The sequence below is a fragment of the Malus domestica genome, chromosome 15, assembly GCF_042453785.1.
Source record: "Malus domestica chromosome 15, GDT2T_hap1".
Lineage (NCBI taxonomy): Eukaryota > Viridiplantae > Streptophyta > Magnoliopsida > Rosales > Rosaceae > Malus > Malus domestica.
In genome coordinates, this window is record NC_091675.1 from 44,741,800 (window position 1) to 44,813,190 (window position 71,391).

The following is a 71,391-nucleotide window of genomic DNA, read 5'->3' on the forward strand; positions in this document are numbered from 1 at the left end:
GCCAACGGTAAGATTTCTGACATTTTTTTTAATTATTTGGGCGAAAAACCTGTACCGTTGACCTGAAAATTGAACAGTCCAAATTTTGCCACGTCACTAGCTGTTGGGTTTGAAAATTTTTAGACCGTTCCAATGGTCCAGAAAACTAGCCGTTGGAAATCCAACGATCACGAATGTGCCACGTAGCCCCATGTCCCGCTTTTGTTAGTGCGCCTGCAACGCGGCTTTGCCCCTCTGCGCACTGTCGGGAAGGCGCACCCACTCGCCTAGCGCAAAAGAAATTGGTTTAACATGGCTGACGTCAAGTAGACCAAGTATTGGGCCAGCTGATTTTCTGCTAGGCATGTGGCTGGCCTCCCCCAAAGGCCAGCTGATTGGATGAGGTAAACTGGATTTTTGCGTGGGAGGGGGGAAAAGGGATGTTGCCCGGCTAACCCATGGAGGGCTGGAGTTGCTCTTATGATTATAAGGTTGGACTTCATGCAAGCGACTTGAAGTTGGTATATGAGATTTAGGGGTGGGTTCAAAAAACAAAAAAATGGACGAATACCAAACCGAAATCGAAAAAAAACCTAACCAAACCAAACTTTATTGGTTCGGTTTCCATTTTGGATGTTTGGAAACCTAACTAGACCAAACTAAATCCCTTCACACTTTATGAATGTATGCACACAATTATTTTTTTGTAAAACTTTATTGCCAAGTTTGAAACTTTTAGTAAGAAAAAAGATCAAGCACATGCCTAAGCGAAAGACTAGTGATAGTAAGCACGAAGCTAGCCCAATCAATGATGGGCAGCCGCATTCGCCCTTCTAAGGAAGATTTGCTTTCGGTTGGTTGATTTTGCAGTGCTCCCTCAGCACTCAGTTGGTAAAACCAACATTGTTAATCAAATTTTATCTTATACTAATTATATTCACTCGCTGTGCCACAAGCTAGGTATATAGAATAACACTACATGGCTTAGAGACTAAGCCTAGGGATTCCATTGGTTATAGAAACTTTTTTTTGTGAAACTTTGTTGCCAATTAGAGAGTTTTGGAAGGCTTTGGAACTTGGAAGAGTTTCTCTATTTGTTTGCTTTTGGTTATAAAAGAAAGTTTTGGAAGGCTTTGGAACTTGGAAGAGTTTCTCTATTTGTTTTCTTTTGGAATGGATGCAGGGATCATTTTTCTTTGCAATTGAGATTATTGATAGAATATGATTGGTTTATATGATCTTGTACATGTACAATTACCTTTCAAATTTCCCAATTTTCTTATTATTAGTCTACCAATGCAAGCCTTTTTTTAAAAAAAATCCATATTAAAAAAAGATCAAGTTTTATAAAATAATAATAAAAAAAACCGAAACTGAACGAACAAAACCAAACCGAAAAAAAACTGAATTGAAAAAAAAAAAACCGAAAGAAAATTGAACTGAACCGACCGAATGAAACCGAACCCACCCCTAATGAGTTTGACAAAGTAATATGGGTCATATGAGTAATGTCCAAGCTACGTAGACGCAAAAAGGTGCGACCATACCTCTGGAAGTCAGAAATCTCCGTTGAGATTGAGGAAATTGAAACAACATCATTTTGGATTTGGAATATGAAAAATAATAATCGAAACGACATTGTTTTGGTTTTAAAAAATATACATAACACAAATAACAGGAGAACACTAATCCCCATTATACACACACGAGAGGAATCGAGCACAAGACCAAAATCCAGCCTCCAAACATACTCAAGACAAGAAGGTAAGAAGCTTTTTCTGCCATTGGCCATTGGAAGCAACAGCTAGTGGCCTAGCAGTAGGTCACCGCCACTAGTCACACGTCATCGCTTTCCACACTCGACGCGGTCGTTAGCCGTCGGCCCACCACCATCGGCCACTGTCAATGTTGAGGTAAAACCCTAATTATTCAAATTTTAGTTATTTAAATCCTAATATGAAACTTTGTTTAATTGATATAGTTTAATATGGTTAATAGTTATTGATTAATAATTTTTGTTTAATATATGATTGTTGATCAATTGAATTGTTGTTTAATTGTAGAGCACTTAAGGAGTCTAATACCCTTTTTATTTTCCTCCTTCATATATTTGGGGTGGTCTTCCTTCGAATATTTTTCGTAGTTCATAACAAATTTTGGTCTTCTGCAAACCCTTTTTTATTGCATTTAGTGAACTCACTCTCTATTGAGCACCTACATACCTGCTTTGATGTCTTTCACATTAATGACTCGAGACCAGACACTCTCTAAAGAAAGAAGACATTGTATCTGCTGATCTTATTGGATTGTCAATACTGAATTGACAATCATATAATCAGAATGTTTAGAATATGCGTATGAGAAAGAAAGGTTTCATGAATCTAACTTCCTCATACATTCTCTCATTTAGATATTTCTTGGACTTATTATTTAAGTGTATAACATTTAATGAGATGACTTTAAACAATAATATTCCTTATATTAAACTAAATTAGTTTAACATGTGAAATATCTATAAAGTATCATCTCATGATTGGCTTTTAAGGTATATTTCTAACATCAGATCATGCTCATACTCTTAATCACACAACATGCCACAACTTGGTCTCATTTTCTACATTCCCTTTCATTCTTCTTCTCTTCTTTGGTCTCCTTTCTCTTTTGTCTTTGCCGACACGGAGACATCCCAATTGATGTCTTATAAGCTGTCCTATATGCCCACAAAGCATCAGTAAGCTTTAAACTCCAATCCTTTCGAGATGAACTGACAGTTTTCTCAAGAATCCTCTTGAGCTCACGATTAGATACTTCGACTTGTCCAGATGTCTGTGGATGGTATGGGGTGGCTATGCGATGGTGAATATGATACTTGGCACAAAAGGCAGCCATGGTGCGGTTTAAGAAATGTGTACTTTCGTCATTGATGATAGCACGAGGTACTCCAAATCGGGGAAAAATAGTATTTTGCAAGAAACCTAACACCGCAGAACTTTTGCATGTTGGAGAAGCTATTGCCTCCACCCACTTAGAGACATAATCAACTGCCACCAAGATGTAAAGATTGCCATGTGAAGAAGGGAAAGGTCCCATGAAGTCTATACCCCAAACATCAAATAGTTCAATCACCAAAATACTTTGTTGGGGCATCTCATTTCTCTGAGAAAGATTTCCAACTCTTTGACACTTATCACAAGCCTAGCAGCATATGTATGCATCCTTGAATAAAGATAGCCAAAAGAAACCACTTTGTAAGATCTTGGCCGCTGTCCTTCTTGGTCCAAAATGACCACCACATGCATAGTGGCGAGCAAACTTCAAAATGCTTTCTTGTTCTTCTAAGGGGACACACCGACGAATGATTTGATCTTGGCAATGCTTGAAAAGGTATGGCTCATCCCAAAAGTAGTGTTTTACAATGGAGAGGAACTTCTTCCTTTGTTGGTAACTGAACTCTGATGGTATTTCTCCAGATGCCAAATAATTTGCGATGTCAGCATACCATGGTACTTGATGAGTAACCGTTATAAGTTGCTCGTCTGGAAAGCTCTCTTACAGGGTCAATGAATCTGCCTCATCAGTGCTTGCATTTACTAATCTTGAGAGATGATCCACCACAACATTCTCACGTCCCTTTTTATCTAGGATCTCCAAATCAAACTCTTGCAAGAGAAGGACCCATCGAATCAATCGTGGTTTGGCCTCTTTTTTAGACAATAAGTACTTGAGAGCAGAATGATCAGAATACACAATGACTTTAGCACCAATTAAGTACGATTAAAACTTTTCAAGAGCAAATACCACTGCAAGTAATTTTTTTCTGTAGTGGCATAATTCAGTTGAGCCTCATTCAAAGTGTGACTGGCATAATATATAACATGGGGGAGCTTGTCATGTCGATGACCAAGGACAGAACCCACAACGTAATCAGAAGCATCACACATGAGCTCAAAAGGAAGGGTCCAATCTGGAGCTGTTATAATTGGTGCTTATGTGAGAAGATCCTTCAATTTGTTGAAAGCATCATGACAATCTGCATCAAAATCAAAAGTAGCATCTTTAGCAAGTAAATTACAAAAAAGACGACTAATTTTGGAAAAATCCTTAATGAATCTTCAATAGAAACCCGCATGTCCCAAGAAAGATCTCACACTATTCACAGAAGTGGGTGGTGGCAAATTGGATATCACATCAATCTTGTCCATGTCAACTTCTATTCATTTGCTTGAAATTAGATGTCCTAGCACAATGCCATGCTTAACCATAAAATGGCATTTCTCCCAATTTAACACAAGATTAGTCTCCCTGCACCTTTCCAAAACCAAAGACAAGTTATCCAAACATATATCAAAAGAATCACCTAAGACAGATTAATCATCCATAAAAACCTCAACAATATTTTCAACCATTCCAGAAAAAATACTCATCATGAATCGTTGGAAAGTGGCAGGGGCATTGCACAATCCAAATGGCATTCGCCTGTATGCAAATGTACCAAATGGGCATGTAAATGTTGTCTTCTCTTGATCCTCAGGGGCAATGGGAATTTGGTTGTACCTTGAATAACCATCTAAGAAACAATAGAAAGAATGACCAGCTACTCTCTCGAGCATCTGATCAATGAATGGCAGCGGAAAATGATCGTTTCTAGTGCTGTTATTAGGCTTTCTATAGTCAACACACATTCGCCATCCGGTGGTCATCCTTGTAGGCACAAGCTCGTTGTTATCATTCTTCACCACAGTAATACCAGTTTTCTTTGAAACCACCTGAGTCGGGCTCACCCATTTGCTATCCGAGATTGGATAAATGATACCTGCATCAAGCAACTTCATCACCTCAACTCTTACAACTTCCTTCATGATCGGATTTAGACATCTTTGAGCTTCAACAATTGGTTTAGTCTCAGCTTCCAAAAAAATTCTATGCATGCACAAAGCTAGACTAATGCCCTTTATGTCAGCAAGTGTCCACCCCAGAGCATCTTGATACTTGCAAAGAACTATTAGTAATTTGTCCTCCTCCGTGTCATTAAGATCAGCAGCAATAATAACAGGCAATGTCTCATTCACCCTGAGATGAGCATACTTGAGGTGGCTCGGCAGTAGCTTGAGCTCTAACTTCGGAGTTTGATCACTTGAAGGAAGAATGGGCTGCTTATGCACTCCAAGGCTTTCATAAACATGTCGCCACTTTGGATTATGAATTGGTGCACTATCCAATGCAGCAATGACGTCCACCATATTTTCTTCCATAGATAAAGTAGCATCATGGTTGGTGAGGCACGTTAACAGCTCACCGTTAGATGATCGTGAGGCAAAGTTTGCATGCACAATCCCATCCAAAACATCAACAAGAAAACACTCTTCAAGTTCGAGAGGACGCTTGATAGCTTCAAAGAGTTTGAATACAACTGACTCTCCTTGCACTCTTAAGGTTAAAGTACCTACTTCCACATCAATAAGTGTACGGGCGGTGGCCATGAACGGTCGGCCTAAAATGAGAGGCACTTCCTTGTCTTCCTCCATGTCAAGTACAATGAAATCAGCTGGGAGATAGAATTTATCCACTTTAATAATCACATCTTCCAGAATACCCAAAGGATAGGTCACGGACCTATCTGCCAATTAAAGACTCGCAAATGTGGGCTTGAGTTCTCATTCATCTAATTTTTGAAAAATAGAATAAGGCATAAGGTTAACACTTGCTCCTAAATCAATCAATACTTTATGAAAATCAAGACTACCAATAGTACAAGAGATAGTGAAACTCCCTGGATCTTTCTTCTTGGGTGGTAGCTTATGTAAGAGGATAGCACTGCATTGCTCAGTTAAATTCACCTTCTCGTATTCCAAGAACTTTTTCTTTTTAGAACATAGATCCTTCAGAAATTTGGCATATGATGGGATCTGTTTAATAGCATCTAATAGAGGCAAATTAATTTGAACCTTAGCCAACGTCTTCATGAATTCAATGCATTGTTGATTCTTGGAACGTTGTTGCTGTCGTTGTGGAAATGGCAAAGATGGCTTGTGTTGATGCACAAAATCAGCGAAGACTTTGGTACAACAGAAAGTGTCAGGTTTTGTGACCTTCGCTTGGTTGCTTTGGTCACTAGTGAGGATAAGTACGTAAATGAATAGAGACAGAGAAGCAAACACAGGATGTACGTGGTTCACCCAGATTGGCTACGTCCACGGAGTAGAGGAGTTCTTATTAGTAGTGAAGGGCTTACACAAGTACAAAGGATCAAGCTCTCAATTTAGTGAGTTCTTGTGAATGATTTAACACAAAATGGCATTAGGCAATATTGTGGGGGAATGACCCCTATTTATAGAAAAACTTGTAGCTTTGTCACATTGACATGTGTCATGTTATGATTGGTTCTTGATGTCGACACGTGCTGCGCTCTGATTGGCTTCTAATCTTGACACGTGTCGAGTAGTGATTGGCCTCCTGGTCGGAGGGGAACTCTTCTGGGTCCTTGACAGTATAGCGTTGGCCGGTGCTCGGTAGTTTCGGGATTGGTCAAGTATGGTACAAACAGTGCTCCCCTAAGTTCCCGAGTGAGGGAAACTCCTCGGTTGGGGACTTGCAAGATCCAATCCCTTGAGTAATCACGAAACTTCTAAGTACCGAAGTGTGGTCTGATCTTCATCTGCCATTCTCTGGAAGTACCTTTCCTCCATCCGGGAATGGTGTACTTAGCTGATGTTGACGCACAAGGTAATGTATCAATTTCACTTAAAGCTTAGTTGTAGTTTCGGGCTTAGTCAAGTGTGATACAAACCCTATAGTAGGAGTCCCCCAAGTCGCCGAGCTAGGAGATCTGCCGAAAGAGGTGACAGACAAGGTAAGCAGTCAAACTTCCAAGTAAGCAACCCAGGATCAGAGGTTTGACTTCGGCTTCCGGTTGATTGTTCTCCTTCTCCTTGTCTCTCATTCAACTGCCAGGATAAGGAGAAGCAAATGGATAAGAGATGATATGAGATACTTTTGCTTTTGAAGAAGTAACTTTCCACAAGCTTATTCTTGAACTGTGTTGGAGGGTTTTCTGGTGCCCTTCAGAGTATAAGGCCGACTAAAAAATTTGAGGGTCAAAACAAGTCCATCAAATCTAGAGTACGTTCGACCTTGATGATATGGGATACTTTTGCTGTTGACGGAATAATGAATGTGGTATGGAAAGGTGTCGTGCTGTAGTGATCTGTTTCAGCTCACCGTTGAACCTTCTGCTTCAATCTTTTGCATGGCAGAAGTGGTGTGCAACCTTTGCATTTTAATAGTCCTTCAGAACATTCCTTCATAGTGACTCATCCACGCTTGGCAGCTTCAGTGTAAAGAGCCAATATCTGATCAACTGTCATGAGGTATTTGCCGGTGGAATTCGTGACCTTGACAGCAGTTGAGGATGAGTACTCGAAAGCAATGTTAAGTAAGCAACCAGGCAAAGGCTCCAGACAGTCAGTTCCAAATTGGAGGTTTGATTTCAGGTTCCGACTGACTGCTCTCTTTCTCCTTGTCCTGCAGGTGTGGACAAGGACAAAGACAAAGACAGGGAGAAAGCATGATATGGGATACTCTTGCTTTCGACCCTGATGATATGAGATACTCTTGTTCTTGGTGTGGCTTATTTGCTGAGGTATTATCGGGGGGAAATAAAGCTGAGTATTTCGAGAGGTTATGTTGAGGGTGCCTTTTCGAATGCGAGAAATGGTTGAGCATTTTTGCAGGTTTGCCTGTCCGTTGAGGAGGGAGGTCAATGTATATAGGGATTTCCCAATAACAAGTAGTAATGCTATTCCTTTACCCTTCTTGGTCACAGCAATGTAGTGGGAGCTGCCAGCTTCACGTGTTTTAATTTTGTCAGAGCACTTTGAAAAAGTGGTATGTGGTATCTGGAAAGTTGATGTTACGTGTGAAGATTACAGACAAGCTTTATCTAAGGAAATCTGGCTCTCGAAGTTCTGAGAGTTGTGCCTCTTCGGTTTTCGAACAAGCAATCCCGTCGAGGATCTGACTCTCGAGATTCGGAAAGCGGTGCTACTCCGGTTTTTGAGAAAGTAATTATGTTGGGAGTCTTTTCTCGAATGTGAGTAAAGGTTGGACGTTCTTGCCAACCTGTCTTGCCGCAAAACACGGAGGTCGACACACATAGGGACTTTCCAGTTGTTAAGCAGTGGTGCTGTTCCTTTACCCTTATGGGTAATAGTAGGGTAGCCGGAACTTCGAAATTCTCGTGCCTAAACTTTGTCAGAGATCTTTGACAAAGTTATATGTGGTACCCGAGGAGTTGATGGTGCATATGGAGAACGGTGATTGAACAGTAAGATTCACGTGCTTTCTACTTCACCAGAAATCTTCGACAGATTGCCCGTGATTTCCGCAAAGCTGATTGTGCATGTGACAGGTGCTGACGAGGCTGCAAAAGCAGGTGCTTCTTCGATTTCTGAGATCGGCCCTCGTGGTCTCTGAGCAGCCCAGCTTTTGAGAAAGCAAACGCCTCTTCGATTTCTGAGATCGGCCCTCGTGGTCTCTGAGCAGCCCAGCTTTTGAGAAAGCAAACGCCTCTTCGATTTCTGAAGCTCCGTCGAGTGCAAATTTTTATAGAGGCTGGCATTAAGTTCCACAGCACACTTGAATCTCTACCAGTAGAAGCTCATTTCTTGCACTTCTAAGATCTTGATTTGTCTGACCTCTTCCTTCTTCAACACATTTGAAAATGTCTGGACCCTCCGACCGTCGTTTTGACTTGAACCTTGGAGAAGAGACAGCCACGCCTTCTCCAGACAACATATGGCGCCCATCCTTCATATCCCCTACTGGTCCTCTTACCGTTGGGGATTCTGTGATGAAGAATGATATGACCGTTGCAGTGGTGGCCAGGAACCTTCTTACTCCCAAAGATAACAGACTACTTTCCAAACGGTCTGATGAGTTGGCTGTTAAGGACTCTCTGGCTCTTAGTGTTCAGTGTGCAGGTTCTGTGTCTAATATGGCCCAACGCCTATTTGCTAGAACCCGCCAAGTTGAATCATTGGCTGCTGAAGTGATGAGTCTCAAACAGGAGATTAGAGGGCTCAAGCATGAGAATAAGCAGTTGCATCGGCTCGCCCATGACTATGCTACAAACATGAAGAGGAAGCTTGACCAGATGAAGGAATCTGACGGTAAGGTTTTACTTGATCATCAGCGGTTTGTGGGTTTGTTCCAAAGGCATTTATTGCCTTCGTCCTCTGGGGCTGTACCTGGTAATGAAGCTTCAAATGATGAACCTCCAATGCCTCCTCCTTCTGGGGTTTTGTCAAGTACTGAGGCTCCGGATAACCACCCTCCGGTGCTTTCTCTTTCTGGGGCTCTACCGACTGCTGAGACTTCCCCTAAGAAACCTTTGTGAAGGCTCCCTTTTGTTTGTTTATTTTGACTCATGTATATGTACATATTTGTGGCTTATCGAAAATATTAATAAATAAGCTTTGCTTCATTTCAACATATTGTGTTAAATACACCAAAGCCTTCTTCATAAAGTTCTTTGAATTTTTGCTTTTGTTGAAACCTGTATTGTTGAAGCTTTGTGAGTGAAGCATGTAGTTTGAGGTAGTGCTCCCTTAATTTCCCGAGTGAGGAAAACTTCTCGGTTGGAGACTTGAAAAATCCAAGTCACTGAGTAGTCACGAACTTTTGAGTACCAAGGCGTAGTAGCATATGGTGGGAGTCCCCCAAGTCTCTAGTCGAGGGAGTTGACGAATGAGGTGTCTTGCTAATAGTCCATGTCGTAAGTACCAAAACTTCATTCTTTTGTTTTCTAAGTGGTAGCCCCGGACTTTTTCTTCATATATTTTGTTTATGAAGGTTGCTAGGCCCGAATAAGTGGAATTGCAGAAGGTGTAACGGTTGGTAGCTGTTTTATGGAAAGCCATCTGACTACGATAGTCTTGCACATGATGACTATAGGGAGATACACACACATACTGCTATGATAGAGGGTGTAACCGTTGGTGCATTACAATCATAATGGAAGCATCACAATGATGGAAGCATCACAATGATGAAAGCATCATAATGATGAAAACACCATAATGATGAAACATCATAATGATGTTTCTTTGGTGGAATTGTTTTTCATTTCCCCTAACACCCTGAATTGGTTTTCAATATAAGACCATCATCTGTAGCTCGAATCACAAAGTTGTCTTCATGAAAGTTGTTCTTTAATTCCTTAACGACAACATATCCAAATTTGAGAGCCATCAGATCAGTACAACTCTAGAAATTCAGGTACGACGAGTGATTGTTCATCATTTGTCTGTCAACACGTCAGACCTGTTGTGAGCTTCAAAAACTCCATTTTCTCTTGCTCAGATCAACATACTTGCTTCATCGAAGTTGTTCCTTAACTTGTGAACTACAACATATCCAAATTTGAGATCCCTCGGAGCAGTATAACTCCAGAAATCCAGGTATGATGAATGACTGGTTATTATTTTTCTGTCAACCCGTCAGATTTGTTGTGAGCTTCGAAACTCTATTTTCTCTTGCTCAGATCAGCATGCTTTCTTCATTGAAGTTGTTCCTCATCGTCTCTTTCATAACATATCAAAAATTCAGAATGAACTAATGGTTAAATATTTCCAGATCTTCGAAACATCACAGCAGCTTCGAAATCTGCAAGAATCCGACTGTCATGCTTGGAGCTTCAACACTTTAATTTCCGTGGCTCAAACAGAAATGGTTCCTTCTTGAAAGTTGTTCATCTGCTCAAGAACTAGAGGGTGTCCAAAATTCAGCTCCATTGGAGAAAAGCAGCAGCTGCAAAAATTTGATAGAGAAAAGGAGGCGAAGCTTTGTTGGATTTCTAGGCTGGGGAAGATTCCAGTTTTTGTAGCAACTTCAGTACTGGTGAATTGCTTGTATTTTTGTCCATAACTAAATTTTGGACTTTGAATTATTATTTGATCTATTATAATATGTTTGGGAACATATATAAGTGAATAAATAAGAAAGAAGATTTTGGGCCCTTGTGGGTGTAAAACAAAAAATGTTTATGTTTACCCAAGTGTTTTTGTACAAGTTCAAGGGCATCTTGGGTTTTGTGAACAAAATTTGTTTATTTGGAGCAAGGTTTTGTGTTGAAGCTTTCTAGGTGAAGCGTTGATGGTGAAGCTTTGTAGATGAAGCTTTGTAGATGAAGCTTCCTAGGTGAAGCTTTGATGGTGAAGCTTGGATGGTGAAAGTATGTAGAGGGAGCTTTCTAGGTGAAGCTTTTTTAGGTGAAGCTTTGTAGGTGAAGCTTTTTTAAGTGAAGCTTTTCGGGTGAAGTTTTTTGGGTGAAGCTTTGTGGGTGAAGCTTTTTAGGTGAAGCTTTGTGGGTGAAGCTTTGGAGGTGAAGCTTTGTAGGTGAAGCTTTTTTTTTTTTTTTTAAGTGAAGCTTTTCGGGTGAATTTTTGTTTGGGTGAAGCTTTGTGGGTGAAGCTTTTTAGGTGAAGCTTTGGAGGTGAAGCTTTTCGGGTGAAGCTTTTCGGGTGAAGCTTTTTGGATGAAGCTGTTTTTTTTTTTTTTTTTTTTTTTTTTTTTTTTTTTTTTTGGCGCTTGACACGGTCTTCATTTGCTTGTTTTGTAGTGACTGTGGAAGACGGATTGCTTTCTGATTGAGAAGGGTTCCGGCCTCGCTTTGCACCATCTTCATGTGGGTAATATAGGAACTTCCTTATGTTTTGATCATGCATGTAGTGATAGAATTTGTTTCTTCTTATTGTAGATGTCAAAGCCTGGAAGTTCTAGTGATGAGGGCTCTTCTAGCTTTAGCTCTAAGTCTGAGTCTGCAATGTCGGAGTCTTCAGGGTCTTTGTTACAGTCCGGTACTAGAGAAACATTGGATGATCTTCCCAACCGTCAAACTTTAGCCATTGCTAGTTCTTCCTCCATGGCGTTGGGTGAGGGGGTTGTTTTTGATGCCATACCCATAGTTCGCTCTGAGTTCACAGCAGACCATCTAAAGAATAACTTGTTAGATAATGAGAAGCAGGTTGAGGCGCTAAGGCAGTCATGTAATATCCCTCGTAGTGTAGGGATACGTTTGGTACATGATGAAGAATGGCCTTCTGAGCCTCCCCAGGGTCATGTTATGTTCTACACCCAGATATTACTGACTTTAGGGGTGAGACTACCTTTACATCTGTGGTTGCAAAAGATGTTATCTTTGATCGGATATGCACCTGGGCAACTCAATCCTGGTTTCTGGGATACTTTGATTGGATTTTATATCATTTGGATGGAGTGTGGGTTGTGTGAGCCTTCCTTCCATCAGTGGCGTTACTGTTACAAGATGCGCCCAGCAAAATCATGCACTGGTTATGCCGAGTGTGCATGTCGGAGTGAGAGAGAGCGTATTGTGTATGGTAAGAAAAAGGCATACTACACATGGAAAAACCGTTGGTGCTTTCTGTATAATGATTGGGAGTATGATAAGGGTGTCACGCCTGAGCGACGTGTGCTTACTCACTTCCAGACTGTAGGTTGTAACGTATCAACCGTTCGTACTATTTGCTATTTGTTGTGGTCTTTTCTTGCTTCTAACACTTTGCTTCATGTAGTGACGCGGGGCACCATCAAACTGTTTGGGCAGGAGCTATCTGACATAGAGAAGGTGTTGAGGGTGCCCAAAGAGGATAGACACTTAAGCAAGCTACGACCCTTATTTCGTCGGTACGGTTTCCAACCCTTAGTTTCCGAGAGCCAGGGACGATCGAGTAAGTTGTATCCTTCATGTAAACTTTGCTCTTTTCCTTACTTTATTTGGAAAGTTGTATTTCTTATTTTGATTTTCCTTATGCAGTGGAGAATGTAAGCAAGAAAACAGGGACTAGCACCCATAAAAGGAAAGCACCAGTGTTAGTTCCTTCGGAAGACATCCTACCGCATAAGAAAATTCATAAGTTCCGAGGGGAACCATCCGTTAGACCTAAGTCCCAAGATGGGGTCCTTAAGGGGCCTGCCTTTAGGAAGACTGGAGTCGAGGCCGTTGAAAATGCTGCTGCCGTAGTTGCAGGAGAAGGGAGCCGACTGTTGCCTCCTCCTCTTACTATGGAGCACACTGTCCAGGAAAGTGATCCTGGTTCCCGCCATGAGGGGAAAGGTAAGGAAAGAGCTGGCAGTGTCCCGTGGAAGGACTTGAGGGTTGCCACGCGGCCAAAGGATTTTGGGGATATCAACAATTGCTTGGCAAGGCGTCGATTCGCCTTCGATGAGCTCGGAGAGCCCTTAGCTAAGGATGAATCGGATTGTGACCGGATGTTGAAGCTGTCTTCATATGTGAGTGTTACTTTGTCATTTCCTTACTTTTTCCTCTTTATTATCATTATTTAGGTAGTGATGATCGTCTTGCCATGCAGGTCATGGCCGAGTATCACGACAGACTGCAAGAGGTTGAGCGGTACAAGGCAAAACTGAAGGAGAATAGGCAGCTTGTGGACGAGGCCCGAAGGAATAAGGGACTTTTGACTCAGGCTCTCCAACTGAAGGACGAAACCATGGAGAGCTTGAAAAGGCGAAATGGTGAGAACCTAAGGCTTAAGAAATTGTTTGAGGCAACTAAAAAACAGTTGGAGGTGGCTACCTTGGAGGTATCCAAGGTTAGGGGAGAATTGGATGGTGCCTTAGTTGAGATTTCTGAACTGGAGAAGAGCATTCCAACTGAAAGGGAGGCTGCTGTGCAAGAATACTTAAGTTCTTCGACCTTTCATCTTGCTATTAAACCCCACTGTGCTCAAGAAGCTCGCTTTGAAAAAAGGAAATGGATGGCCGTCCTTGATCGTTATGATGATGGGAGCATTCTTCGAAAATACCACGAAGATATAGATGAGCATTATCGAAAGGGCGAGACATTTGTCCTTGCTGTTGATCCTAGCAGCGAAGATGAGTCTGATAATGAAGGTAGTGCTGATGCACAGACTCAGCATGGTGAAGAGGGTCTTGGGGATGCAGAGGATGATGGTAGGACGCGGAGTGATACTGCCAGGGGTTCGGCTTCAGATGAGAATGAATAGCAGTGTCTTTACTATCTGCATGTATTCTGGATGTAGTAGTCTGATGTGTGTATAACATGTGCCCATGTTATAAGCTTGAGAGTTTTGGATTTTAGGTGTTTATGAGTGTTTGCACTATTATTAATGCGTGTTTGGCTATGTATGAATAGATCTATTGTTTGGATATAAGCCCTTGTTTGGTTGTTCCTTTCTTTGTATAGTCTTGTCGACACATACTTAGATTTTGTTTCGTGTTGGATATATCTGCTTTGAGGTTTCAACACTTGAGTGTTCCATTGCTAGGAATGTAAAAGAGTGAGGGCTGAGTTGGCTAAATTACCTCTTTATTGAATTCATTGCCAAATGGCCTTCATTACATAGGATGCCGAACGGCTATAGCTCAACACTTGTACATCGTGAGTCTATTTGTAGTAGTACTTCAAGTGATCAGCGTTCCATGGATGGCCAAGGGTCTTGCCATCGGAGCTTCTAAGTGTGTAAGAGCCAGGGCAACTGATGCCAATGACTTCATACGGTCCATCCCAGTTTGGACTAAGTGTGCCTTCACTCGGGACTCTGTCGCAGAGTAATCTTTTCTTTAAGACCCAGTCTCCTATTTTGAAAGAACGAGGCTTGACCCTAGAGTCATAATAGTTGGAGATGCGCTGCTTGTAGGCGACATTCCTCAAGTGAGCTTGGTTTCTGTGTTCCTCGACTAAATCCAAGTTGAGGGTGAGTTGTTTGTCATTTTCACTTTGAATGTAGTTCTGGACTCGGAATGTTGCTTGCTCGAGCTCAACAGGGACAACCGCCTATGTGCCAAAGGCAAGTGAGAATGGAGTTTCTCCTGTTGAAGTCCGATATGAAGTGCGATATGACCAAAGAACTTGGGGTACAAATTCTGGCCAACAGCCTTTAGCTTTGTCCAAGCTGGTTTTCAAAGTGCGCTTGATTATTTTGTTGATGGCCTCAACTTGTCCATTAGACTGGGGATGAGCTGGAGAGGCAAAGCATAAGTTGATGTTGAACTTAGAGCAGAACAACCTGAACTTCTTGTTGTCAAACTGTCGCCCATTGTCAGTGACTATCGCATTGGGAATGCCGAATCTACAAAGGATGTTCTTCCACACGAAGTCTTCTATCTTTGCCTCAGTAATGGTTGCCAAGGGTTCTACTTCGGCCCACTTTGTGAAGTAGTCCACTGCAACAACTGCGTAACAGACTTTGCCCTTCCCTGCCGGCATTGGGCCGATCAAATCAAGTCCCCACTGGGCGAAGGGCCAAGGGCTGATCATAGGAGTAAGAGGCTTTGGAGGGGAATGAGGAATAGTTGCATATCGTTGACATTTGTCACATGAGCGGGATACTTTGATGGCATCCTGGTGGAGTGTTGGCCAGTAATATCCTTGGCGAAAAGTCTTGTGTGCTAGGGACCGAGATCCAGCATGATCTCCACAGACTCCCTCATGTATTTCCCGAAGGACGATTTCCGCCTCGGCAGGCGTAAGACACCTTAAGTATGGCAGGCTAAAACCTCGCTTATAGAGTTGATCATTGATGATCAGGTAGCGGGTAGACTTGTATCGAATTTGCTTAGCCTGGACTTTATCATTTGGGAGGGTGCCATGAGCAAGGAAATTATAGATCGGGGTGATCCAACTATCCCCCTGTTGTAAGTTGCATACTTCTGCGGCCATGGTGCTTGGTGTTGCCAACAGTTCGACATGAATTTTTCTTCCAATCTTGTCTTCCACAGCTGAGGCGAGGCGAGCCAGGGCGTCTGCATGACTGTTTGCCGCTCGAGGAACTTGGGTGATCTGGTAGTGGAAGTGCTTGAGCAAAAGTTGTGTTTGCGCAAGATATGCTGCCATGGAGCTGTCCTTAGCATCAAAGTTGTTGGTAACCTGGTTGACCACTAATTGGGAGTCACTGAAAATATCAATTTGTTTAACCCCGAGGTGTTTGGCCAAACGTAATCCTGCTAGAAGGGCTTCATACTCGGCCTCATTGTTTGATGCCTTGAATTTGAAACGAAGAGCATACTCCATTGCTACTTTGTCGGGCGTAGTCAAGACTAGTCCCGCTCCACAGCCCTGTTGGTTGGATGAGCCATCAACATACAGACTCCATGCTGAGGTCGTTGATTCTACTTTCTGAGCTTCCGATGGTAATGAAGCTACTGCTTCAGGTGTAGAAGCAATGTCAACAGGATATGTGAAGTCGGCTATGAAATCTGCTACTGCTTGACCTTTTTCGGCTGGTTTTGGTTGGTAGGAGATGTCAAACTCACCCAATGCTATCGCCCATTTGATCATTCGTCCAGACGTGTCAGGACTCTGGAGTATCTGTCGAAGAGGGTGATTGGTAAGCACGATGATGGCGTGTGCTTGGAAATAAGGGCGAAGTTTCCGAGCAGACATGACCAATGCTAGAGCTAATTTCTCAATGTTGGAGTATCGTGTCTCCGCATCTTGTAGGGCCTTGCTAGCGTAGTAGACGGGCCGTTCGACACCACTGTCCATTCGAATAAGAACAGAACTGACTGCTGAAGCCGAAACCGATAGATAGATGATGAGAGTGTCACCAACTTCTGGTTTGGAGAGCAGAGGGGCTTTACTCATGTACTCTTTGAGATTCCTGAATGCCTTGGCACATTCCTCCGTCCATGCAATGTACTTCTTATTTCCCTTGAGTGCTTTGAAGAAAGGAGCACATCTGTCTGTGGCCTTAGAGATGAATCTGGTTAAGGCTGCCACCTTGCCAGTAAGGCTTTGGATGTCTTTTGAAGTTATTGGCTCTTTCATGTCGAGGATTGCTTTGATCTTTTCAGGGTTAGCTTCAATGCCTCGTTGGCTAATCATGAAGCCTAAGAATTTGCCAGAGCCCACGCCGAAGGCACATTTGTTGGGGTTCAACCTCATTCGATACCTCTTTAGAATGGTGAAAGTTTCAGATAGGTTGGTGATGTGTTGGTCAGCATGTTTGCTCTTGACTAGCATATCATCAACGTAAACTTCCATGCTCTTCCCAATCTGTTCGGCGAACATTGAATTGACCAGTCTCTGATAAGTTGCTCCTGCATTCTTTAGGCCGAAAGGCATGACCTTATAGCAATACAGTCCCCTGTCAGTAGTGAAAGCCGTATGTTCTTGGTCTGAGGGGTTCATGAGGATTTGGTTGTATCCTGAATAAGCGTCCATGAAGCTCAAGAGCTCACACCCTGCCGTAGAGTCTATAAGTCTATCAATGAGAGGAAGAGGGAAACTATCCTTCGGGCATCCTTTGTTTAGGTCGGTGTAGTCGACACACATTCTCCACAAGACCTTTTGAAGCAGGAGACTTTCCTTGGTCGGATTTTTCTTAACAAGGACAATATTTGCTACCCATGTTGGGTAATTGACTTCACGGACGAAGCCTATGTCCTTGAGTTTTTCAACTTCTGCTTTCATCGCCTCGTATCGCTCAACATCATAAGATCTTCGCCTCTGTTTTACTGGTTTGGTCTTGGGATCAATACTCAAGTGGTGACAGATGATATCGGGAGAGATGCCCGGCATATCTTTATATGACCAAGCGAAGACCTCGGCGTTCTCTTGCAAAAAGGAGATCAGCGACAACCGAAGGGGTGGTGACAAAGTAGTGCCAATCTTCACCATGCGGTCTGGATGGTCTTTGGAGATAGAGACATTCTCTAACTCTTCAGCGGGTTGTGCTTGCTGGGTGAAGGAGTCATCTCGAGGGTCGTCGGGTTGACTGTTGCTATCAGGAAGATCCAAGTTCGCTTCATCTAGGCTGGTCTTTACGACTTGGTTATGTATAGAGAGAGTCTCCTTGGGGACAGACAGGTGTTGTTGTTTGACTGAAGTGTTGTAACATGATCGTGCACTAAGCTGATCTCCTCTGATGTAGCCGTTGCCATGGGGGGTTGGAAATTTCATCAACAGCATATGCGTGGATACCATAGCCTTGAGATCATTGATGCCTGTGCGCCCAAAGATGACATTGTATGCCGTCGGGCAATTGACCACTAAGAAGTTAGTGGTAATAGTAGCTGTGTAGGGGCCTGTACCAATGGTGAAGGGTAAGTGTATACTCCCTAAAGGTTGCACGATATCGCCAGAGAAGCTTATCAGAGGAGAAATCGAGCGATCTAGCAAGTGTTCAGCTACATTAAGTGCCTTGAAAGCTTCAGCAAACATGATATTGACTGAAGCACCTGTGTCTATCAGGATTCGTTTCACATCAAAATTTGCTATGTGAGCTTCCACGATCAGCGGGTCATTGTGAGGGTAGATTATACCTCTTTCTTCCTCAGGGTAGAAACATATTGGATCCCAGTTAGGCTTTTGATACTTGCCTCCTCTGATGTCTTCCACGTGAAACACTTGATGGCCAGGTCTCAAAGTTCGTTCACTGCTTTTCATGGCCCTATTGGAAGATTCAGATATGGGTGTGCCGCCGCTTATGGAATATATGACATTCACCTGGCGTTGGTTACGGTTATCCCTTTGAGGGTGAAGAAGGAATTGATCAATTTTTCCTTCTCGTGCCAAAGCTTCAATACGATCACGGAGGATGATACATTTCTCGCTATCATGGCCGTTATGCTCATGGTAGCAACAAAACATGCTCGCGTTATTCGGGGGCGTGTAATCTGGGTGCCTCGGCTTTGGCTTTGGTATCAGGTGAGCTATGCTGGGGTAAATGGCCGCGCATGTGGCATTCAAGGGCGTGTATGTCTCATACCTTGGGGTAGGGGGTATCTTGACGCGGGTTTGACCCACTGCATTGACTGCCTGGGGGCGAGCGTTATTGTGGCGATACCCTTGGTTATCGGGATAGTGTCCCTTACTCTTTTTACTGAAAGGAGAGTGGTGAGGATGGAAATCCTTCCTCTTGCCTTGAAATTGATATGTCTGTTGATTCGGTGAAGCATTATGCAAGGCATGAGGAGGTGCCACTGCTGTTTGGGAAGTCGAGGTCTTCTCATTTAGGTGAGTCTGGCTTCCACCTCCCACTTGTTGATAAAGGATGGTTGTAGGGGGTTTCTCCTGATATGTCTTTGCCTCGGCGGAGGCATGGTTATAAGCCTGCGCCATTACCTCAGAGTAAGTCTTCCAAGTATTGGCATTGATCATGTATTTAAAGAAACAATCACGTAGGCCTGCCGTGAAGGCTTTGAGGGCAGTCTTGTCGTCTGCCTCGGCACACCGGGAGTATTCATGGCTGAAGCGGCCAGCATACATACGTAATGACTCGTCTGGCTTCTGGCGGATAGTGTACAAGTCATCTGCAGAGTGCAAGCGATCGGTTTGGAAAATGTGTTGGGAAACAAATAGTTTCCTCAATTCCTCAAATGAGTCTACCGTCTCAGGTGTAAGACGACAATACCAATTTAGAGCTCCACCAGAGAGGGTGGAGGGGAAGAGAAGACATCGCTCGTCGTCGATGTGCATCCGGTATGCCATGGTGGACTCAAAGAGGTTAAGGTGCTCAATCGGGTCCTCTTTTCCAGTATAAAGTTGCAAGCCAAGCTTTTGCTTTGTCTTTGCTTGAATGGGGGTGTTGAGGATCCTCCTTGTAAGAGGGCCAGGCCTGGGTTGGTTCCAGTCAGGTATTTCAGCCTGACGTTCAGCCTTCAACTTGTTTACTTCCTCAAGAAGTTGTAGGACAAGGGGGTCCTAAGCGGAGTTATGTGTCACTGGAGCTTTCTTTCGTAAATCTCCATCTCCTATTGGAATTAGGAAGGTTTGATCAAGGGCATGTGATTTTTCCCTGGACTCGCTGTACTGGCTTCCAGGGTATGTCTGTCGGAACACCTCTGAGTCCCCTGTACCCTCATGTCTCTCTAGGACTTGTTGCCCCTTCCCCAAATTGGTGGCCGGCTTGGGCCGTGGCAGGGGACCGAGTCTCTCAGAAATCCTTGGGTCATTAATCTTTGAGCTTATATGGATGGAATTCTCTCGACGTTGCTTCAGGAAATCCCGACAATCGCGAAAAACGGCTTTCGATCCTTCTGCCCCTTCAGCAAAGAGGTGTCTCCCTCCACTTCTCATGGTTCGGGTCGAAGCAACTGGGTTAAGAGAAGCCTCATGTTGATTATCAAGTCGAGGGGTAATCTGTTCCCTATCAGGGATATCTATGTCGAATGCATGTGACCCTCCATGTTGGAGGGCACCCAGTTGATGGTTGACTTCCACGGGGGCAACAAGCTCGCGTGTCTGAGCTTGCCTAGCTTCGTGGAGTGTCTCGAAGAGCTTCTCATATTGCTCCTGGAGGACCTCATTCCTCATTGCTATCTTGTTGTTCTGAGCTTCCAACTCATCGACTTTAGCTTGAAGAAGAACTCGTTTTCCTTCATTCTTTCGTTGTTTCGCACTATGTGCAAGGGGGGTGTCATTCTGTGTGCTGTGGCTTCCTTCGCTTCCCATGTTGGAGAGGGATGCCTGATCAAAAGAAAGTGTACGAATGATAGAAACCAGCTTGACACAGCTGAAGAGAGTAGGAATAAGTGTCGCTTCCCACAGACGGCGCCAAATGTTGATGCACAAAATCAGCGAAGACTTTGGTACAACAGAAAGTGTCAGGTTTTGTGACCTTCGCTTGGTTGCTTTGGTCACTAGTGAGGATAAGTACGTAAATGAATAGAGACAGAGAAGCAAACACAGGATGTACGTGGTTCACCCAGATTGGCTACGTCCACGGAGTAGAGGAGTTCTTATTAGTAGTGAAGGGCTTACACAAGTACAAAGGATCAAGCTCTCAATTTAGTGAGTTCTTGTGAATGATTTAACACAAAATGGCATTAGGCAATATTGTGGGGGAATGACCCCTATTTATAGAAAAACTTGTAGCTTTGTCACATTGACATGTGTCATGTTATGATTGGTTCTTGATGTCGACACGTGCTGCGCTCTGATTGGCTTCTAATCTTGACACGTGTCGAGTAGTGATTGGCCTCCTGGTCGGAGGGGAACTCTTCTGGGTCCTTGACAGTATAGCGTTGGCCGGTGCTCGGTAGTTTCGGGATTGGTCAAGTATGGTACAAACAGCTTGTATGGTGGCTTGTCAGAAGGTGCAAATAAACTACCAAGGCCTTATTCCTTGTTTGCATCAAAGTTAGGTCGAGATTGCACTTTGTCACTTGCACTAGGATCTAGAATACCTGCTACAGAAATAACCTTTGACCGAGACTTTGCAGCTAACGGTGCACTTTCAGTAAGCTCTTCTTCTTCCACTTCGGCTTCATGGTGCACCACTTCTCTGTTGTCATAGCTCTTGCCACTTCTTAATGTCTGTATTACTTTGCAATGCTCCATCCTTCTTGGATTTTACTCAGATTGGCTCGGGAACTTTCCTTTCTCTTTTTCATTGAACATGGTAGCAAGCTGTCCAACTTGAGTCTCCAAATTCCCCACTAATGCCGTAAGATTCTGAATGCTAGTTTGTGTGGATTGGACAAAATTGTTGGTGCTATTAAAGAGAGCGGACATATGTTGAGCTAGCTATGACATTTGGTCTTCAAGAGATGGTTTCTTAGTCTCACTAGTTGATTGGTAAGATTGTTGGTATTGACGTGGCTGTTCGTTGCCACCCCAACTAAGATTGGGATGGTTCTTCCACCCAGGATTATATGTATTGGAATAAGGGTCACTTCTGGGTCTAATGAAGTTATTCACCATATTCACATGCTCTTGCACAAGCTCAGGGTAGCTATCCTTGTTGGGGCATTGAGTGATGTCATGAGTTGTCTCACTATAAATGATGCAAGCTTCTTGGGCATTGGGCATGGAAGATACCTGCATTAAGGCAGCAAACTTGGCATTAAAATTCTTCTCCATTTTAGCAATTTGAGCAGAAACATTAGGAGAACTCTAAGAAATCTCAAAAACTCCCCTCTTTTATGTTTGTTCTTCTGTCCATTGTTAGGATTCAGAAGCCATCATACCAAATAACTTAAATGCTTCCCTTGCTGATTTTGACATTAGTGACCCTCCAGCAGATGCATTCACTTGACTCTTGGTGGTGGCATTGAGACCATCATAAAATATGTTCATTTAAAGGTTAGAATCAAACCCAGCATGAGGACATTTTGTGTACATCTCATTATACCGTTCCCAAGCTTCATGGAAAGACTCGTTTGGCTTTTGAGTGAAAGCCAATATCTCTTTCTTGAGTGCAAGAGTCTTGGAATAAGGAAAAAACTTATTGAGAAATTTTTCTTGCAATTCTGTCCATGTTGTAATGCTATTGGCAGACAGAGAATGCAGCCACGCCTTGGCTTTGTCCTTCAAAGAGAACGGGAACAAGCGTCACTTGATAGCTTCAGAAGAGAAACCTCTGATTATGGTGTTGTCACACGCCTCAATAAATTCAGCCAAATCATGTTGGGATCACTGTTTGGCAACCCATGAAAGGATGGCAATATGTTGAGGATGTGAGGTTTGATTTCAAAGGTTGTCCCATCTTCCACATCTGGATATATAATGCACCTTGGCACTGCATTGACTCTCGCTGCCAATGAATTCCTTAAAGGTTGACCTGCTGCAGGTAAGGCTAGGGCCATGTGTGCAACTGGTGCCAAAGGTTGGAAAATAGATGTGCTGCTCTCAGGATCACGGAACAAATCCTTAAGAAAAGTATCACCAAGGTTGGAATCTTGTGCTAAATATTTTTCTCTAGCTAACTTCCTTGCACTTCTCTCTGGTTCAGGGTTGTAAGGAATAAGCACTTGATTCTTGGACCTTGTTCCAACCACCATATACTACACCTGAACAAACAACAGAAATATTATGCCACAATAAAAATAAAAGTAAAATAAAATAAAATTTAACAGAAACTAACTAAACAACAAAAAGGAAAAGAAAGTAAGTAAACCTAAATGAATCAAAAACATAGTTTATGCAAATTGGCAACCACTAGTTAGTTAAACAAAGATAAAAATCTCACACCACACATCCACTGCACTTAATCAAAGATTGAAACTCAACTAAATTAATTGCTGTTTTTTTTAATGATTAATAAAAATAAGACATAAACATAAGCATAAGAAAAATAAACACAAAAGCTCGGGAACTGTTGGCACAGTCCCGGGCAACGACGCCAATTTCTTGATGGTGATTTTTACCACTTGTAAAACAAAGGGTTAAACCATAGAAAATTCTTGAGCTTTTGTGTATTTAACTTAGTTAACTCTAAAAACTACACTAATTCAACGAAACTTAATTCAACGAAACTAAATACTACTGCACGTGACTTAAACAAACATCTAAAAAGGGAAATGGCTTATAGAAATAATGATTCAACTAAACAAAACAAGTAAATGAGGAAATTCAAGATAAAATAAATGATTGAAGAAAAATAGATTGACAATATGCTAGAGTTCAACCTTTACCAACAACACTCCTACGAAGCTCTTTCAATTGCTTAAGTAATCGAAAACACATATACTTTGAAGGTTGGGTTTTCCTTGTGTATGTTTTACTTGTGACATTCAAGTTAAAACGCATACCACTACAAACAATTTATCCATGACATTTGGATTAAATATAAACATGAATGATTCATTAATCTTGATGAAAATCCTTTTGTTAAACCATGTAATCCCTAAGAGTATGATATTTACCTTAGGAGAAATTACAATCCTCAATCACAAGAAGCATAACCAATTTTAACGTGACATTCGTTCAAAATTGCATCCAATGACTTTTCTAAGCATCCTAATGGTGATCAATCATCAAGACACATAGATAGTTTAATTTAGAGATTGAAAATATCAAAGCAAGCATGTAACAACACTTAAACAATTGAAAGAGAAATCAACGTAATCATGTTGCGGCTCATGGCCTCACTCTAGCAAAAGAAAATTAGTTATACATAATTATTTGAATACATAAGAAATTATCCATGAAGAATCAAAGAAAGAGACAACCCTTTTTTTTACAAGGAAGCTATCTCCTGAGCTCTCCGATCCTCTTGGAGCTGCGGCATCCCTTCTGCTTTCTGCTATGTTGCTCGCTGCAACTCTGTCTGTTCTCTTCTTCTTCTTTGCCCTCCCTCCTTTTTCTCTTTGTCGTGTGTTGCCTTAAACAAAAGGCAATGATTTTTCAAAGCACCAAGGCCACAAGTGGAAGGCCATCATTGTTGTCCCCCTTCTTTACCTTATTTTATTAGACAAAGGAATAAACAGCCGTGTGTTCCACTTTCCTCCTCCAAAAGCTTCTGTTTTTCTAATGCTACAAAGGCCAAATGAGTGGGATTGAAAACCCCATTGTCTGCCGAGTGATGATGACAAAGTAAAGCACAAAACAAGTGCCTTTACTTTCTTATTTTTATTAGCCAAATGAAGTGGGCAGATTTGGCCATAACGTTTAGTTGACCAAAAGTCCTTAGATTTCAATGAATGAGATGTCCTTAGAAAGCTTGAAAGGTCAGCTTCAAAAGCTAAGAAGGAAGTTTCCTCAATTTAGGCTTTAATTATGTACTTATCTCTTGTGCAACCTTCAGAGGTCCAAACTGCCTTGTCAGCACGCTGACCTGTCTTCATTCTTAAGCTGGAAACAATTGGCTGGGAATTTTGAGCTGAAAATTTGATATGATCATCTTCGATCTCTTGTGAATCAGCTCTAACTAGAATCACTAAAAAATTCCAACGTTTGCATACTTTTCCACCAAACTCAATCTTGCTGCTCCTAGAAACACAAAATGGCAAAACTCATAAATACTCAAAACCAACATGTTACGCATCACTATCAACTTCAACAGATAGGTCTTGACTGGGTACATCCAATTTAACAGACTTAACCTCACTACCAACTCAGATTGCTGAAAGGAATTTATGGGAAGAAGAAAAAGGGGAAATGTGGGTGCCTGAAGCAAGCAAGTCCTTCCATCAATAAGAAGTCGAGTTCTAGCTGCTTCTTCCTCTGCATATATAATGTGACTGTTTCGATCCAACTGTAACAAAATAGAAGTCATTAGTCAGAGACTGCATGTAAGAAATATAAGAAAGACCAATCTTACCCGCATGGTCCATCAAGGTACACCTCCTTCCGGTATTGTGCGCATTTGTAATGTGCTTATAAGACAAATAGCCATTTAATCAATAATCTAAGATTAAATTATGAGAAAAAGCAATTCATCTGTGAAGTTACAATAACGAAAACAATAAAGAGATGATTTGTACTTGCCGCATCAACAAACCCTCATCCCGTAAAGTATGTATCTCTGCTTCATTCATCCTCACTCTGTTGCTTACTTGGTTCTGATTAGTGGCTAACTATAGTTTTATTACTAATATTTTTACATAACAAAACAACGAAACTTCCAAATGAGTGGTCGGTGAAGTACTATTTCGGGGGCTTTTTGTTCTTCAAACCCCAATGACCTATTGAATTGTCTTTGTAATTTTGTTGTTAAATGCTAATCTATTTAATTCTCTTTTGATACAGCGATTTGGAGATTCTGAAAATCTGACAAAAGCTCTCTTCAAACCACCGCTTCCACTAAACCTCCAACATGACCGACACTTCTCATCATCTAATCCAGGTTCCTCTAACCTAAGGCAGTGGTTAGAAGCTCAAAGATCTAGACATGATGAATATCAAATCTTTAAAAGCATGCTCAGACATTTGTTATACAAACTCATATTAATTGAAAGGAAGCTAGGGAGTAATGCTTGAGTAAGAATCAGTATTGATTTTATCATCTACGAGAATGGAAGCTAGGAAGCATTACTCCCGAGGTTCCTTTCAATTAATCTAAGTTTCTTCAACAAATGTTTGAACATGCTTCTAAGTATTTGATATTCATCATGTCTAGATCTTGGAGCTTTTAACCACTGCCTTAGGTTAGAAGAACTTGGATTAGATGATGAGAAGTGTCAGTGATGCTGGAGGTTCAGTGAAAGCGGCTGTTTGAAGAGAGCTTTGGTCAGGTTTTCAGAATCTCCAAACTGCTGTATCAAAAGAAAATTACAAAGATTAGCATTTAACAACAAATAGAGATCCAACAAAAAGGAGTCCTTAACACTTGCAAATTTCTCTTTCTCCTTTGACCCGGATTCAACTTTGTTTTACCCGCAAGTCAAAACCAGAGGACCTGATAACTCTTCAAAAACTTCTAAATATCCATTGAGAAGAGTCTAGAAAAGAGACAACAAGAGGTTGCTTGGCATGCAATACCTGCAAGCAATGAAAATCCATATACAGTTTATAGATGGACAACCTCATGCATCAGAAGACAAAGTTCTTATCTTTTGGTATTGTGTGGCAATAAACTGGTGGATGTGCACGCTGCTCTGCGTCTTTCTCCTCTCTGTCCACTTCAGTTCCTGTCATCTGTTTAGCATCCAAAAGAACTGCAACCCAAATGTATAGAAAGCCAAATGTACTTCACTCGATCTCCTGCAAAAATGAAGAAGCAAGAATACTGATTTCCTGAGAACAAACAACAAAAAGTTCTCATATAGAGATGAACACAACATTTGCACAAGTAGTTCAACCAAAAATAACGGTTGAACAAATAATAAGATAACGTGGGCCCATTTGGGAGTGATTATGGGAGGGACAACATTACTTCTAGATTGTTGGACAGAACCTTAAAGTGCTTTAGTGAGAATAAAATCACTTTAAGAGGTTTTATGGATAAACATGTGGGAAGTGCTTCTCCTTAAAAGTGATTGTCTTGAAAAACGCAAAAATCACTTGCAGCCTTGGATGAAACTTTCAAAATACCAAAATAACTAACGAGTAAAATCACTTCTACATAAACTCTCCCAAATAAGCCCAAAGAAATAGCTTCCTATGAACTCACAAAACATATAAGATTTGCAGTATAACAAAGAAATAGCTTCCTATTTCAATCTTACATAAGGAGCAAGTACACTGCCGTCTAGCGCCAAGAGGGGGAACTTCGAGATCTTGTGCAAGTGCTGCACTCTGAAGCAGTATTCTCCCATTTGAAGATATCAAACGAGAACCATAAGTGGACGGAAACTTTTTGTTTCAAATGGGAAGCAGCAGATTCCACCAGAAGGTTTTTGGTAGGTTAACTACAAAAAATGAAAACAAATGTATAAATCTTCTGATAAGTGATAAGCGAGAGAAAAGAAAGAAGCAATCAAAAACATTAGAGAGACGCTATTACTGGAAGTAGTAAGGAAACGTATCCCATGACACAGTTATCTTCTCCCACGGAACAATCCTCCTCAAAAACTCATTCTGGAACTTCTCTCGTTTAGTTGAGAAAGGCGACTCTTTCTTTGTACTCTCAATGGTAATCTTTTGACTATTAAGGCATTCCTTTTGATCTTGTTCCCCAAGCAGAGCATAAAAGGTCGTACCCAGTGCACAAGACTTTTTCTTTGTACTCTCAATGGTAATCTTTTGACTATTAAGGCATTCCTTTTGATCTTGTTCCCCAAGCAGAGAATGCGCATCAAAATTTCTCCCATCTTCCTTGGCCTTTTCTTGAGAAGTATTCCCTTTGTCAAGGTCGGCATCACCTTTTACTGGTGTTCGACTATCCTCACCTACATTCCTTCTGTCACCTTCAGAACTGTAGGCACGTAACTAGCTACTCTTCAACCATGGATTTGACCTTACGTGCAAATCAGTGCGGTTATAACCAGGAGCAACACTATGAATCTATGAGACGGCTTCTAATAATACTACCATGACCGCCTTGGCTTCCCGAGACTGTTTTATGCCCCAAAGATTGAGAAGAACCATGAACAATGTAGGTAGGCCTTGTTGAAGCACCCATCTCTGATTTTTAAACTTTGTTCTTCTTGCATGCATCATTTTCCAAATCTTACTGTGCTGCAAAGTATGCTCCGATCAGTTTACAGCGGTAATTATAAATTTGTGAGTGAATCAAATATAAAATGTGCAACATAAGAACCAAATATTGACATATAAATAATAATTTGAAAACTCTTCCAACCAGACGGCCGCCTAATACACATTCTTCCCAATCAATGTTTTAATAAATTAATTTCTTTTTCTATTTACTTCCTAACAGGGGAGATCACACTGCCATGGAAGGGTATATTTTCCCAAAACCCTAAAACCAGAGCAACAGGGGAGAGAACAAAAAACATCTTGCTGGGTTTAGGCATTAGGTTTGTCGGGATTAGGGGTTGTGGGTATTAACAATTGCTATTGCTGATATGTTGATATGTTGTTCGTGCGATTGCAGATACTCTTAAGGAGGAGCTGTGGACCCAAAAACTGCTGCCTCAAAGAATTTGGAGGGTAATTTCCTATTCGCTTGCAAATATTGTGCTTGACAAGGCATGTACATATATTTTACTGCAAGGCAGCAAGTTGAGCAAATCGGCACTCTAGTTTCTCTGTAGCTTTTAAAACCTAATTATACTCCTCGATTTTGGACGTCTCCTTGAAAGTATGATCCACTAGAAAGACCTTAGAGGTCTTCAAGGATATTGCCTCCTGTTTATCCACAACGATCACCTGTTGCTCCCCGTGCGTGAGAGCAACTGAAGCAGCAAACTGAGACACCATATCTTCAAAGTTCATTCCTATTTTGTTTCACATACAAAATTTAGAGTACAATTTACGTGATCCGCCGCTGCAGCTGCCAGAACAGATCTCCACAGATGAACTCATACAGGAAACAAAAAGGTATCCACAAAGAACTAACCTCATACGACTCCCTTGATTGATGTTTAACTCGAAATAGTGAACTTACAATTATATCCTCATGTACCAAAAAGAATGATAAAAAGGTCGTACCCAGTGCACAGGGCTCCCGCTTTACGCAGGGTCTGGAAGAGGTGAATGTCGGCTAGCCTTACCCCCATTTATGGAGAGGCTGCTCCCAAGTCTCGAACCCGAGACCTACCGCTTATGGGCGAAGGCACTTGCCATCGCACCAAGTGCGACCACCAAAAAGAATGATGTTACAACAAAATTGCCACCTAGGAAATGGATATTACTACGTTAGTTGCAAATGCATTGACTGCCAAAATCGTTCTGCCCTTACAATTGAACAAGCCCCAAGAACAGGGTCTGGTGTATAGTTATGCAACCACAATAGCAAATATCTTGCAGTGGGAGACCTCTAGTGTAGACGCGACACGCATAATCTCGCAGCCTCCATTTATCCAATCAAGGAGCTTTCTTGCAAATTTAACAAGCAGGTCACCATAAATCATTTAAACTTCGACCGTATCAGTATGCAATTCTGTTGCAGTCAGAAGGTGAAGACATGCATTTGTAAAAGAGACCCATACTCGAATTAATTGTAGTTCCCCGAGGTTGCATCCAACCATTCTTTACCCCTAAGATGAAAGTCTTCCAAACAGGATTCCACTGAAAATAATAGCACCAAACCATTTGTTCGACACAAATCTGAAACCAAGACAAGGGCAAGCTCAGCAACCGATTATGTTCAAAGCAAAACGAAGAAAATAGTTCTTACACCTAAACAGTGTTGTTCTTTTCATAGACCGACCAACACACACTACACTATTCAAAAACCAATTCCAACCTCCACCTTTCCTTTTCTGTTCATCTTTGATTGGACAAATATGCAAGAAGCCAAAAATAATATTGATGCAATACACATATTTAACCTATATGAATACTTGAAAGCAAAATCATATGACTGTAATACTCACTTTCTATTGCAATCAGCCCGGGATGAAAGGTCAGCTGTCCATATCTGCCAAGCTAATTGTCCAGAAGCAGCCGACAAAAATGCATAATATGGCCAACCTGCTCCAAAGTTTAACGATTTGGGTGTGAGGATGTGGCAGAAACAAAAAGAAAATTTAGATTGAAGTTCCAACAATGATAAAGGGAAAAAAAAAAAGAACAGAGATGCACACAAACGAAGAAAGAAGAAAACCAATTTCAGCATTATATCCACTAAGGGCAAGACTACTCATGCACAAAATTCCAAAGCCAGTAATCCACTCCTTAGTTGAATCGTCAAATCTCAAAGCCGTAGACTTAACACCTACTTTCAAATCATCTTCTTTGTCCTGCAATCATGGTCAGAAACATCTTTGGTTGGATTACATTTGAAAAGTTCTCTTAATCCTCCATAATCCATTTCATCACAATCAAATATTGGAAACCACAGCTTCTGACCACATGAGCAATATAGTGACTAGTTTGTTGTACCTGATGTGCATATATCGTATCATACACAAGTGTCCAGCATACTCCAGAAAAGTACAATGGGAGCACTACAGCTGGATCAATGCTTCCTTTAACAGCAGCCCATCCTAACAAAGCTCCCCAATTGAAGGTTAACCCTAAATAGGCTTGAGGCTGCACCAAGCATGAAAGCATTACCAAATTATCAGTCCACTGTTATGAAACAGCACGTCTAAGTTAAAGAATAAAGCTTTAGGATAAGAAACAAAAGGTTTAATTACCCAGAATGTGAACCTCTTCATGAGAGGATAGGAGAAAACTAGCAACAAAGATGAAGCCCCTAAAACACGGCTGAAAATTCCAACGAACTACATAAGTTTCATGTGCTTGCAGATAATATTGGTTTAACCCGATTTATATACTAAAAGAGAACAATTAAAAAATCCATGGGTTTAAGGGCAGATACAAAAGATACAAACCTATAATTATTCAGTTGGAGGAGAATCCCAAGACCCAAAAGCAATTGAAATCCAAGAAAGCAAAGCCCCTGAAAGGGTGTCAAAACACCACTTGCAACTGGCCGCAACTTTGTGCGTGCGACCTGAAACAATAATGCATACTCGTCATCACATGATCAAAAACCAAACCAAAACGAGCATCATAGTCCAACTGAAAATGCAATGGTTGTGGACGTTACCATGGTATCAATATCCCGGTCAAGGAGATCATTTACGGTGCATCCAGCGCCCCTCAAAAGCAGAGCGCCACATCCAAATAGTGTCATCATCTTAAAATCAGGAAGGTGCCCTGGGCTTGCTGCCAATGTTATTGACCTGCACCAACAAGCATATGTATTTCAGACAACTTCAAACTAAACAAATAAATATACCGTTGCCAATGTTACACAACACTCTTGTTTTTACTTCAACAAGTAAATGTGCTCCCCTCTATGCACCAGAGTTCTATTAGATTAGTTTAATCGAATATCGCTTATACAGAAAAACAAAACAAGCAGCTTAATCCAAATTGTTATCAGTGAACTTTACAAAACAATGAACTGGAGAAACCGAGTTCAAAAATTGAAGTAAAAATCACTTACCACATACAAGGCCAAGCGAGCAACCAGGTGCCAATGGGCCGGTCAAGGCGAGCGAGCTTAGCATAAGGCCGAGCTTGCCTCGGCAAATACAAGTCGATCCAAGAAGCCTCAGCCTTCGTGCCATGGCCGCCCTGATTTCCGTCGTTCTTCTCGCCAGTTGACGAAGGCAAGCTGGAGAGGTGCGCTAAGAGTCTGAGATCAAATTCAACGGAGCTTGGACTCCAACGGTGCCTTTGATTGAATGGGCCAAACGGGCTTGCGTTCTGATAAGGGTTAGGGTTAGGGTTAGGAATGGCGGTGGCTGTAGTTGGGTGATAAGAAGAGACTGCGAATAGGGTGCGGGAGAGGGACACTGAAGGTTTCAGAAACCTACGTGACGAGCGAGAGGCCAGCCAAAACGAAGCCATTTTCGTTATTGATTCAAATGCATCTCTCAGAAGGGGTGGGTAAGATACACTTCGGTACGGTATGAAGAGAAACCGATACTGAAAATATTTCCGGTACAGTTCGATTTTGGACTGAGTACCGATTTGGTACCGAACGTGGTTTCGGTTTTTTTGTTTTTTTTGTTTTTCTGGGTTTTGTTTCCTGCTCTGTGTGCTCTGCACTGTGGAAGTGGAAATGCACAGAGAGCAATAGCATTCAAGAATCAAAATCTTAAGTCTCCAATTCTCCAACCAACATAACCAAATGTCAAAAATCAAAATGCTTTAAGGGAGTATTAGCAACATCATTAAAAATGCCTTATCTAATATCATTGAGGCCATAAGTTGGAAGAGAAGAACAAAAACCAAGAGGAAAAAGTACAAGAGAGGAAGGATACCCAACACCCATCACAAATCATACTCAAAATTAGCGTTATTGCAAACCCTAAATTCAAAAGATTTCTCTAGTTTTCCATATTTTCTCATCAAACAGACAAACAAATTCGTATAAGGTCAGAAAAGTAAAATCACCAGCAGCAGAGTGCTCCGTGGCTCCTATGACGGCATTCCTCCGCCGGCAACGGCGTCGAGGTTGCTTTCGGCGGCGATGAAAGGCGGACACGGGGTGAAGAGTCGGGTCTGAGAGGATCAGCTATTCCTAATTCGCAGGAGATATCGCCGACGAAAGAGTTTGAGAGAGAGGCTGAGAGAAGAGACAACAGAGAGAGACTGCGTGAGGAGAGTCAGCAGACCGGGAGAAGAATAGAGTTATGGTGTGGACAAGTCCAGAGAACTTTGTATAAGCTCTCCAACAACCTATAGAATGCGAATGAGGGTCCTTTCCGGATCATGAGGATCCTCGATCTTCAAATTATATTCATAGTACATCATACGATTAAAAATTATATTAAATATTTTTATTTAAAATTAAACATGAACAGTATTTGACGAAAATTAACCGTACAGCGTACAATAAACAGACATAAGAAGATCCTCATTCATAGAATGCTGACATGTGGTTTTAAAAAATATGAAAATATGCTTAGGCACGGTTTGAAAATAAAAAATTGAAATCGAAACTTTGGTTTCGAAAGTTGTACAATTTTGTACCGAAATTTAAAAAACCAAACCAATAGGTATGGTATGAACTAGGTCGGTTTCAGTTTCCCCTTTTTCTCCAACCTTAAGCCTCGTTTGGCAGCTCGGACTGTACTGATTCTTTCTGTCGGATAGGATAAATAGTCACCGGATAGTACTGACTAAATTTTACAAAATCATAAGAAATCCAAGAAAGAATCCATACAATCTGTAATAGGAATCTATATAAAATTTGTCAAAATCCATATGGAATTGTAAAGTCTATTAAAATCCTTTAAAATCTGTCACCTACAAAAAGTTCATCAAAATCCTCTGAAATCCAAATTGACTACACCCTTAGGTTCAATTCTCGTCAAAGGTGATTTCTAACCAAATTATTATGGCTAACTCACTGTGAGGTTTAATCCACTTTCTCACTCCATATTGTAAACAATATCAAAAATTAAAAAAATTGATCATACAATTTGTTAAAAATGCATACCATGTTGCTAGAGAGTGGGTTCAACCAAGCATAAATGGAGCCATACAATTTGATTTGTATAATTTTTGGAGTTAATGAAGTGCATGATTTAATTATGATAAATTTTGAAGTAAATATAACTCATTGTTGAAATCATCTTCGACAACTTTATTTTGGTTTTGATATTTATTATATTACGTTTAAAACAGTAAGCAACTTTTGATATTTATTATATTACGTTTAAACAATAAGCAACTATATTTAGATAGAGGTAGGCTTGACAAATGGGTCGTGTCTGTCGTGTTCGTATCGTTTTCGTGTAACATCTGTTATCTTAACGGGTCGTGTCGTATCACACTTATTATCTTAACGGGTCCTTAACAGGGTAAAGTGATCCGACCCGTTAAGAAAAATATATTTGTTTTCCTTAAATTTGCACATACCACACATTGCCACATAAATATTATTTCAAAACTTTAAAACACATTTGTCGTTTAAATACTACATCTACACTCGAAAATAAGAGCCTAATAAACAAACATCTATACACTACTAGTCTATTACAAAATATTAAATGTACAAGGATATGCAAAATGAAAGAGTTTTTATTTTCAAGGTTGTGAAGCCTTTCTCAAAAGTTTAAACATTGCCAATATAACTCAAAGCTTGCATGTTATTCCTTTTACAAAATCCTCAATTTTCATCGATAATCATGACATAAGATTTTGTGGTATCTACTAGTGTAAATATTTTAAATTGAAGATCGAATTTATTCATTGTATTCATATAGGGTCAATGAGTGTAGCTGTAAAAAATCATCAAAATCAGAGTTAAAATAACCGTTTAATCGTGATTTTTTGTTAATAACCGTCGAAATTTTTTGTATCATTACTTGATCTCTGAATGTTTGTTTTTTGCGATTTTTGGCGTATGCGGTCTTGAAGAATATACAACCAAGTTTGACGGTTGGATCGTTGAAATTAGTTTCGTAAAATGCGTATCTCATCAAAACGATAGATTCACTAACACTTAGAGTTTATTTATACTTTCATTAAGTATAACATAAGATTTTGTGTATCCACTAGTGTAAATATTTTAAATTGAAGATCGAATTCATTCATTGTATTCATATATGTTCAAGGAATGTAGTTGTAAAAAATCATCAAAATCAGAGTTAAAATAACTGTTAAATCGTGATTTTTCGTTGATAACCGTCGAAAGGTTTTGTCCCGTTACTTGATCTTTGAATGTTTGTTTTTTGCAATTTTTTGTGTATGCGATCTCGAAGTATATACAAACATGTTTGACGGTTGAATCATTGAAACTAGTTTCGTAGAATGCGTATCCCATCAAAACAATAGATTCACTAACACTTAAGAGGTTATTCATACTCACTAGTGTAAATATTTTAAATTGAAGATAGAGTTCATTCATTGTATTCATATAAGGTCAAGGAGTTTATATGTAAAAATTCATCAAAATCGAAGTTAAAATAACTGTTAAATCGTAATTTTTCGTTGATAACCGTCGAAAAGTTTTGTCCCGTTACTTGATATTTGAATGTTTGTTTTTTGTGATTTTTAGCGTATACGATCTCGAAGCATATACAAACAAGTTTGACGGTTGGATTGTTGAAATTAGTTTTGTAGAATTCATATCCCATCAAGTTCAATGGTGTATATACATTTATTAAGTAGATTTAAATTTATTTATTTTGTACATATAATAAGAAATTGAATGGTATGTATATTTAAGCCGATCCAATGGTCACCAATTTTTAATATTTAATTATATATATATATAATTATTATAGTTTTTAGGGGTATAAAATTGTTAAATTAATATACATAATTATTATAGTATTTTTTTGGGGTTATAAAATTATAAAATTAATATTTTGCTTATCGTGTATCGTGTTACCCACGTGTATACCCGAACCAACCCTTTATCTTAACATGTGCTTATCAGGTTACCCGATAACGACCCGATTCGTTATCGTGTCGACCTAAACACTTGTTAATTTCGTGTCGTGTCATGTCAGGAATTGACAAGCCTAGGTAGAGGTGTTCAGCCCGATTCCACCTTCAAATCAGAAACGAGAAAATATCAACAGTTCGGGTCGGTGTGGTTTCACCTAAATTTATTACTAAAATCGTACGGTTCGCTTCACGACGGTTCCGATTCAGTTCATGCCAATTTACGGCTCTGAATACTAAATCATTTGAATCTTGCAAACATATATTTAGAGTACATAAAAAGGTCAAATGATTTTTATAGTAAAAGATAGTAATTGGATCACACAACAAAGAACATGCATGACTAATCATAAAGAATGATAAACTACAATAGAAGAAGATTTAAAAAGTTAAATGGCACCAAAACTTTACAAAGTTAATGAATATTATTCATATCAACAATTCACAAAACATAACACACATAACTAACAAATTTAGCTTATCAAATCCATTGTGGCTACTAATTTAACAATCTAGAAACAAAAGACCGAAGCATTCTTATTAAGAAACATGATAAAACGGTTGAAATTCACAAAATTTTCAAAACCCAATTAATTATTTATATTCACAGTTCGGTTCTGTTCTAAGCAGTTATGCCAACATGAAAATCGAAACCGGTATAAACGGTTCGGTCTGATTGTTAAACTTTTTTTTTTTGTCAACACGGTTTTTTACGGTTTATTTTATCGCGGTTCGATTCAGTTTCACTATTTGCCCACCCCTATATTTAGGTACGTTCTTTGAAAGAACACTTTAATGAATATTTGCCCAAGTGAGAGAATAAAAGAAAATTTGAGCTTCACAATCAGTAACTTGTTTGTAATAAGTTATTGAATTCTAATCATACGGGTTTTGCGTTGAAGGGTGACATACACCTATCTATTATTCCATCTTTCATGAATTATGCTAATAAGTATTGGTGGTTGACGAAATTAAATTGAATCATGACTAAAAGGATAACAACATGTTTAGATTGCACGAATATATACCTGGTGTGTATGTATTTGTTAATCTTTATGTACCTATGTGTATGTATTTGTTAATCTTTCTTGTTGCCTATACTCAATTCCAAATGCTTTAATTGGTCAGTTGTTAGTCCTTTTAACAGGATTTCGAGGCTAATAGCACTTAGAGTTAATATGGATTAATTTATTGGTCTTATTGATTCATACTTAATTGTTGTCAAATTGTATGATTTTGTATGTTAATGGTGAATGATTCAATGATTCATATCACTTTCATTAAGATTGTAGAGAAAAGGAAAAAAAAAAAAAAAGACAGACAATTTTGTGATGATATGCATTCGTATTAACCGACTGAGTAAGGTTTTTTTTTACCCAAAATCATGGTTTTGGTTTGTATTGATCTGCAATTAAGTTATGATATAGAAAATTAGTGGAAGTTTTAGTTTCAATATTAATTTACCTTACATGTTGCACATTAACCTATAATATAATATTAGCCGTAAGGATTCTTTTCTGATTTGCTTAAAGGATATGTGCAATTAAGAAACCTTGTGGGTTACCAGTTAGAATAATTAGCTAATTGATGTCATCTTCAATTTGATAAAAACTGTAAAAAGCAAGAAATTTGAGGTGATTTATTATTGCCTAATGTGTCGGCCAGATGATAAGGTAAATAATTTAGATTTTATTCCAAGAAAATAGTTCTCTTTTTTATACTTGTTTACTTCATCCAATCCTTTCATGGTGCTTTGTTTACAGCATCATATGCTATGGAAATGGAAGGAAACATGGATTAAGTTTTTCTTTTAATGAAATTACAGAAATATTTTCAACGCCTTCGGAGAAGATCCGAAATGACCTGTAAAATAACAGGTTATTAACAGAGTTTTCCGTTAACGATCTGAACTATTAAGCATCCACCAAATGTTAACTTTAACGAGTGCATTGGGTTGGGTTAACGGATTGGTTCTAAAATGCCACCCCTACAATCGAGGCTGATAACCACACAAGACATCCATAAATGGACTTTGCGTCATCCATCCGATGACCATCTCCACTGTGACTTTCACCCACTGGAACAAAGGCGAGCCAAGCTAATGCATAAGCACTTCTTGGGTTAAGCTGCGCCAGTGATTGAACTATCACAAACTTCATCAAAATTGAACTTGAAAATTGACGCTTGTGGAGGTTGTACAACCATATATGTTATGTTAATTAATTAATTTCTTTTATGTGATATTGCGTTGCAGACAGAGGTGATGTAGTTTTAGAATAAGCACGATCAACCACCCAAAGAGGCAGCAGCCTGCAATTCCATTCATTTAGGAGTCGCTCGAATTGTTGTCACAAGAAATTTGCTTAAGGAGTTTGTCAACAAAGCACTAGAAACGCAAAGAAAGTTTCTTAAATGGCAGCCTGCCTACTCTTCTGATCATGACAGTCGAGAAATCCCAGCAGCAGTGTATGAGTTGGAAGACCAGAAAGGATGCTCCCAAAATTCCAAGAGAAATTCCTCCAAGTTGTTCACTTCCGGCTGCTCAAGATCTCGTGAAGGAATTTTCAATCACCATGGACCTACGAGTGGCTTGATCCCTCAAAAGGGATACGTAGGCAATTTAGGTCTTTACCTAAATGCAGGCATATAACTAAACAAATACAACAATCCTCATATTCCATATTTTCTTCATGTTAGAATCAAAGGGGTTTCTTGTGACAAAAGATTGTAATTAAGAAGCGTTAGTTTTGAATGGGTCATACTCAAAATAATAAAACCCTCCGCCACGAGAAATAAAGGGTGAAATTGTGTTGGATTTATTTCGTTACATTACGTACAAATTTTTTTAACAATTGCTTAGAGAAGTGTGTTACCGAACTTGTCCACGATTAGAGCAATCCATTATTGTTTCGTAACGTTTTCCACATCTATGACAACCATCATGAGGCAAAAAATTTCGCTTGGATTGGAGACGTTCTTAGCGCAAGGTAATATTTGGTGACAAGCTTTCCACAAATGAGAAATAACAGGAGCATTGGGACGAGAAACTTTGACACCAGGTTGCCTTCTATTGTTGGAAAATATTAGGGTCTGTTTGGTATCCTATTTGAAATTTTTTAGCATTTCTCAAAACATTTCTTAAAACAATTTTCTGTAAGACTCAAAAACTTGATTGGTTTGCAATTTAAAATTTTTACATGTTACGACTTAAACTAGACAAAGAGATCTAAAAAGAGGGGATCGTAGGAGAGGGAGAAAGAAGAGAGAGGAGGAAAGAAAGTCAGAGATGATTGAAGGAAAGAGAAAGAAAAGAGAGGATTAAATGAGATAGAGAAGAAGATGAGTGAGAGAATGAAGAGAACAGATTGGAAGAGAGACGAAAAAGGTCAAAAAAAGGAGAGAGAAGAAAAGAGAGAGATATATTTGGATTGAGAGGGGATGAGGGAGAAAAGAAATGAGTGAGTTTAAGGAGGGTGTATTCAATTGAGAATTTGAGATATTTTAATGGATTTATAAATCCATGGATTTTTATGGAGTTTAATTGATTTGTAGAGATTCCATGTAAAATTTTGATTCAATTCCCTCGAAATCTCTTGGGGAGAGGTGAGATTTGTGGATGCTCAAAATACACTACGAAATCTCTCCAATTCCCTCTAATTCCTCAACTTTCTCAAATTCTTTAAAATCAAATTCTAATTAAATACACCTGTAATGTGATAAACTTCTTTAAAATCCTAATTGAATACACCCAGATTTCTAAGGATTTTCATAAACTATCTTAAAATCCTGATTGAATACACATTGAATTTCAGAGAATCACTTAAATTCCTGATTGGATATCCCTAGATTCATTAAAAGAATTAAAATCCCTCAAAATCCCTATTGAATACACCCCCCCTAAGTTTAAAAACTCTAAAACCTCACTTTTTATGTTTTTAGAAAATAAACTATATTTTTGAGTTACTCTTGAGTTCAGTTTTTTAAAATAGTCCTATCAAACAAGTTTTTAAGATCTAAAACTTGAAAATTGTTTTTGAGTTTGAAAAGTTGGATACAAGTAAAGTACCAAACAGGCCCTTAGTATTTTTGGTTTATTTGAATGTTTAGTTTTATGGGCTTAGCCCGTTAGCATTAGGGTTTCGGTTTCTTACCTTTTAGGGTTAGGGTTATGGTTAGTTTATTATAAATATCATGCTTGTAATTTAGTTTGAGAACAAGTCATTCACAATGTAGCCTTTAGCGTTTTGTAGCCGTTTTGGTATTCTCGTTTGTTTAATAATATTCTTATTTTGTTAGTCTTATTCGTTGCGCACTCTGATATTCAACTTGGTATCAGAGCAGGTTCAATCTTTCGGGATTTGATCTGCTTTGGTTGTTATCAGTTTTCGGCTAGTATGTTGCTTCTGTCTTGTTGTTGTTTGGGTTTAGTTTGATACTAAAAAAAAAATTGATAAAGCTTTGTCGTGCTTCGCAGTTTTCCGCATCAGATCACCAGCAAGCTGCGCCTACAAGCACGCCGTCGCACCACCATCTGCTGCCGCCGCTTGAACCCACCTTCAACCTCAATCCATCACTGGCTTCCTCACTATCCACCATTTGTTTTGACGAAGCCCAGATCCGAGAACCCAAACTCGAATCGAGTTCGTCTTTGCCCTGCACTCTGCCTACACTCGTACGCGTAGTCAACTTCCATGAGTCGAATCTGTCAGCCCTTGGATCACTGCTGCTATTTCTCATTTGCAAGCTCGTACACCATGAACTAGACCCATGAAACCAATCTGCACGCTACCGCTGCAACTAGAAACCCAGCACATCTGCTGTTCGAATCCACCCCGTCGCCAAGCCTGCAACCACACCTCGAAGTCTGAGTTCAGAATGTTGATATGCAAATGTTTTGCGCCCAGATTGCCACATGTTGCTGCACCCTTGAACGCTGCTGTTGAAACATGCTCCAGCTGCAACCTGCGAGTTTGTCTTCGCCAGTCTAGAAACAAAAAGAAGAAAAATGAGAGAAAAGAAAAAGCAAAAAAGAAAGTGGATTGTCCGTGGAGAGTTAAGAAACCGCATGCAACTACTGAGACTAATCCACCAAAAGTATTGGCTGTGTTGACTCTGGAATTAGCTACAACTGATCGTGTCGACGACTTCACTTTGGTTGGTGATGCATGGATGTCCCTGTTCCTGTCTGTATAGCGGAGCGGCCTGTTTGCCTGTCTGTTTGTCCGCATAGCAGAGCCGGCCTGTCTGCCTGTCTGCCTGTCTGTCTGCCTGTCTGCCTCGATGCTTGCCTGCCTGTCTGCCTAACGGAGCCTGCATCCACATCTGCTTGTTTGCAAACTCATGTCGTATACCGCCATGACTTTGACCGGGGGGGGGGGTGTTGGAAAATATTAGTATTTTTGGTTTATTTGAATGTTTAGTTTTCTGGGCTTAGCCCTTAGCATTAGGGTTTCGGTTTCTTACCTTTTAGGATTAGGGTTAGGGTTAGTTTATTATAAATAGCATGCTTGTAATTTAGTTTGAGAACAAGTCATTCACAATGTAGCCTTTAGGGTTTTGTAGCTATTTTGGCATTCTCGTTTGTTTAATAATATTCTTATTTTGTTAGTCTTGTTCGTTGCGCAGTCTGATATTCAACTAGATGTGGATGCAAGCCTCCAAATTCCGATGCCGATGCCGATACCAATGCCGATACCGATACCGATGCCAATAGCAATACCAATACCAATGCCAATTTCCGATGCCAATTTCAATACGAAATTCCATCGGTGCAAGTGCAAACTGATTCTTGATTCTTGATTCTTGCTAGAAAACTGATTCTAATTCCGACTGGCTAGTGTTAAGAGTATGGAAATAACCCATCACTAAACGGATGAGATTTTCCGTACCAACAAACGAACAACGCCAAAAAAATTCTGGCAGATACCCCAAACTTCAAAACAAAGCCAACAACTTGTGTGACTATATTACAGTTCAAAACCTTTGTAAATCCCACCTAGCTCAATGAAATTTCATTTTTATCAACCCACCAAAATACCTTTCACCTAGCTCAAGTAATTAGGAGCATGTTTAATATTCTTTTTGGATTCAATATTTAGTTTTTGAAAACGATGAATGCATCTAAATAACTATGTTCTTATTAGTTTCAAAAACAAATAATGGATTCAATATTTAGTTTTTGAAAACGATGATGCATCTAAATTACTATTAGCTAAAGATCAAAACGCTTTCTAACCCAAAATAGGTAATTTATTTGTAATGATTTGTCTCCATCACGATATGAAAAGAAACTTGAGCTATGACTAAGTACTCTAAACAAGAGTTCACATAGCTAGCCTAAGAAAGAAAATGTAAACTGTCACACATAGGTAGCCTAGGTTCTTTGTGAGATTCCAACATTGAAATCAACTACCCTAAACAAGAATCAACACATAGCTAGTCTTTGTTCCCTTCCCACTGTGAGAGTCAATGCATAAACATATAGCAATACATCAATAGGCATTAGCTAGGCAGTCTCGGAGATCGTTCTTTTCTTATACAAGCGATAGTGAAGAAGAGAATAATCAAACCTAAAGCATAAATGATCTGAATATCGTTATACGCAATAACATATAGTTGATCTAAATCTAAAACTATCCATCCATATTTTTCAACATTTTGTTAATAACTTGACATCTTGTTACTTGATTCGGAAGAAGTACATAGAAGTATTTCGCAATCGAACATTCTGAACTTATCAATTGGAAAGAATCATAAAAATATTGATATAGGAAAAGTGGGTGAGAGCAAGAAAATACATGCAAGTGGTACAGTGAAGCGTAGTGGACTTGACTCACAAAGTCATGCTACATGAAATTGAACCCTCTCTGGACCGACCATTGGCATATTGATCCCTTTTAGACTAGTAAAGAACACCGACAAATACGAATGAACAATCCACAAAAAGGGAAAATTTTCATGATATCTAACGTGGTTGTTTTTTCAACCATCAGCCGATATTACTAGTCTAAACTACACACTAAAGAAGAACAAAGGTTTGAATTCGAGAAATAATTGGTTGGCGAGAATGCGCTATCAATCAAAGCTACCCACCGCTGCATTTTTGTTTAATAATAACGGGAATTCATTTATAATGAATTCAGATCCTCTCTAGTTTTGTTTCCGGATCCTCGAGATTAAAAATCTTGTGTCCAGGAATTAAGTTTAATTTCTTTTACTTATTTCACGCAAACGAGGTTTTGGTGGAGACATCTTTCTTCCTCTCTTCCTTCGTCCTTCATAACCACGCCTCCGCCTGTTCTATCTCAATTCTGAATCCTTTCTCCCAAATGTCATAACACCGTCCACTGTTGGCGGCGAAAGAGCTGGAAACCAAAGGACAACACCGAGTTTGTGGCTCTGGTTCTCTCTAATATTAAACAACCAACAAAGAATCTGCATTTCGTTGATTTTTGAGATGCAAATTCTTCTATCTTCTCCCTCCCTCTCTCTGCTCCCTCTCTTCAAATTTGTACTTTGTAACCAGCCCAATCAACAAGTACTAAATAGGGTTTGGGTGACAATTAAAAGAAAAAATATATAAAAAAAATACAATATTAAAGTGCAGTTGGCTTTTCGTATGTGAAATCATAATTTCTCCATTGAAAGCATTAGGCATCAGAGAGGAAGAAAAGAGAATGATATGGACGGAAAGAGGAGGAACAAAAAGGTGTCTGCTACATCTGACAAACGAAAACAAAATACAAAAATTTAGGTGAACAGCTAGAATTAAACGGTCAACAGCCTCTAAGGATCCGACTCCATTCATAATCTGCAAATTCTAACTTATCCATATCTGACTAATAAAATACTTTCATGTACCAACTAAGGTATAATATTTTGTATTTAAGTAGGTGTCTCGAGCTACTTAGTACTACGGTATAATGGTATTACTCTTCACTTGTGAGAGGTTTTAGGTTCGATTCTCATCAAAGAAGAATTTGAATCACATTATTACTAACTCAGTATGAGTATGAGGACAGGTTGAATTTTCAAAACTCACCATTTTGAACTTTCATGAGGCATGGACCAAAAGTAAAAGGCCAGTATATTTAAAGTCCCTGTTTAGAAATATTAAACAATGATAAGTTTTCTTTGCCATTTGGTGTAAACGTACACGTTAACTTATTTAAAGGTCTAACGCTTACTACATTTTAAATTTAATGAAAGATCAAACAATCAATCCAACTAAAAGCATAAATTATTTCAATTTTTTTTTTGTCAAACGATATATTTTATTGGATTAGATGTTAGATAAGCCACTGACGGGATTTGAACCTACGTTTTCATGCAAGAGCTCAACACATTTCCACCATTGTGGTAAATGACTCAATTTCAAGGTTACATGATTAACAAGACTTTAGTCACCAGTTTATGTTGCATGTTGTAATCTTTAATGATTATTGTTAAATTCTTTTAGTTTTGTGGATCCCTACCCTTCTTAATGTCAATATGGAGCAGGTAGAAGTGTATGCAGTATGATTATCTTTCTTCCTAATCTCCTCTTATTTTCATCCCTCATCTCACACTTTTCTTTTTGTCTTCATCTATCTATAAAAAAATCAATACAAGATGTTGAGGTAACATAATCGTTTAAATAAGAGGAAATAAAAGGGAAGAGAAATTAAGAAGGAAGATAATTATACTACCTAACGTAGAGTGTGAAGGTACTTATGCTTAGGAAACGTGCATATCACAAATATAAATACAGTAAAATGTTATTAAACTTTCAGTTTCATTGCTTTTCTTGCATACATATATATAGGAACCTTAAAGTTTTTTATTTCTTTTTGAGTGCACTTTCCCAACAAGTTTGGGTATAAATGATATTAGTTCATCTGGACTTCATTGGAAAAGGATCATTTTCTTTGGGGTCCGGGGGATCCCGTGATTGTAACTGTTCATCGTACATCGTACGGTCAGTTTTCGTTAAGTACTATTTATATTTAATTTTAAATTTTAAATTTCAAATAATTTCTAACCGCACGATATACGATGAACAAACATGATCGCGGGATCTCTCAAATCTTTCCAACTTCACTTTCATCGTTCACATGTGTTGAATATTTTAAGAATATAATATATACTAGTAGAGAGCACACACTTTGTGTGTGTGAACAATTTCTCTTAATAAGTGCAATTTTTTTTCTATACTATTATTAAGAGAAGCCTCATTGTCAACTTTTTCCTCCTTTTTTTTCCCTATTTTGTTCTCCTTATATAAATATTGTGAATCAAAAGTGTTATTAAGAGAAGCCTCCTTGTCAACTTTTTCCTCATTTTTTTCCTATTTTGTCCTCCTTATGTAAATATTGTGTATCAAAAGTGAAGGTAAAATTGGAAAAATAAGTATATGATTGTCATTTTCTCAAAAAAAAAAAAGGGTAAAATAGGAAAAATAGGGATATGATTGTCATTTTGTCAAAAGGTACAAAATTACTATTTTGCCCTCTTTTTGTAATAGTGTATCAAAAGTGAGGGCAAAATAGGAAAAAAGGGAAAAAAAGTTGACAAGGAGGGTTCTTGTATCAAAAGTGTTATTAAGAGAAGCCTCCTTGTCAACTTTTTCCCCTTTTTTCCTATTTTGTCCTCCTTATGTAAATATTGTGTATTAAAAGCGAGGGTAAAATTGAAAAAATAAGTATATGATTGTCATTTTCTCAAAAAAAAAAAAAAATTAAAATAGGAAAAATAGGGATATGACAACTGTCATTTTGTCAAAAGGTACAAAATTACTATTTTGCCCTCCTTTTTTTGTCAATAGTGTGTATCAAAAGTGAGGGCAAAATAGGAAAAAAATGGAAAAAAAAGTTGACAATGAGGGTTCTCCTAATAATAGTATATACATATATATATATATATATATATATATGTGCGGCTGCTTGACAGAGGATGGGAAGTTGGGTTATTGACCCAACAATCACACTCTTTGAAATTAATCATTGCACCTTTTTCTATTTGGCGAAAAGCAAGGTTCTAAAAAACGCTAGGAGCTAGTCGGGTGGCGGGCTAGTGCTTAGTGCCTAGGCGGATTTAGGTAAATTTTTTGTATATCTTGTAAGTAAGTGCATATTGACACCTAAAAAAAAACTATACTTGTATGGATAATAAAATAATGATAAAATGCAAATTAGGTACACTATTTCCATAAGTATTGGATGAACTTGTAGTGAATCCATCATTTGCAAATTAGAAACACCATTTCCATAAGTATACCACCATGAAACCCAAAAAGAAAAAAGCACGCAATTAATAAAAAATAAATCAAAAAAACCTCCTAGGACCTCCTAGGACCGCCTAGCCCGCTGATGCGAAAATTAACTTAACACACAAATTTAACCATCTTTTGACAATTGTAGTTTAAGTATAAGTATGGATCGTTCTGGACTGGGGATTAGGAGGGCTTGCTAATAACCTCTAAACTGACTCAAAAACATAAAACTAAACTTAAAAACACTTAACAAAATTCACAAGACTCAAAGCAAACTTAAAATACTCAAAACAGCTTAAAACAACCAAATAAACCTAAATTAGACACTAGGAATGACTTTGGACGAAAATTGACTTTTACTTGAATCAAAACACTTAAAAACACAAACTAAAACAGATTTGAAACACTTTGAAACAAGAAATTAAAAGGGGGGAAACAAGAAATTAAAAGGGGGGTTTTTATTTGGATGAAGTTGTAACAAACAAATAAGTATGAAAAACTAGACAGATTGTAAAACGAATGTGAGAAATAAGATGATGGATGGGATAGCTAGAGGCTTTTTCTCCACACATTATGTATGCAAATAACTCGATTTCCAGTTACTACTTCATTGAATTATGAATGACAATGCTCCAAATTAACCGTGACATCACTAGTTAACTCTCAGATTTTCCTTGTTTTATTGGATTGGATGACATCATTCGACAACCCAAAACATTCTTCAAAAGTTCCCTACATGACATCATAATAGAGATACAATCAAAGATCATTACGTTTAATGGAAATAATAAGCATTGACAAAGCACTTGCAACTATGACATCATGTTACTCATGCTAGGAATTGAACTTAACGCGATCGTTTATAAGCGACCTCCACTACTTATGAATATAAGTTTGTAACGATTATGTGAAACTTTCTTATATTCTAGCATCGGATTTATGCATGCCAATTAAGTGTCGACCCTTAATCAACAAATACAAATAAGTTATCAATCAAAAAGTTAAGCCAATTGCATTCACAATTCAAGAGTTCATAACTGGAATTTATTAAATTATATTGCACAAATAGTCATGGCTTTGAAATCACCCCTAGCCAAGAGGGGTTTAGCCACTCATATTTACAACAAAACGAAAGGAAATGAATTTAAACGTTAGAAAGAAAAGAAAGAAAACACCTAAACGCTCCAACGATCCAAGTTGGACAACAAGCACGTCCAAGCACTTTTCTTCCCTTCTTTTGCTACGGCACAAGGTGTTGGTGAGTGTTTGAAGGTTTGTATGGAGGAATGGATGTGTTTGGATGAAGGTTGTATTGAAATGGGGATGAATGATCAAGCCAAAACTGAACTATATGGCTGCCACACACACTTCCTTTTATAGATGAAGTGCACGGCAATGGAGGGAAATTGGTGGTGTTTGAAATGATTCAAGGGTGAAAATGAAGTAATGATGCAAAGCATGAGAGGTAAAATGGAGTAGTGTTGCAGCAATGAGTGTATTGAGTGGTGTTTGAAATGATTCAAAGGTGAAAGTGAAGTGATGATGCAAAGCAAGGGGTAAAATGGAGTGGTGTTGCAGTTAGGGAACATGAATGATTGTGCACATGGTAGAGAAAGGAAAGGGAGGTGGAATGGTGTAGAAATGAGTCAAAGGTGTAACAAGACTCATGATGCAAGGCATGGGATTCCAAATGTGGTGGATGATGCATCAATGAGTGCATGTAGTGGAGGTAAAAGTTGTATGAAATCTGATGGGTGAAGGGGACAAGAAATGTGCAGCAATTGAGTGCAATGATTCAATGTTTTGATGCATGAAATCAGAAATAATGAAGGAGACAAGGGTGGTGCACGGCATGGGTGGATAATGAATGTAATGGTGCATGAAATGAGTGCAATAAATCTGGTGCATGAAGGGGACAAGGGTGATTATGCATGGTATGAGTGGAAAGGTGAGTAAGTGGTGAATCAATGAGTGCAAGGAGGTGAAAGGATATTGTGCACATGGTAAACAAAGGAAAGGAAATGGAATGATGCAACAAATGAGTCAATTGAGGGAATATGGATGATGATGCACGGCATAAGAATCCAAAGGGAGTGCAATGGTGGTGCACGACAATGATAGAAAGGTGAATGGTGGAGTGACACCCCTTTGTGGCTGAGCTCTTTGTCCTTTTTACATTAATTCTTCTTTCTCTTTAACACATTCCTAGCCTCTTTAGTCTTCAATTTCGTCCATCCACCTTGCTCCATGCATGTGCTATCTATTCCAAGCCCAAAATGGCACCAAAATGCACCTTATTGCATACTTTGTCCTTAGAACCTGAAATTGCACGAAAATGACTTTAAACACTAAAACAACTAAGGAATAACAACATAAATGCATGAGAACAAGCTAACTCAGTCGCTAAATATGCTCCTCTCATCCGCCTAGCCGCCTAGCCCGCCTAGCCCGCCTAGCCCGCCTAGGCCCAACCCGATTTTTCCGCGCTATTTGCCCAAAAACGCCTTGGTTGCTAAGCGCCCAGCGCCTAGGCAGCCACCTAGGGCGTTTTTTAGAGCACTGGCGAAAAGACATGATGCATTCCTTTATGAACATACGTGATTGTTGGTAATTGGTCTCTTGTATCAAGCATACCCATTAGAAATACTGTTGCAATGTTCACTTGTATCTCATGGTGAGAGGACACACCCAAAATCAAAGGATAAGTCTAAAAGGTGCAATTCTCTCTATATATATTGGTAACATTAGTAGAAAAGAAATCATTCAAAAATTTGTTATCTACACAATTTCTTTGCTCTTTCTTCTCTCTCCATCACATTCATACAATTTCTTTCCAGTTATTTCTAAGGGAATATAATTTAGTTTTGTTAATCAAATATTCCATACTTTGTTGTGTTCTGGAAGTGATTTGTCAAGAACCCTTTAGCAAACTCATTCGAGTGGGGGCAAATAACAGTTTAAGGAAACGATTCAAGTCGTACCTCAATTTCATCATTCAGTTTATTCTCTATATTTCTACATTTACTCTAATAATATGTAATGTGACTATTTATTTATCTTATGGTGTTAGTTTTGTTATCTGGATGGTCGACATGAATATCTTAAGTAACTATTTACAAATGCACGTGTCAAATTTCTAAAAATCATTAAAATTTTACAATAAACATTTATGTTTGTTATTTAATTTATTTTAAAACAAAAAAAATTGTGGGTGTCTCCGCCCAAAACTTGACCATTTGAAATTTCAATCATTTAATTTAGTTTTCAATTTTCTAAATTGAATTCTTCGTTTATCTTGGCAGGTAATAGTCCAGTAGATACGAAGAATAAGCAAAGGAAGACACCTGCTGTCGGTTGAATATGAAGTTTTATATATATATATATAACTAATATAAATCATCTTAAATGATATTGCGCTGGCATTTTTGCTAGTTTACTTGAAAAATAGTTGTAGATGCATGATCCAACAAAGAATGCTAATTTATTATTTGTTTGTATTGTTATTATTATTTTCTTGGGTGAGAATTGAATTTCTAATAAAAGTAATAGAGTTAGAGAGGCAGGATGTTTTGCTTGTATTTGGTGCTATTCTTTTTCCGCTTCTTCCCTACTCATCTCCATTACAGACCATATCTCAGACCAATGCATGTTACGATACACAAGTGTAGCTTGCACTTTAGTCAACATACTTCAAATGTCAACGCAGTTTGGCAGCTAATGGACCTCTGGCATAATTCACTAAGGTGTAGTCTAAAAAAAATATTCAGATTAATTAGAATTAATAACTGAAAGTTACTTAGTATTACAATCTAATGATATTCCTTTTCACTTGTAAGTGAGAGGTTTTAGGTTTAATTCTCGCCAAATGTAAATTCGAACTACATTATTGATGGTTCATCGTGAGGCTAAGCGCACCCCCTTCCCTTTTAATGTAAATAAAAAAAAAACTAAAATCGTACCAAAAAGGGAAAGAAGGATGTTGCCATCTGAAATTAATGTCTATAGCTACTAACGTAGTGTAATTAGATAAAAACAAAACAAATGCAGTATCACACCCTCATTATAAATCGATATAGTACATCATAAATCATGCATGCAGGCAAGTCGAACTACAACAACACACACACACACACACACAATTGAAAACGATGAGTTGCACCACTAACTTGACAGCATACATGAGTAACACAATCATCAGCATGTAATAGCACACCCTCATTACAATCGGAATAGTATATTATAAATCATACATGTAGTTGCAGGCTCTTCGGAACGACGGCTGTTCCAAGAAAAAAACATTAACTTGATTGCGAACATGAATTACACAACCTTCAGCGACTTATTTTAACACAAAACAAATTTCAAAGGTTAATTATGATATTCTTCTTTCTAATATTGTGTGACCACGATATAGGATAGTGATATTCTGTTTTTTCAGATCCAATAACCCTTCTTTCTGATGCTCAGGCTCAGGTGATTATTTGAATGATTAATCAACGGACGAGGGCAGATGTGAATCCCGAAGGTTTACGACATGATATATGGTACTTGGCGGGTTACATGGAATCTGTGGAGTTTGTCTTTTCGAACCGTGAAACCAACAAAGCGGCGCATGCCGTAGCAGCTTTCATTCAATCGGCATGAGGGTCTTATAGTTGGGATTGTATTGGTCATGACCTTCTTTTTAATATCCTTGCGGATGATGTAAACTTATTTATTTGACTTTGTTGGTTTCACGGTTCGAAAACACAAACTCCACAGATTCCATGCAACCCGCCAAGTACCATATATCATGTACTAAATGTTGGAGATATGTCAACAATCTATGATAAATTTAGAAGTCATTCCAGGAAGTTGGCAATTTCTCTATTATAGCCCCAACTTGGAAATGCTCATTGATCTCGCATCCCTCGAAGTGCAATTCATAAATCAATTTCTAGATTTCTTCGACTTGAGAGACAACAGATTTCGAATCCACCATAGTATATTTGAGAAACTTATCAATAACAAATTTCTTTGAACCGGTATCATCAATCTTATACTTTTTCTCCAGGGATTCCCACAACTCCTTTGTAGTCTTGCGCAAAGAATAAATGTTGTAGAGATTGTCATCCAAACTATTCAGAATATAATTCCTACAACAAAACTCAGAGTGATTCCAAGCTTCAATTGCCATGACAGTCGCTTTCATCATTGGATTCTCATTAGACTTCGGAGCTTCTTCCTTGACAACATGAGCGAGATTCATAATTGTCAGGAAAAACAACATCTTATGTTGCCATCTCTTGAAATCCAGCCCTTTGAACTTCTCAGGCTTTGCAGAGGATTTTGGCACAGTGCCATTCACATTCACAGATTGTTGATATATGAATTTTCTATTTAAAGATTGTTGGAGATATGTCAACAATCCGTGGTAAATTTATATATGCTAATAAGTAATAAATGCGAACAACTAATTAACAGTATATGAACAATGAAATAATATTTAATAGAAATATTGAAGATCGAAGCTTGCGTACCACAATGTCATTGAAATAGAAATTTCGTCCCTACTCAGTGCTTGTAGTTCTACAGACGTTTGCTTCACCAGGATTCAACGATCAAGTCAGAATTCCAGCATCGAAAAACTTAACTTCTAGCGAATTTCTGTGTGGTTCTCTCAAAAAGGATATTTGTAATTGTAGAAGAAGAATGTTGATTTTCTGTATTCGAAATGTCATGCAGATGGATGTATATATAGTAGGTGTATGCCTGTTCGCAACATATATGAGAATGAGATGTGTTTGTTGGGAAACATCTTCTCTAGAGGGGTGCTTTGCTCTCTGCTCTCTTTCATCACTCTTCACATACTTCATCTGAAAGGATAAGTCTGTTGATAAAAAATAAATAATTACTTAAATTCGAAATTAATTAAAAATAATTAATTAAATTTGAAAAATAATTAATTAAAAAATTTAATTATTAGAGCCCGAACCCAAGAGGCCCAAGGCCCATCCTTTGATAATTAATTGAATTATATATATATATATATATATATATATATATCAATTAATTAGCACACCTCAAAGCCTAACTCTAAGGGTGAGCCTAATTTTATTTTCCAAGGTTCATCACTCCAATCACTTTCTATAAGGGACAAAGCCTTATAAAGTGAAGAAACCTTTTGGTAGTAACCAATGTGGAACAATGAAATTTCTACTTAAAATTTCTAACAGTAAACCTTCGAGATACACATATGCCCTCGTTTATCAGTTAATCATTGGAATAATCACATAAGGGTCTTATAGTTGAGATTGTATTGGTCCTGACTTTTTTTTAGGGATGTGATATCCACACACCATTTTTTACTTCTCTCACACCTTTTTGGTTTTCAGCCGTCGGATCGGATGAATTAAAAAAGATCAACGGATAGAAATTAAATTAACAAGGGGTGTGTGAGAAGTAAAAATGGGTGTGTGGATAGCACACCCCTTTTTTTAATATCGGATGATGTAAACTTATTTGAAACCCTTTTTATTAATTTTCTTTAAAATCTATCCCTCGACAAAAAATAATAATAATAAATAACCCTTCTTTCTTTATTCAATTTTGAAGGAAAGCCAAAAGCCACGCGATTTTATCCTACTAATCAAATAGTTTAGTCATTTTCTCGACAAAAAAAAAAAAGAAAAAGTTTAGTCATTTAATCATGATTAGCCTAAATCCCCATGGTTCGTCGTCAACAACTGGCAAAGTCCACGTTCGCACATCTTGAACCTGGCCTTGTACACGGCTCTGTTCATTTTCCGTGGACCCCGCCCCCGTCTTTAACATAAAATAAAAAATCGCAGGGTATTGAATTTGGACGGATCGCAACGAAAAGGCGAAAAAGCCAATGCCCAGAGACCGCAAATGGAGAAATTTTTTAATGAAAATACGGTTTAATATATTAAGAGTTACAATAAAAATATTAAATTTTTTTAAATATCTAATTATTTATATTATGAATCAAACTATATTTTCGATACACCAAAAAATCTCTTAGTCAAACATGTTGTTTCTTCACAATTTTGCACTTTGAATAACTAACGTTGGAAGCGGACATTTCCGTAAATACCTATACCCGTTGACTCTCTAACATGTATTTATTTAGTTTTATAGAGAATATTTTTTAGAACTGCGATGTGACCTAGCTTATCGTTAGACAATACGGAGTATGATAAATTATATGTAAACGGTGTGAACAAACTAAATCAACCTCATGAAACAATTTAAAATGTATATGAACTGTGTATACAACATGTATTTTCATATTTTCTTATTTTATACAATGTATTGTCGATTTAGATGGTATACAAGCATGCCAAAGAGACGTGACATGAATGCCAGTGTCACTCGCAAGTTAAGCTTTATTTACGTTTTTCTTGGATGATTGAGCCCGGATAAAATGATAAATCAAATACTTTAATATTAATTTTAATAATGTTTTAAGGTAATAAATGTTAGAGTATATAGAATTTGTAGTACGTTTTTTTTTTCAGTCGAGCAATAGCGTATAGTAAGTTAGATGTTAAATTAGATATCAACGGAGTTCAAATTCACGCCATCATATAAAGGCACAATACATTTTTATCACTGTAATAAAAGATTACTTACAAAATTTGTAGTATTATGGTGCAGAAGCGTATTTCACAAAGATCAAACATGTAGAGCCAGCAAATAAGAAGCTTAGCTCACTAACGGTTACTTGAGGAGAGAGGTTGAATTACAACTTGTAATCCTAGCCATGCATCTAATCCCTAGGAGCTTTAGAGAAGTGGCAATTCCTTGTAACAAACTGAAAAATAACAACTCTTTTCTACTACCTTGCATATGAGCTTAAGGTAAATTAACATGTAAATCAAATTAACCGTTTATAATTCAACAATAAATTCATCTGCAATCATATTTACTTGTACGTTGATAGAACCCAATTCTCAACCCTAACTCAACCTTAACTATTGTACTCAAGGTTCTAAAAGACGTTAGGCGTTAGTCGGGCGGCGAGCTGGGGCCTAGACGAACTAAGTAGATTTAAGTAAATTTATTATATTTCGTGTAAATAAGTGTCTGTTTATACTGAAAATATATGTAATTTTGTCATAAACTACAAAATAGAATGACATATATAATGTGAGTATTGGAACATGATGAAAATATAGGGAATAAACATATAATATGTGTTCATTTAAGTATTCAACAAGTCTCTTACAATTTATTGAAAAAATAAAATGCAAAATGAAAGTTATCTGTTTTATCTTTGAGTGAGTCGCAACTTAGGCAGGTGCCTAGGCAGATTTGGGCGTGCTAGACGGGTGCCTAGGCGGTCTAGGCAAGCGCCTCAACAAATCTAGGCGCCATTTCTTAATTTTCAAACGCCTAGGCATTAATCAGGGCGGTGGCCAGCCGCCTAGCGCCTAGGTGGCTCTAGGCGGGGATTTTTAGAACCGTGATTGCACTTAGAAAAAGAGGGAAGGAAGGAAGAAGGAGCAAGCTCTCCAATATAATTTTTAAGGTGAATTGCCAATTTATTCCCTGAATTATCACTTGAGTGAAAATTAGGTTCCTAAACAATTTTTTTTTTCTTTAGAAAAATCAGTTATTGAATTATAAAAATCTACCAATTACATCCCTAATATTAGATTTGAAGCTACTATATTCAATTTTTTGTCAATTTAAGTCACGTTACTTGCATATGATACATATTGGAGGGTAGATTGGTAATTTGACAAAAGAAATAGTGTATGGAGTTAACTTTGGAGGATAAATTAGACGTTAGATTCACATCCTATACGAAATGTTAAGGGTTTATAGGCGAGAAAAAATCAGTATTACATTCTAAAGTGTGTCAAGTGACTTAAGTTGACGAAAAATTGGATAAAATAACTTTGAATATAATAGTGGGGATGAAATTGACAATTTTTAATGAATTTAAAGACTTATTTTACTGAAAAAATAATTCAAAAACCTAATTTCACTAAGGTGATAACTCAGAAACTAATTTTCACTCATGTGTAAAAAATGATCTCCTTTCATTTCTGGGAGCTGCGCTCCTTTTATACAGATTCCACACATTAAAATGCCAGCTGGCATATGTAACAGTCCTTAATATTAAACTAAAGCATAAAACCTTCAATTAACTCTCTAAATCACCGATTAAGGCAATCACAAATGAGTCCTATTTGGGTTCCTAAACGTGACCTACTATAACAGTGAGTCCTTGACAATTTATGTTTCCCCAAAATTCAACAAAACCATTCCATCACAAGATAAAAGGAGAAAATTCCAACAAGTTGAATTTCTAAATTTTCCTAAATCTTTAATAATAATGCTATAAAAGAGTAAGCGAACGTGAACTGGGTTTCGAGATTTCTTTGAAAACATAAAAGGATTCTTGCTGTCGTGCTGCCTACCTGTTTAATGTTACTTCAGTTACACAGGGAGATGGTTATGTAATTTTCTCAGTAGCCAAACAGGCCTCCATTTTTATTGGGTTTTTATTTTCTTTTTTGGGGGGCTTTTTCTTCTTGTAAAACAAATGCCTGAACACTAAACAGGTGGTATATAAGGGAGTTTGAGAATCAGTTTGGTTTTTTTTTTTTTGGGTTCATTGAACCTAGACAAAAATTTGGGCTTTTTCATCTACCTTAATCTTCCTCTCTGTGCCCCTTCAAAGATTGCCCCTTCTTTTATAAATTGAATATTTTATTTTCTCAGAAACATGACGACCATTGAGTGTGGGAAAGAGAAGGTGCAAACTCTTTGCTTGCGTTTTGCCTTCTCGTGCATATCTAGTTTTTATTCCTTCTCCCCAATTTTCTGCATTATTTTGTGAATTTGTTTTGTTCTTTTTGCCCTTTCGGAGCTCAAGTGGATTTTTATATTTTCAGAAAGGAAGAACTTTTAGGTTAGGTGTAAATTGTCCCTTCCACTATCAGTGGCTTGCATGAGAAGCGTTTCTAGGAGGTAAGGTAGTCTTCGGTTCATATTTATCAACCACTGGTTCTGATTTTTATTATTCCTCAATTGGTTAAGCATGCTTTTTCTTAGAGCAATGGTGGTGTAACCATGTATAAGATTGTAAAATACGCATAAATAAAATCGGTTACAAATCTAATTTGACATTAAAGACTAAACCGTGGTTTAGTGCCTTTTGCTGACGTGCTAGTGTTACTTGGATTCTATTTTTTATTAAAAGTTTATAACCAGTTTCATTTGTATGTATTTCCTGTAAGATTCTAGTAATGAGATTGTTTAATTGGGGTGATGTTATTATTAAAACCAAATAGTTTAAAGATTATTGCAGTTCAATCGAATTGGTCTAGTGGAATTTTAAGGAATTCTAAAGTGGCATAATTGATTTTTGAACTTTTGTGCAGGAATTAGAAATAAATGAAGTAGGGAAGTAGGGTTTCAACTTTTAATCCCGCTTTTTTTGTTTGGAACAGTATCATATTTCTCTTGCGACACTAGTTTTTAAAAAGTTTAAAAGCACTGGATGCTTCTGCTTCTGTTGTTTGTTTCATATCAGCATCAATCAACATTGTAATTTCAACTTACTGTGAAGAAGAAGATTAGGTATTTAGCCATCTGTAACACAAGACGTATCGCTTACATCGATCGACAACTTCACCTCTTGTTTCAATGGAGTAGACCCTCTTTTTTCTGCTCCCTCCCTCCATCCCTTCTTACATTCTTGTTCACTTGTTTTAAGTCAGTCAATGGAATCAATGGCTCAAATCAAATCCCATTGTGGTCCTAACAAAATTCTCAAATAGTAGTTGAAAAGCAACTTAGACAACAAGGGTTTGCTTCCAATGGGACCATAATCAAGAATTTGATTCCAAAAGTTTTGTTTTTTTTTTTTAATCCAAGACACCAGCTAAAATCATGGAACTTCTACTTCCAGACTTTTAGTTGCAGTTTGTGAGGGACTTAGGGTTGAAAAATAAGGCCTAATTAATATGTAAAGTTGGTTTATGCTTCTGGTTTTCTAGTTGCTGCCCATCTGTCCTCCTAAGTCAAACACCATTTTTTAATACATTTTATACATCTAAGCTAGGCAATTATGGAACGGATGATGATCGCTTAGCTTATTTAATAATCAATTCGTGGGCGGGATCAGATTATCTTTTGTTTTGTTAAACTTTGTTGACATATTACTAATCATGTATTTGACAAGTAAGATATCCACTTTTTGTACAGTTTGAAAAGTCTGACCACAAGTACTTTTTAAGTGCTTATATATGGAAGAGCTTCTCGGCCTTCCCTCAGCATTCACGTAAGCCCTGCCTACTCCAAAAACAACTTCTGCGAAGTGCCTTCTCCCGCATCCTCCTTTCATTTGGTTAGATTCAGTCTCTTCTGTAGCTATGAATTTTGCCTAACAAGTTATATATCTTGAGTGTAGTTGTTTTAGTCTTCGGTTCTTTAAGATATGTGCATGAACTGAATAAGTCCATCAAACCTATATTCCCTTGGACTAGTTGAAAAAACACATTCTGCATGCAACTATAAACTGCTTCTAGTGGTCTATTGTACTCCTTCACACTTTTTAGCTATTACTTTTTTCGGAATATGAGAATTGCTATTCTGATCTGCCTGTTCATCATTTCTTTTTCTGTTTCTTGCATTACAGTGAACTGATTATCCATGGCTTCAATTCATTCAAGCAACGAGGACATCGAAGCCAAAGAATTGGACACCAGAAGCGTGTCATCTTCTCGCAATCATTCACAGGGTGCGCCATACATTCACAAAGTGGGAGTTCCTCCAAAGCAGAACCTTTTCAAGGAATTCTCGAACACTGTGAAAGAAACCTTCTTTTCAGATGATCCTCTACGGCCCTTCAAGCACCAACCTAAGTCGCGAAAGCTCATCCTTGGCGTGCAGGCTATTTTCCCCATATTCGAATGGGGGAGAGGCTATAACCTATTGAAGTTTCGGGGTGATCTAATTGCTGGACTGACTATTGCTAGTCTCTGCATTCCTCAGGTAAATTGGCAGCTTAATCTATTGAAAATCAGCTTATGTCATTTTTCCGGTTCCGTAGTTCTAATGATTTTCTCAACTGCAAAATCAGGACATTGGATATGCAAAACTTGCAAACTTGGCTCCCCAGTATGGATTGTGTAAGTATATCTATGCTACTAAAGAACACACCTTTATTGTTACCTGATTTCCTTGGATGTTGTTCTGAGACTTCTCTTTTGTTTTTCAAAACATTTACAGATTCGAGCTTTGTTCCACCATTGATCTATGCGATCATGGGCAGCTCAAGAGATATTGCCATCGGACCTGTGGCTGTGGTGTCTCTCCTGCTGGGTACACTTCTTCAGAATGAGATTGACCCTGTTAAGAACCCAGATGATTACCGGCGCCTGGCCTTTACGGCTACCTTCTTTGCAGGCATCACCCAAGCCACCCTTGGGATTTTGAGGTAATTGCTTTAGCTTTATTTACATCTTACATTTTTTTTTACCTTAATGAAGGCCTCTTAGCTTTTGATTCTCGGTCATAATACTATCCTGGTTTTGTTTTTGTTATCAGGATGGGGTTCTTGATTGATTTCTTATCTCATGCTGCCATTGTTGGGTTTATGGGTGGAGCTGCCATCACAATTGCTCTTCAACAGCTTAAGGGTTTTCTCGGAATACAAAAGTTCACAAAGAAAACTGATATTGTTTCTGTAATGCAATCTGTATTTCACTCAGCTCATCATGGGGTAAGCTCTATCTAGGGTTAAAATCCGAAACATCTTTTTTCTTTCACTAACTGAAACATCAAGTTACTGATCCCCATATTACACAATTTTGCAGTGGAACTGGCAGACAATAGTTATCGGAGTATCATTTTTATCATTCCTCTTGCTTGCCAAATATATTGTAAGAATCCCCAAACTTTACTGCTGCTCACCTAATACGATTCAAGCTTGTTAGTTTTTGTCTGATTTCACATGTTCTGGGGAGCAGGGAAAGAAGAAGAAGAATCTCTTCTGGGTTCCAGCAATCGCCCCGCTAATATCTGTTATCCTGTCCACTTTTTTTGTGTACATAACTCATGCAGAAAAGGATGGGGTTGCAATTGTAAGTCCAGTGTGTTATAAATAGTACTTCAGAAGAATGTTAATTTCAGTTGCAAGATGCAGTACTTAGGGTTTCTCCATGTATGTAGGTGAGACATATCGAAAAAGGAATCAATCCTCCATCTGTGAATGAAATATTTTTTACTGGTGACTATCTTGCGAAGGGTTTCAAGATTGGGGTTGTAGCTGGAATGGTAGCATTGACGGTGAGCATCTCAGAGCTCATTTCCTCTAACCAAGAAGAAAATTTGATATCATTTCTTGTATCTTTTTCTTATTGGTGTGAATTATCAGGAAGCTATAGCAATTGGAAGAACTTTTGCTTCCATGAAGGACTACCAGTTAGACGGAAACAAAGAAATGGTGGCTCTAGGAACCATGAATATTGTCGGCTCAATGACTTCCTGCTATGTCGCGACAGGTGAGAAAGAAAGTACCATTTAAATTATGAATTACACTCTAATAGTTACGAATGCATATTTGTGCATGGTAAGGGTTCGGGAGCTGTATACCTAGTTGGGAGTGAGGTGCTTAAAAAAAAAGCACCCATGAAAAAAAGCTGTGAGGGTTTTAAGTGTTTGGTAAACTGAAAAAAAAGGCTTATTTTGGAAGCTGCTGTGATAATAAGCTGAAATCAAAGGAAAAGCTGAAGCTACTATTTGCAGCTTTGGAAAACTGGTTTTTTTTCAAAGCACACGGAGCTACAGTGCTGCTTTAACGAAAAGACCCACTATTAGACTGCTTTTTTTCCAAAAGCACTTTTACAAAAAAATTTACCAAACACTCTGCTAATTTATTTCACAGCCACTTATTCTCACAGCAATTTTTTTTTAAAGCACAGCAATACCAAACCAGCCCGTAATCTCTTGGTTTGGGCTTCTAGCAGGCCTAGACCATGTTTTCAATGAAAAATTTGACTAGTAAAACCGTTGAAGATGGATTATAGTTAATGCATAACAAATTCTCAAAATAATACAAATCTAGCAAACGTAGCTAGTTGATACTCTAAGGTTAAGCAATAAGCATACTTAAAACCCTTGAACCTTGTATCTAGAGGGATGCGTGACTAAGGACATGGAACTGATTGAATGCTCTTATACTTGCAGGTTCCTTCTCACGCTCGGCAGTGAATTACTATGCCGGATGCGAAACTGCAGTCTCAAATATTGTCATGTCCGTTGTTGTTTTCCTAACCTTGCAATTCATTACACCTCTTTTTAAGTACACCCCGAATGCCATTCTTGCTGCCATCATTATATCCGCTGTGATCAACCTAGTCGACTTCCAAGCAGCAATCCTTATATGGAAGATTGACAAATTCGACTTTGTCGCTTGCATGGGAGCCTTCTTTGGTGTTATCTTTGCATCTGTTGAGATCGGCCTCTTAATCGCGGTACATATCTTTATTGTTAACTGCCTTGTATTCGAAAACTATCTTATAGAGATCAGCAATCTAAATTAACATTTGTTTCTGTCCAGGTCTCAATATCCTTTGCTAAAATCCTCTTACAAGTTACCAGACCACGGACTGCAATACTCGGGAAGATTCCGAGGACAAATGTATACAGAAACATCCAACAGTATCCAGAAGCAACGAAGGTTCCAGGGGTTATGATTGTGAGAATTGACTCTGCAGTTTACTTCTCCAACTCCAATTACATTAAAGAGAGGTACATATATATGGTCTCTTGTATATGCTCGGTTCACTTAAATCTTCGTGGTAATTCTTAAAGCTGCAATGAAAAAGGGGTAACCTAGGACTAAAAAATCTATAAAAAGAGAATTTGTGGTTGCCTTTGAGACCTTTTGATTAGTTATATTTTGTTTGGCTGTTAAACTTTGGCTTAACTGCCAAACTAAGCTGTTTCTTTCGACTTATTAAAGCTTTCGTACTTGAAATGAGCAGCATAGGCTATATAAGTCACATGTTAGTTCTAGTAGTTTATATGCCCTATCATGTAAAGAACCTAGAAATAGGCTGATTTTCATGTTTCACAATTTTCTTAGTCATACTATCTGTAGTTTTCGCGGTCCTCAATTTCAACTTCCTTGCAGGATATTAAGATGGTTGGTAGATGAAGAAGAACAGTTGAAAGAAGCCTACCTACCAAGCATTCAGTTTTTGATCGTTGAAATGTCACGTAAGCAGTTTTCTAATCTTTAAAACCAAATGCCGATACGCTGATTCATTACTCCCGGTTTATCTAAACTCATTTCTCATGGTGTCTTGTGTTCGTTGCAGCCGTGACTGACATTGACACCAGTGGAATTCATGCTTTGGAAGAGTTGCATAGGGGTCTCCAAAAGAGAGACATTCAGGTAAATTATATGCACGCGAAATCATCCTGTCATTTTCTACTAAAGTGAACAAAAATTACATTTGACATTCTATGTGATATGAACTTGTTCAAGTTGTCTTACCTCCAATCTTGTTGTGCAGCTTGTTCTCGCAAACCCCGGACCGGTGGTGATTGATAAGATTCACGCATCCCACGTTGCAACCTTGATCGGCGAAGACAGAATCTTTCTCACGGTGGCTGATGCCGTCTCATCCTGTTCTCTGAAATTGGTGGAAGAAGCTTAGTGTAAATGGAATGTGATTATTGTTTGAGAGAGTAAGCACAAACAAAGTATTGAAATGGAGAGAGAGGCTTACCAGGTTCTTCAGTTGAAAAGTGGATGGCCGGGAAGCAAATGTGAAAGTGGTAAAAGCTGAAGTGTTTGAGTCCAATGCAAGTAACAAGTAAAAAAGATATGTAACAATATAAAAAGGTGCAAATTGGTAAATGGGTGTTCAAATTACAGGAAAAATGTGTGTAGAATGAGAATCGAACTGTTGGTTTTCTTTCTACATATAGATTTGTATGCTTTTGGATATGTATTTGCAAGTTTGGTATTCCACTTTTATTTATCAGTATATAAGAGTTTTTGTGAGTTCAAAGCATGGATCTTACTATTTCCTATTGCAACTAACACCAATGTTTTAGTATTAACGAAGTGGGTGGAATGCTTACGATTGATTGAGATTCAACTTTGTATCGATTCGATTAATAAATCCTTTTCAAAAAAGAAAAGAGTCGCAGTGATTCCGTATAATGGTCAAACAAAAGGGTGGTGTAATTGGCACTCCAAAAAATTCATTGTGCACCCTTTATAAGTGTAATTTTCTTTCTAAATATAAAAAGTGTGGAGTGCATAATAATTTTTATGGAGTGTAAATAATATCACCCTTCAACAAATATAAACTATCTATTAGAACAGTACACAATATGTGATGTAAGCTTGCTAGAAGCAATAATCGGACTATGGATTTAGGAATCATTTTGTACGTAAAGAGATTGGATTGGAATAAATAACTGTTTAACGTATTAAAGGTAGAAGAGAACAATTTTTCATTTTGAGGAGGATTAAAAGGAATTAAACATAAATGAAACTTCTCCATTCTAATCCTATAATTTTGGAGATAATTGGATTGGAATGGATAAGTTTTTTTTTTCTTAAGTAATCTATCACTTACATCAACGTTGGTCACACTTTTTTCATCTCTTCCTTCAAAATAGTGTTTTATCCATTCCAATCCGATCTTGCAATACTACTCATGGCCTAAAGACAGTCTTACAGAAGCCCACAATGAAACGGCAATCCCAACTCAGTCCCCATATCAATACTTGGAGCCAATAAACTGCCAGAGATTTTATGTTTGGAGATCAAGGTACTCAAGAATGCAAAAACGTCTCATTAGATAGGTAGGTCTTGCTATAGTTTACAGGAAAGTTGAAAAAACTAACCTCGTTGAGGGCTTTGCTAACCAAGCTAGAGGAAGGCATACTCTATTTGAAATAGAGCAATATAAATATCATAAACAATATATGCAACGTCTTCCATGGTAAGAATATGTAGAGTATAGACCCATGGTTAGATGGCTCAAATAAGCTTTTCGAAGTGACAATAACAACACCTTAAACAAATTCACAAAGTTAGTTAGTATGAAACTTGGCCCAAGTTATTGGTAGAAAAGCGTAAATCTGTATATTAGTTTATGGATGTAGTACGGGCGTATCAAACCCTAGGAATCATAGCTAGTCACAGAGGGTTTGGGGTTGGGTACATCGACATCAAGAATACAGTAGTATTACTATATAGTGTAGTGCAAGATATACGTAGCAATATTCCATTGTTTGATAGTTAGTGTTCAGGTTGGATCTGTCTGAAACCAAATCATATATAATCTCAAAATACTTCAATCTAGGGTCACCTGAACCCTTAATCAGCCAATGGGTAAGGACTCATCCATTCATGGATTACATGTTGAAGGTTTCAGATAATTTGTTAGGTGGCCAGAAAAATGAATAACATAAAACTTGAATGATATAAAAAAAAAGGTAAAGAAAACATTACATAATCTTCATTGTCCAATTTTATGTTTTATGAAAAATATATTTAAGAGTATGCATTGGGTAGTGCTGAAGTGGATTGATCTACCCCATACATACCCTACATATCAAATTCACACTAAATTTGAAGTCTATAAAATGATTTGCAATTAAACTAAACAAATTGGCTTACCTGCAGAGTCTTTTTTTGTCCAAATTTTGCGAAAATCTGCTTGCAGGCCATGGATAATATTTCTTCTCATGTTTGTAGAAAGCTGGCTAACTAGTTACTTGTTCTATCATCCCATTTAACGAATAAGTTTTGATGAAATTGAAAATTGGATATTCTGATGAGAGAAAATAACAAGATATGGAAGAAGAGACTACTAGTGTGGCCTTATTTATTTACGTATGGATGAGAGAGAGAGAGAGAGAGAGAGAGAGAGAGAGAGAGGTAGCAGTAGTAGTAGGAGGAGGAGCAGGATGAGATTTTGAGGAATAAGAGAGGAAAAATTACGAATAGGTCCAGTTTTAAGTGGTGGACTGAAAAAGCAGCAAGCAGGTAAATTAAGTGGAGAGTGGGATCCTCATCTGAAACCCCAGCACCAAAAGTAGCGATAATTCTAATAAAGTATGCACAACTAGAAAAAGGTTGATCATTTTGCATAAGGGATAAGATTGGTTTTATAAGAATCTGAATCCATAGGATCTCTATGCTCTCACATTGAAAATTTCCCATATTTCATCTTCAAGTTCTTAATTGTGTCATTATTCCATTAACCAAGCTTATTTAAAATACAATTAGGATATTGAGGCACATGAGATTCGAACACAAGATCTCGATTGAGGAGTAGGTAGTCTTTATCATGTGAACTAGAAAAAACGTCTTGCATATATAACAATGATATTAAACAAGTGATGTGCTACATTTTCAGTATCATAAACCATATTATATGCAGAATGATGACACATGCAGTTTGGAAGGAAGTGAATGCGACTGCTTTTTAAAGATGTTTAAGCAGAAGGAAGCAAGTGGATTTGGTTTTACTTTGTTGGTATAGGATGAATGTGGATGCAAAGGAAGCTACATGCATTGAGGATGCATATTCAAATTATGACAAAAGTTTAGGGATATAAAGTAATAGGTTTTTGGCAGTACAAGATGCTATTCTTTTTTCTTTTTTCTTTTTTTTTCTCTTTCTTTACAAGAAACGATTCTCTCAGGTGATCAGGTGGTATTTTAGGCACAAATAAACCTTGCTTATATGGACTCATTATTCATTGCAATGCTCAGTTATATGCTGCTTACAGTTGTTGGAATTTGTGGATAAATTAAGGTCCCAATTCCACTACGAATTATAACATACAACCCGTCAGACTGTAGTCATAGGGCATGAAGTATACACATGGTGCAAACTTGGCTATTATTACTTCTCTGGTTGTATTCGAAGCAACTTTTTAGCTGGAAAGCTTTTGAGAACTATTAACCTGAGCCAAGTTTGTTGATTTGGGAGCAATGAGCTCATGAGAGCAATGGCATTTGCCAGCTTGTAAGGTATAAAAAAAACCATGTTGTCGCATGAAAGGAACATATTGACTACTTCAGGAATGACAAAAAGAATTTTCTAAATGAGCTAAGGAGTTTGTGGAGTTCCATGGACTTTGTTTGACTCTTAAATTCAAATGTATTTAATATATACTTTTAAATTAGACTCAACGAAAGTCACTTTGTATTGAATAAAGACTTTTTAGGACTTTGTATTGAATAAAGACTTGTCAGGGGTAGTGAGGACTAATCCTGCTCCGCAGCCCTGTTGGTTGGATGAGCCATCAACATACAGACTCCATGCTGGGGTTGTTGATTCTATCTTCTGAGCTTCCGATGGTAATGAAGCTGTTGCTTCAGGTGTAGAAGCAATGTCAATAGGATATGTGAAGTCGGCGATGAAATCTGCTACTGCTTGACCCTTTTTGGCTGGTTTTGGTTGGTAGGAGATGTCAAACTCACCCAATGCTATTGCCCATTTGATCATTCGCCCAGACGTGTCAGGACTCTGGAGTATCTGTCGAAGAGGGTGATTGGTAAGCACGATGATGGCGTGTGCTTGGAAATAAGGGCGAAGTTTTCGAGCAGACATGACCATTGCTAGAGCTAATTTCTCAATGTTGGAGTATCGTGTCTCCGCATCTTGTAGGGCCTTGCTAGCATAGTAGACGGGCCGTTCGACACCACTGTCATTTCGAATAAGAACAGAACTGACTGCTGAAGTCGAAACCGATAGATAGATAATGAGAGTGTCACCAACTTCTGGTTTGGAGAGCAGAGGGGCTTTACTCATGTACTCTTTGAGGTTCCTGAATGCCTTGGCACATTCCTCCGTCCATGTAATGTACTTCTTATTTCCCTTGAGTGCTTTGAAGAAAGGAGCACATCTGTCTGTGGCCTTAGAGATGAATCTGGTTAAGGCTGCCACCTTGCCAGTAAGGCTTTGGATGTCTTTTGAAGTTACTGGCTCTTTCATGTCGAGGATTGCTTTGATCTTTTCGGGGTTAGCTTCAATGCCTTGTTGGCTAATCATGAAGCCTAAGAATTTGCCAGAGCCCACGCCGAAGGTACATTTGTTGGGGTTCAACCTCATTCGATACCTCTTTAAAATGGTGAAAGTTGCATATAGGTTGGTGATGTGTTGGTCAGCATGTTTGCTCTTAACTAACATATCATCAACGTAAACTTCCATGCTCTTCCCAATCTGTTCGGCGAACATTGAATTGACCAGTCTCTGATAAGTTGCTCCTGCATTCTTTAGACCGAAGGGCATGACTTTGTAGCAATATAGTCCCCTGTCAGTAGTGAAGGCTGTGTGTTCTTGGTCTGAGGGGTTCATGAGGATTTGGTTGTATCCTGAATAAGCGTCCATGAAGCTCAAGAGCTCACACCCTGCCGTAGAGTCTATAAGTCTATCAATGAGAGGAAGGGGGAAACTATCATTCGGGCATCCTTTGTTTAGGTCGGTGTAGTCGACACACATTCTCCACAAGACCTTTTGAAGCAGGAGACTTTCCTTGGTCGGATTTTTCTTAACAAGGACAACATTTGCTACCCATGTTGGGTAATTGACTTCACGGACGAAGCCTATGTCCTTGAGTTTTTCAACTTCTGCTTTCATCGCCTCGTATCGTTCAACATCATAAGATCTTCGCTTCTGTTTTACTGGTTTGGTCTTGGGATCAATACTCAAATGGTGACAGATGATATCGGGAGAGATGCCCGGCATATCTTTATATGACCAAGCGAAGACCTCGGCGTTCTCTTGCAAAAAGGAGATCAGCGACAACCGAAAGGGTGGTGACAAAGTGGTGCCAATCTTCACCATGCGATCTGGATGGTCTTTGGAGATAGAGACATTCTCTAACTCTTCAGCGGGTTGTGCTTGCTGGGTGAATGAGTCATCTCGAGGGTCGTCAGGTTAACTGTTGCCATCATGAAGATCCGAGTTGGCTTCATCTGGACTGGTCTTTACTACCTGGTTATGTATAGAGAGGGTCTCCTTGGGGACATGCATGTGTTGTTGCTTAACTGAAGTGTTGTAACATGATCGAGCACTAAGTTGATCTCCCCTGATGTATCCATTGCCGAAAGGGGTTGGAAACTTCATCAACAACATATGTGTGGATACCATGGCCTTGAGATCATTGATGCCTGTGCGCCCAAAGATGACATTGTATGCCGTCGGGCAATTGACCACTAGGAAGTTAGTGGTAATAGTAGCTGTGTAGGGGCCTGTACCAATGGTGAGGGGTAAGTGTATACTCCCTAAAGGTTGCACGATATCGCCAGAGAAGCTTATCAGAGGAGAAATCGAGCGATCGAGCAAGTGTTCAGCTACATTATGTGCCTTGAAAGCTTCAGCAAACATGATATTGACTGAAGCACCTGTGTCTATCAGGATTCGTTTCACATCAAAATTTGCTATGTAAGCCTCCACGATCAGCAGGTCGTTGTGAGGGTAGATGATACCTCTTTCTTCCTCAGGGTAGAAACATATTGGATCCCAGTTAGGTTTTTGATACTTGCCTCCCCTGATGTCTTCCACGTGAAACACTTGATGGCCATGTCTCAAAGTTCGTTCACTGTTTTTCATGGCCCTATTGGAAGATTCATACATGGGTGTGCCGCCGTTTATGGAGTATATCACATTCACCTGGCGTTGGTTACGGTTATCCCTTGGAGGGTGAAGGAGGAACTGATCAATTTTTCCTTCACGTGCCAAAGCTTCGATATGATCACGGAGGATGATGCACTTCTCGCCGTCATGGCCATTATACTCGTGGTAGCAGCAAAACACGCCCGTGTTCTTCGTGGACTTGTAATCTGGCTGTCTTGGCTTTGGCTTTGGTATCAGGTAAGCTATACTAGGGTAGATGGCCGCGCATGTAGCGTTCAAAGGTGTGTATGTCTCATACCTCGGGGTAGGGCCTGTCTTGACACGCGATTGGCCAACTGCGTTGACTGCTTGGGGATGGGTGTTATTGTGACGATATACTGAGTTATCGCGATAGTGCCCCTTATTCTTTTTATTAAAATGAGATTGGTGAGGATGGAAATCTTTCCTTTTGCCCTGGGATTGATATGTCTGCTGACTTGGCGAAGCATTAAATGAGGCCGGGGGGTGTGCTGCTACCGTTTGGAAGGTTAAGGTCTTTTCATTCGGTTGGATCTGGCCTCCACTCCCTACTTGCTGATAAGGGGTGACTGTAGGGGGTTTCCCTTGATATGTCCTTGCCTCGGCAGAGGCATGGTTGTAAGCTTGTGCCATCACCTCAGAGTAAGTCTTCCAAGTGTTGGCATTGATCATGTACTTGAAGAAACAGTCACGTAAGCCTACCGTGAAGGCCTTGAGGGCGGTCTTGTCATCTGCCTCAGCGCAGCGGGAATACTCATGGCTGAAGCGGCAAGCATACTTTCGTAATGACTCGTCCGGCTTCTGGCGAATAGTGTACAAGTCATCTGCGGAATGCAAGTGATCGGTCTGGAAGATGTGTTGAGAAACAAACAACTTCCTCAACTTTTCAAATGAGTCTACCGTCTCGGGTGGAAGACGGCAATACCAGTTTAAAGCTCCGTTAGAGAGGGTGGAGGGGAAGAGAAGGCACCGTTCTTCATCGGTGTGTCTCCGGTATACCATGGTGGACTCAAAGAGGTTAAGGTGTTCAATCGGGTCTTCCCTTCCAGTATAGAGTTGTAAGTCAAGCTTCTGCTTTGTCTTCGCTTGGAGGGGGTGTTGAGGATCATTCTTGTGAGGGGGCCAGGCCTGGGTTGGTTCCAGTCAGGTATCTCGGCTTGACGTTCAGCCTTCAACTTGTTTACTTCCTCCAGGAGCTGTAGGACGAGGGGGTCCTGAGTGGAGTCGTGCAGCACTGAAGTTTTCTTCTGTAAGTCCCCATCGCCTCTTGGAAATAGGAAAGTTTGATCAAGATAGCATGATTTTTCCTTCCACTCATCACACTGACTCCTAGAGTGAGTATGTCGGAACATTTCCGAGTCCCCTGTACCTTCATGTTCTTCTGGGACTTGTTGCCCATTCCCTAGATTAACTGCTGGCCTGGGTCGTGGGAGAGGACCGAGTCTTTCAGAAACTCTTGGGTCATTGATCTTCGAGCTTATGTGGATGGGATTCTCTCGACGTTGCTTTAAGAAGTCTCGACAATCGCGATAGACGGCTTTTGATCCTTCCACTCCTTCTGTGAGGAGGTGCTTTCCTCTACTCCTTCTGTTTCGGGTTGAAGCAGCTGGGTTGAGAGAAGTCTCATGTTGATTATCACATTGATGTGTAGCTCGATCCCTATCAGGGATATCCGTGTTGGATATCGGTGACCCTCCGTGTTGGGGGGCATTCAGATGATTGTTGACCTCAGCAGGGGCGACGAGCTTGTGTGCTTGAGCATGCCTAACCTCGTGAAGCATCTCGAAAAGTTTTTCATACTGCTCCTGGAGGACCTCGTTCCTCATCACTATCTTGTTGTTCTGAGCTTCTAACTCATCGACTTTAGCTTGAAGAGTAACTCTATTTCCTTCCTGCTTTCGTTGCTTCATACTAAGTCCAATGGGGGTGTCATTCTGTGTGTTATGGCTTCTTTCGCTCCCCATGTTGGAGAGAGATGTTTGGCCAAAAGAAAGTGTACGAGCGGTGGAAACCAGCTTAACAAAGCTGAAAATAGTGGGAGTAAGTGTCTTTCCCACAGACGGCGCCAAATGTTGATGCACAAAATCAGCGAGGACTTTGGTACAACAGAAAGTGTCAGGTTTGCAACCTTCGCTTGGTTGCTTCGATCACTAGTGAAGATAAGTACGTAAATGAATAGGGACAGGGAAGCAAACACAAGATGTACGTGGTTCACCCAGATCGGCTACGTCCACGGAGTAGAGGAGTTCTCATTAATTGTGAAGGGTTTACACAAATACATAGGTTCAAGCTCTCATTTTGTGAGTTCTAGTGAATAGTTTAGTACAAAATGACATTAGAGATTATTGTGGGAGAATGATCCCTATTTATAGAAGAGAGTTTCTAGTTTTGTTCTAACATTGACACGTGTCGTGTTGTGATTGGCTTCTGATGTTGACACGTGTTGAGCTGTGATTGGCTTCTGATGTCGACACGTGTCGCATTGTGATTGGCCTCCTGGTTGAAGGGAAGCTCTTCTGGGTCTTTGACGGTATAACGTTGACCGGTGCTCAGTAGTTTCGGGATTGGTCAAGTATGGTACAAACACAGTGCATTGAGCTTCTTACTGAAATTGAAGCCCGTTTGGATTTCGATGATGAGATGCCGCTGCTTGATACAAATGAAATTGTGAATAAAATAAATTCTATGTCGCAAGATGTTGAGAGTGCTCTGGAGACGGCCAATTATGATCAACTTCTGCAATCTGGATTACAGGTACAATTGAAAAATGGATTTCTTACATTTCTTCCTTTTTTGGTGGATATTGAATGATAGTCTAATGTATAGCTTAGGATAAACTGTGGTCATGTTACTTTATATATATCTGATGCTAATGTGACTGAATCTGATGTTGATGTTTTTTTTTTTCAATTTACACAGAATGTATATAGAGTTTTTATTGTTAATAGCCAAAATTTAACCCCAAATTTCATAAATCTCACATTTTATAAAACTTTCAAATGGCCAAAAACTCTGGTGAAGAGTCTCAAATGCCCTCAAGATCAAAACTGAATTACACAGGAAAGCTGAAACACTTGAATAGAACTTCTTTGGATTGTTGTTCCACAAAGGGAGTGGTAAACGTTGTGGAGCAGTTGTGGGTGTGGTTGAAGTTGGAGTTTAACTAGCCGAGTACAGACTGGCAAATTTTGCCACTCATGGCTGAAACTCAATAGCTGTAGTCATGTCCGTGGTGGTGGAATATTCTTTGTACAATTGTCTGTTAAGACATGATATTGGTTGAGGTTTCTAACTCATTGGAGTCAATTTCTAATCTGATTATTGTAGACCGAAGTACAAAGATTTAGACCAATAACAGTTTTCTCAGAAGATCATTCGAATTTTCTATGGAACAAAGTTTGGAATGCTCATGTCCCTCCAAAAGTTAAGGTGTGTTTGGAGGTTCTGTCTTGATATACTTCCTACAAGGGTCAATCTAGCGAAGAAGCGTATCCCTGCTGACAACAGGTGTGTACTGAGTGGAGCTAATGGTGAATCCACTTGGCATCTCATGATGGAGTACCCTTTTTCCAAGTGCCTCTGGTTATCTTCCTATCTGGGAATTCCTCCTATCAGGGACTTTGCTTTTTGAATAAAGCTCTTGAGGTTAGCCGTGTCCTAAAGAAGTATGACTTTGATTGTTTTATGATAATGCTCTGAGTCATATGGAATGCAAGAAACATGAAATTGTGGGACAGCAAGTGTGTAGCCCCGAAGGTGGTTGCTTCCAAGGCAATTGGCTGGTGGCAAGAGTTCTTGATGGTGACTTTTCCTCACCGTGAATCCTCACCCCATCCTCCTCTTCCAGATTGGTCTTGCCCCCCTAGTGGTTGTCTAAAGATCAATTTCGATGGAGCTTGGAATGTGTCCATCCACAAGGGTGGTGTTGGAGTTATCATCAGAAATTCTGAAGGTGCTTTCATTGGGGATCTTAGTAAATCGTTCAATTGTGTTTCCTCCCCTGTGCATGCGGAAGCTTTGGCGGTCAGGCAAGGTTTGATTTTGGCGGTTGAGAGGGGCTATCAAAATATCATTATTGTGAGCGACTCTCTCCAGATCATCGTGGCGGTTCAAGACTCTTCTACTAACCTCTCTTCAATGGGACCGATAGTGGAAGATGCAAAGGCCCTCGTGCGTTCCATCAGTGGAGCTTCTTCTTCCCATGTTCGCCGCCAAGCAAACGAAGTTGCTCATCGCCTGGCAAGAGTAGCTATCCTCAACAATGGTGTCTGTAATTGGTTTGAGGAACCTCCTGTTTG

General features: G+C 39.0%; 4 protein-coding genes and 1 non-coding gene across 8 annotated transcripts in view; 3 read left to right on the forward strand and 2 right to left on the reverse strand.

Annotated features, from left to right (window-relative positions):
• Positions 1-2,586: 2,586 nt before the first annotated feature.
• On the reverse strand, positions 2,587-3,126 carry LOC139191959 (uncharacterized). The gene has a single exon (XM_070812996.1). It carries the CDS (start codon positions 3,124-3,126, stop codon positions 2,587-2,589), a length of 540 nt encoding a protein of 179 aa, XP_070669097.1.
• An 18,947-nt stretch (positions 3,127-22,073) lies between these two features.
• LOC114821877 (small nucleolar RNA R71) lies at positions 22,074-22,180 on the forward strand. Its single transcript, XR_003769714.2, has one exon. It is a non-coding gene; the product is annotated as a small nucleolar RNA R71 (small nucleolar RNA).
• Positions 22,181-28,648: 6,468 nt separating this feature from the next.
• LOC114821595 (4-hydroxybenzoate polyprenyltransferase, mitochondrial-like) lies at positions 28,649-32,421 on the reverse strand. 2 transcript variants are annotated; one of them, XM_070813740.1, is made up of 10 exons: positions 32,183-32,421; positions 31,227-31,833; positions 30,825-30,960; positions 30,607-30,728; positions 30,409-30,478; positions 30,152-30,301; positions 29,874-30,009; positions 29,644-29,740; positions 29,257-29,374; positions 28,649-29,139 (listed from the first exon to the last, which is right to left on the reverse strand). In XM_070813740.1, exons 2-9 carry the CDS (start codon positions 31,631-31,633, stop codon positions 29,305-29,307), a joined length of 1,188 nt encoding a protein of 395 aa, XP_070669841.1. In that variant the 5' UTR covers positions 31,634-31,833; positions 32,183-32,421; the 3' UTR covers positions 28,649-29,139; positions 29,257-29,304. The 2 variants fall into 2 exon arrangements, 1 of the variants encoding a protein (XP_070669841.1); XR_011576114.1 differs by having other exon boundaries at positions 28,649-29,374; positions 29,854-30,009.
• A 22,754-nt stretch (positions 32,422-55,175) lies between these two features.
• Positions 55,176-61,477, forward strand: LOC103401023 (sulfate transporter 1.3). Of its 3 annotated transcripts, XM_017322697.3 has the most exons (15): positions 55,176-55,418; positions 56,658-56,799; positions 57,091-57,446; positions 57,535-57,583; positions 57,684-57,891; positions 58,002-58,176; positions 58,271-58,336; positions 58,424-58,537; positions 58,626-58,742; positions 58,831-58,957; positions 59,643-59,929; positions 60,016-60,206; positions 60,592-60,677; positions 60,779-60,855; positions 60,977-61,477. In XM_017322697.3, exons 3-15 carry the CDS (start codon positions 57,105-57,107, stop codon positions 61,118-61,120), a joined length of 1,983 nt encoding a protein of 660 aa, XP_017178186.2. In that variant the 5' UTR covers positions 55,176-55,418; positions 56,658-56,799; positions 57,091-57,104; the 3' UTR covers positions 61,121-61,477. The 3 variants fall into 3 exon arrangements, with proteins under 3 accessions (XP_017178186.2, XP_070669931.1, XP_028950783.1); XM_070813830.1 differs by lacking the exons at positions 55,176-55,418; positions 56,658-56,799 and adding an exon at positions 56,843-56,982; XM_029094950.2 differs by lacking the exons at positions 55,176-55,418; positions 56,658-56,799 and adding an exon at positions 56,852-56,989.
• Positions 61,478-67,331: 5,854 nt separating this feature from the next.
• Positions 67,332-71,391, forward strand: part of LOC108171444 (uncharacterized) — a 7,447-nt gene continuing 3,387 nt past the window's right edge. The window contains exons 1-2 of the mRNA XM_029093488.2: positions 67,332-67,433; positions 69,650-69,847. Of these exons, the coding sequence (XP_028949321.2) occupies positions 67,332-67,433; positions 69,650-69,847 (300 nt within the window). The remainder of the gene's footprint in view (positions 67,434-69,649; positions 69,848-71,391) is intronic.

What these genes read in the sequence shown, in the direction of transcription:
- LOC114821595 (XM_070813740.1), bottom strand. Translation starts at nt 31,633, where the DNA reads ATGGCTTCGTTTTGGCTGGCCTCTCGCTCGTCACGTAGGTTTCTGAAA. An exon ending in CTCCAACTGAATAATTATAG is followed by an intron (nt 30,479 to 30,606) that starts GTTTGTATCTTT and finishes TGGAATTTTCAG; the next exon opens with CCGTGTTTTAGGGGCTTCAT. An exon ending in TGAAGAGGTTCACATTCTGG is followed by an intron (nt 30,302 to 30,408) that starts GTAATTAAACCT and finishes TGCTTGGTGCAG; the next exon opens with CCTCAAGCCTATTTAGGGTT.
- LOC103401023 (XM_017322697.3), top strand. Translation starts at nt 57,105, where the DNA reads ATGGCTTCAATTCATTCAAGCAACGAGGACATCGAAGCCAAAGAATTG. An exon ending in TTCCTGCTATGTCGCGACAG is followed by an intron (nt 58,958 to 59,642) that starts GTGAGAAAGAAA and finishes TTATACTTGCAG; the next exon opens with GTTCCTTCTCACGCTCGGCA. An exon ending in TTTGATCGTTGAAATGTCAC is followed by an intron (nt 60,678 to 60,778) that starts GTAAGCAGTTTT and finishes TGTTCGTTGCAG; the next exon opens with CCGTGACTGACATTGACACC.
- LOC139191959 (XM_070812996.1), bottom strand. Translation starts at nt 3,126, where the DNA reads ATGCCCCAACAAAGTATTTTGGTGATTGAACTATTTGATGTTTGGGGT.